The sequence below is a fragment of the Centropristis striata genome, chromosome 19 (genome assembly GCF_030273125.1).
Source record: "Centropristis striata isolate RG_2023a ecotype Rhode Island chromosome 19, C.striata_1.0, whole genome shotgun sequence".
In the NCBI taxonomy this organism is placed as follows: domain Eukaryota; kingdom Metazoa; phylum Chordata; class Actinopteri; order Perciformes; family Serranidae; genus Centropristis; species Centropristis striata.
In genome coordinates this window covers 24,852,287-24,924,375 of record NC_081535.1, presented here as the reverse complement: position 1 = coordinate 24,924,375, position 72,089 = coordinate 24,852,287, and the positions used below count along the sequence as shown (strand labels likewise).

General features: G+C 41.5%; 1 protein-coding gene, 1 long non-coding RNA gene and 1 pseudogene across 2 annotated transcripts in view; 1 reads left to right on the top strand and 2 right to left on the bottom strand.

Annotated features, from left to right (window-relative positions):
- The first annotated feature begins 23,480 nt into the window (after positions 1 to 23,480).
- Positions 23,481 to 33,710, top strand: LOC131992949 (putative nuclease HARBI1; annotated as a pseudogene).
- Positions 24,682 to 27,727, bottom strand: LOC131992051 (uncharacterized). Its single transcript, XR_009396192.1, has 3 exons — positions 27,122 to 27,727; positions 25,633 to 25,728; positions 24,682 to 25,257 (listed from the first exon to the last, which is right to left on the bottom strand). It is a non-coding gene; the product is annotated as an uncharacterized LOC131992051 (long non-coding RNA).
- Positions 33,711 to 70,600: 36,890 nt separating the features above from the next.
- LOC131992655 (galactose-specific lectin nattectin-like) overlaps positions 70,601 to 72,089 on the bottom strand; it is a 4,286-nt gene continuing 2,797 nt past the window's right edge. Inside the window, exons 4-5 of the mRNA XM_059358291.1 lie at positions 70,986 to 71,097; positions 70,601 to 70,896 (exon numbers count right to left, since the gene is read on the bottom strand). Coding sequence (XP_059214274.1) covers positions 70,832 to 70,896; positions 70,986 to 71,097 — 177 coding nt within the window. The 3' untranslated portion in view covers positions 70,601 to 70,831. The remainder of the gene's footprint in view (positions 70,897 to 70,985; positions 71,098 to 72,089) is intronic.

The following is a 72,089-nucleotide window of genomic DNA, read 5'->3' as shown; positions in this document are numbered from 1 at the left end:
ATCCAGTGTATAATTTTAAACCAACTTTAATGCACTTTTCATTTAATCACAGACACATACTAAAGTTGAATTGTGTATCTCACTTAAAATATGTTGGATGAGGAACACACAACCAAGACAACCCCAAAGAGAAGCACTTATGTACACAAGAAGCATCAGTGTCTCCATTTGAGGTGATCTTAATGTGATCTGAATTACATTTGTTATCATCATCAATGTGTAGCATTTGCCATGTTCAACTGCCCCAACAAGTAGCACTTACTGATTTCAAATTCAAGCCAATGCTCCAGTTGGGCCAATATCAAAGACTCACAGTGAGCAGTTATATTTTCTCAAGGATTCCTCACTAAAAATCCCAAATACCATACATTTGAGACTTATGAAGTCCCTGTGGTCAGAAATACTACCCCAACAAAAAGCACTTACTACACAGAGAATCACAGTGAGTGGTTTTGTGAGGGTAATAATAATGACCAAATCTTATCCCTGATGGTGAAAAATATATTGCATTCAACCCAATTCATTTTTAGAGTCAAAACTTACCCAGATAAAAGGACTGTGAGGAACACACAACCAAGACAACCCCAAAGAGAAGCACTTATGTACACAAGAACCATCAGTGTCTCCATTTGAGATGATCTTAATGTGATCTGAATTACATTTGTTATCATCATTAATGTAGCATTTGCCATGTTCAACTGCCCCAACAAGTAGCACTTACTGATTTCAAATTCAAGCCAATGCTCCAGTTGCGCCAATATCAAAGACTCACAGTGAGCAGTTGTATTTTCTCAAGGATTTCTCTGTAGTCCAGACCTTTCCTTTGGCATCTTCTGCATCATGTCCTCGTAGCAATGGAAGTGGTGTATCTACAACATTTGTTTCCATCTTAAATATGGAATTAAGCCATTTACACATAACTCCTCCTTCTTTTCTGACGAGGTTTCAATGGTCTTTCCAGTTGAAAGTGAACAATGGCTTCAATAAGTGAGAACAGTCCTCTTGAACGTTTGCATGCCGTTGGTAGCTGATGAGTGATCAATTTGACTGCAATTCATTTTCTCTATGCAACACTTTGAACTGTAGTTGCAGCATCAATGTAAATACCTTAAAGAAATACAAAGAACCACATTTAGCACTGAATTTATACAGTTATGGGCCCATTCTGTGATAACACCCTGGGCAGCTTCTGAGACTGCATGTCTAGAAATCAAATCTACATAATGTTTACATAGTAATCCAGTGTATAATTTTAAACCAACTTTAATGCACTTTTCATTTAATCACAGACACATACTAAAGTTGAATTGTGTATCTCACTTAAAATATGTTGGATGAGGAACACACAACCAAGACAACCCCAAAGAGAAGCACTTATGTACACAAGAAGCATCAGTGTCTCCATTTGAGGTGATCTTAATGTGATCTGAATTACATTTGTTATCATCATCAATGTGTAGCATTTGCCATGTTCAACTGCCCCAACAAGTAGCACTTACTGATTTCAAATTCAAGCCAATGCTCCAGTTGGGCCAATATCAAAGACTCACAGTGAGCAGTTATATTTTCTCAAGGATTCCTCACTAAAAATCCCAAATACCATACATTTGAGACTTATGAAGTCCCTGTGGTCAGAAATACTACCCCAACAAAAAGCACTTACTACACAGAGAATCACAGTGAGTGGTTTTGTGAGGGTAATAATAATGACCAAATCTTATCCCTGATGGTGAAAAATATATTGCATTCAACCCAATTCATTTTTAGAGTCAAAACTTACCCAGATAAAAGGACTGTGAGGAACACACAACCAAGACAACCCCAAAGAGAAGCACTTATGTACACAAGAACCATCAGTGTCTCCATTTGAGATGATCTTAATGTGATCTGAATTACATTTGTTATCATCATCAATGTGTAGCAATTGCCATGTTCAACTGCCCCAACAAGTAGCACTTACTGATTTCAAATTCAAGCCAATGCTCCAGTTGGGCCAATATCAAAGACTCACAGTGAACAGTTGTATTTTCTCAAGGATTTCTCTGTAGTCCAGACCTTTCCTTTGGCATCTTCTGCATCATGTCCTTGTAGCAATGGAAGTGGTGTATCTACAACATTTGTTTCCATCTTAAATATGGAATTAAGCCATTTACACATAACTCCTCCTTCTTTTCTGACAAGGTTTCAATGGTCTTTCCAGTTGAAAGTGAACAATGGCTTCAATAAGTGAGAACAGTCCTCTTGAACGTTTGCATGCCGTTGGTAGCTGATGAGTGATCAATTTGACTGCAATTCATTTTCTCTATGCAACACTTTGAACTGTAGTTGCAGCATCAATGTAAATACCTTAAAGAAATACAAAGAACCACATTTAGCACTGAATTTATACAGTTATGGGCCCATTCTGTGATAACACCCTGGGCAGCTTCTGAGACTGCATGTCTAGAAATCAAATCTACATAATGTTTACATAGTAATCCAGTGTATAATTTTAAACCAACTTTAATGCACTTTTCATTTAATCACAGACACATACTAAAGTTGAATTGTGTATCTCACTTAAAATATGTTGGATGAGGAACACACAACCAAGACAACCCCAAAGAGAAGCACTTATGTACACAAGAAGCATCAGTGTCTCCATTTGAGGTGATCTTAATGTGATCTGAATTACATTTGTTATCATCATCAATGTGTAGCATTTGCCATGTTCAACTGCCCCAACAAGTAGCACTTACTGATTTCAAATTCAAGCCAATGCTCCAGTTGGGCCAATATCAAAGACTCACAGTGAGCAGTTATATTTTCTCAAGGATTCCTCACTAAAAATCCCAAATACCATACATTTGAGACTTATGAAGTCCCTGTGGTCAGAAATACTACCCCAACAAAAAGCACTTACTACACAGAGAATCACAGTGAGTGGTTTTGTGAGGGTAATAATAATGACCAAATCTTATCCCTGATGGTGAAAAATATATTGCATTCAACCCAATTCATTTTTAGAGTCAAAACTTACCCAGATAAAAGGACTGTGAGGAACACACAACCAAGACAACCCCAAAGAGAAGCACTTATGTACACAAGAACCATCAGTGTCTCCATTTGAGATGATCTTAATGTGATCTGAATTACATTTGTTATCATCATTAATGTAGCATTTGCCATGTTCAACTGCCCCAACAAGTAGCACTTACTGATTTCAAATTCAAGCCAATGCTCCAGTTGGGCCAATATCAAAGACTCACAGTGAGCAGTTGTATTTTCTCAAGGATTTCTCTGTAGTCCAGACCTTTCCTTTGGCATCTTCTGCATCATGTCCTCGTAGCAATGGAAGTGGTGTATCTACAACATTTGTTTCCATCTTAAATATGGAATTAAGCCATTTACACATAACTCCTCCTTCTTTTCTGACGAGGTTTCAATGGTCTTTCCAGTTGAAAGTGAACAATGGCTTCAATAAGTGAGAACAGTCCTCTTGAACGTTTGCATGCCGTTGGTAGCTGATGAGTGATCAATTTGACTGCAATTCATTTTCTCTATGCAACACTTTGAACTGTAGTTGCAGCATCAATGTAAATACCTTAAAGAAATACAAAGAACCACATTTAGCACTGAATTTATACAGTTATGGGCCCATTCTGTGATAACATCCTGGGCAGCTTCTGAGAGTGCATGTCTAGAAATCAAATCTACATAATGTTTACATAGTAATCCAGTGTATAATTTTAAACCAACTTTAATGCACTTTTCATTTGATCACAGACACATACTAAAGTTGAATTGTGTATCTCACTTAAAATATGTTGGATGAGGAACACACAACCAAGACAACCCCAAAGAGAAGCACTTATGTACACAAGAAGCATCAGTGTCTCCATTTGAGGTGATCTTAATGTGATCTGAATTACATTTGTTATCATCATATATGTAGCATTTGCCATGTTCAACTGCCCCAACAAGTAGCACTTACTGATTTCAAATTCAAGCCAATGCTCCAGTTGGGCCAATATCAAAGACTCACAGTGAGCAGTTGTATTTTCTCAAGGATTCCTCACTAAAAATCCCAAATACCAAATATTTGAGACTTATGAAGTCCCTGTGGTCAGAAATACTACCCCAACAAAAAGCACTTACTACACAGAGAATCACAGTGAGTGGTTTTGTGAGGGTAATAATAATGACCAAATCTTATCCCTGATGGTGAAAAATATATTGCATTCAACCCGATTCATTTTTAGAGTCAAAACTTACCCAGATAAAAGGACTGTGAGGAACACACAACCAAGACAACCCCAAAGAGAAGCACTTATGTACACAAGAAGCATCAGTGTCTCCATTTGAGGTGATCTTAATGTGATCTGAATTACATTTGTTATCATCATATATGTAGCATTTGCCATGTTCAACTGCCCCAACAAGTAGCACTTACTGATTTCAAATTCAAGCCAATGCTCCAGTTGGGCCAATATCAAAGACTCACAGTGAGCAGTTATATTTGCTCAAGGATTCCTCACTAAAAATCCCAAATACCATACATTTGAGACTTATGAAGTCCCTGTGGTCAGAAATACTACCCCAACAAAAAGCACTTACTACACAGAGAATCACAGTGAGTGGTTTTGTGAGGGTAATAATAATGACCAAATCTTATCCCTGATGGTGAAAAATATATTGCATTCAACCCAATTCATTTTTAGAGTCAAAACTTACCCAGATAAAAGGACTGTGAGGAACACACAACCAAGACAACCCCAAAGAGAAGCACTTATGTACACAAGAACCATCAGTGTCTCCATTTGAGATGATCTTAATGTGATCTGAATTACATTTGTTATCATCATTAATGTAGCATTTGCCATGTTCAACTGCCCCAACAAGTAGCACTTACTGATTTCAAATTCAAGCCAATGCTCCAGTTGGGCCAATATCAAAGACTCACAGTGAGCAGTTGTATTTTCTCAAGGATTTCTCTGTAGTCCAGACCTTTCCTTTGGCATCTTCTGCATCATGTCCTCGTAGCAATGGAAGTGGTGTATCTACAACATTTGTTTCCATCTTAAATATGGAATTAAGCCATTTACACATAACTCCTCCTTCTTTTCTGACGAGGTTTAAATGGTCTTTCCAGTTGAAAGTGAACAATGGCTTCAATAAGTGAGAACAGTCCTCTTGAACGTTTGCATGCCGTTGGTAGCTGATGAGTGATCAATTTGACTGCAATTAATTTTCTCTATGCAACACTTTGCACTGTAGTTGCAGCATCAATGTAAATACTTTAAAGAAATACAAAGAACCACATTTAGCACTGAATTTATACTGTTATGGGCCCATTCTGTGATAACACCCTGGGCAGCTTCTGAGACTGCATGTCTAGAAATCAAATCTACATAATGTTTACATAGTAATCCAGTGTATAATTTTAAACCAACTTTAGTGCACTTTTCATTTAATCACAGACACATACTGAAGTTGAATTGTGTATCTCACTTAAAATATGTTGGATGAGGAACACACAACCAAGACAACCCCAAAGAGAAGCACTTATGTACACAAGAACCATCAGTGTCTCCATTTGAGATGATCTTAATGTGATATGAATTACATTTGTTATCATCATATATGTAGCATTTGCCATGTTCAACTGCCCCAACAAGTAGCACTTACTGATTTCAAATTCAAGCCAATGCTCCAGTTGGGCCAATATCAAAGACTCACAGTGAGCAGTTGTATTTTCTCAAGGATTTCTCTGTAGTCCAGACCTTTCCTTTGGCATCTTCTGCATCATGTCCTCGTAGCAATGGAAGTGGTGTATCTACAACATTTGTTTCCATCTTAAATATGGAATTAAGCCATTTACACATAACTCCTCCTTCTTTTGTGACGAGATTTCAATGGTCTTTCCAGTTGAAAGTGAACAATGGCTTCAATAAGTGAGAACAGTCCTCTTGAACGTTTGCATGCCGTTGGTAACTGATGAGTGATCAATTTGACTGCAATTCATTTTCTCTATGCAACACTTTGAACTGTAGTTGCAGCATCAATTTATACCTTAAAGAAATACAAAGAACCACATTTAGCACTGAATTTATACAGTTATGGGCCCATTCTGTGATAACACCCTGGGCAGCTTCTGAGACTGCATGTCTAGAAATCAAATCTACATAATGTTTACATAGTAATCCAGTGTATAATTTTAAACCAACTTTAATGCACTTTTCATTTAATCACAGACACATACTAAAGTTGAATTGTGTATCTCACTTAAAATATGTTGGATGAGGAACACACAACCAAGACAACCCCAAAGAGAAGCACTTATGTACACAAGAAGCATCAGTGTCTCCATTTGAGGTGATCTTAATGTGATCTGAATTACATTTGTTATCATCATCAATGTGTAGCATTTGCCATGTTCAACTGCCCCAACAAGTAGCACTTACTGATTTCAAATTCAAGCCAATGCTCCAGTTGGGCCAATATCAAAGACTCACAGTGAGCAGTTGTATTTTCTCAAGGATTCCTCACTAAAAATCCCAAATACCAAATATTTGAGACTTATGAAGTCCCTGTGGTCAGAAATACTACCCCAACAAAAAGCACTTACTACACAGAGAATCACAGTGAGTGGTTTTGTGAGGGTAATAATAATGACCAAATCTTATCCCTGATGGTGAAAAATATATTGCATTCAACCCAATTCATTTTTAGAGTCAAACTTACCCAGATAAAAGGACTGTGAGGAACACACAACCAAGACAACCCCAAAGAGAAGCACTTATGTACACAAGAACCATCAGTGTCTCCATTTGAGATGATCTTAATGTGATCTGAATTAAATTTGTTATCATCATTAATGTAGCATTTGCCATGTTCAACTGCCCCAACAAGTAGCACTTACTGATTTCAAATTCAAGCCAATGCTCCAGTTGGGCCAATATCAAAGACTCACAGTGAGCAGTTGTATTTTCTCAAGGATTTCTCTGTAGTCCAGACCTTTCCTTTGGCATCTTCTGCATCATGTCCTCGTAGCAATGGAAGTGGTGTATCTACAACATTTGTTTCCATCTTAAATATGGAATTAAGCCATTTACACATAACTCCTCCTTCTTTTCTGACGAGGTTTCAATGGTCTTTCCAGTTGAAAGTGAACAATGGCTTCAATAAGTGAGAACAGTCCTCTTGAACGTTTGCATGCCGTTGGTAGCTGATGAGTGATCAATTTGACTGCAATTCATTTTGTCTATGCAACACTTTGAACTGTAGTTGCAGCATCAATGTAAATACCTTAAAGAAATACAAAGAACCACATTTAGCACTGAATTTATACAGTTATGGGCCCATTCTGTGATAACACCCTGGGCAGCTTCTGAGACTGCATGTCTAGAAATCAAATCTACATAATGTTTACATAGTAATCCAGTGTATAATTTTAAACCAACTTTAATGCACTTTTCATTTAATCACAGACACATACTAAAGTTGAATTGTGTATCTCACTTAAAATATGTTGGATGAGGAACACACAACCAAGACAACCCCAAAGAGAAGCACTTATGTACACAAGAAGCATCAGTGTCTCCATTTGAGGTGATCTTAATGTGATCTGAATTACATTTGTTATCATCATCAATGTGTAGCATTTGCCATGTTCAACTGCCCCAACAAGTAGCACTTACTGATTTCAAATTCAAGCCAATGCTCCAGTTGGGCCAATATCAAAGACTCACAGTGAGCAGTTGTATTTTCTCAAGGATTCCTCACTAAAAATCCCAAATACCAAATATTTGAGACTTATGAAGTCCCTGTGGTCAGAAATACTACCCCAACAAAAAGCACTTACTACACAGAGAATCACAGTGAGTGGTTTTGTGAGGGTAATAATAATGACCAAATCTTATCCCTGATGGTGAAAAATATATTGCATTCAACCCAATTCATTTTTAGAGTCAAAACTTACCCAGATAAAAGGACTGTGAGGAACACACAACCAAGACAACCCCAAAGAGAAGCACTTATGTACACAAGAAGCATCAGTGTCTCCATTTGAGGTGATCTTAATGTGATCTGAATTACATTTGTTATCATCATATATGTAGCATTTGCCATGTTCAACTGCCCCAACAAGTAGCACTTACTGATTTCAAATTCAAGCCAATGCTCCAGTTGGGCCAATATCAAAGACTCACAGTGAGCAGTTATATTTTCTCAAGGATTCCTCACTAAAAATCCCAAATACCATACATTTGAGACTTATGAAGTCCCTGTGGTCAGAAATACTACCCCAACAAAAAGCACTTACTACACAGAGAATCACAGTGAGTGGTTTTGTGAGGGTAATAATAATGACCAAATCTTATCCCTGATGGTGAAAAATATATTGCATTCAACCCAATTCATTTTTAGAGTCAAAACTTACCCAGATAAAAGGACTGTGAGGAACACACAACCAAGACAACCCCAAAGAGAAGCACTTATGTACACAAGAACCATCAGTGTCTCCATTTGAGATGATCTTAATGTGATCTGAATTAAATTTGTTATCATCATTAATGTAGCATTTGCCATGTTCAACTGCCCCAACAAGTAGCACTTACTGATTTCAAATTCAAGCCAATGCTCCAGTTGGGCCAATATCAAAGACTCACAGTGAGCAGTTGTATTTTGTCAAGGATTTCTCTGTAGTCCAGACCTTTCCTTTGGCATCTTCTGCATCATGTCCTCGTAGCAATGGAAGTGGTGTATCTACAACATTTGTTTCCATCTTAAATATGGAATTAAGCCATTTACACATAACTCCTCCTTCTTTTCTGACGAGGTTTCAATGGTCTTTCCAGTTGAAAGTGAACAATGGCTTCAATAAGTGAGAACAGTCCTCTTGAACGTTTGCATGCCGTTGGTAGCTGATGAGTGATCAATTTGACTGCAATTCATTTTCTCTATGAAACACTTTGAACTGTAGTTGCAGCATCAATGTAAATACCTTAAAGAAATACAAAGAACCACATTTAGCACTGAATTTATACAGTTATGGGCCCATTCTGTGATAACACCCTGGGCAGCTTCTGAGACTGCATGTCTAGAAATCAAATCTACATAATGTTTACATAGTAATCCAGTGTATAATTTTAAACCAACTTTAATGCACTTTTCATTTAATCACAGACACATACTAAAGTTGAATTGTGTATCTCACTTAAAATATGTTGGATGAGGAACACACAACCAAGACAACCCCAAAGAGAAGCACTTATGTACACAAGAAGCATCAGTGTCTCCATTTGAGGTGATCTTAATGTGATCTGAATTACATTTGTTATCATCATCAATGTGTAGCATTTGCCATGTTCAACTGCCCCAACAAGTAGCACTTACTGATTTCAAATTCAAGCCAATGCTCCAGTTGGGCCAATATCAAAGACTCACAGTGAGCAGTTGTATTTTCTCAAGGATTCCTCACTAAAAATCCCAAATACCAAATATTTGAGACTTATGAAGTCCCTGTGGTCAGAAATACTACCCCAACAAAAAGCACTTACTACACAGAGAATCACAGTGAGTGGTTTTGTGAGGGTAATAATAATGACCAAATCTTATCCCTGATGGTGAAAAATATATTGCATTCAACCCAATTCATTTTTAGAGTCAAAACTTACCCAGATAAAAGGACTGTGAGGAACACACAACCAAGACAACCCCAAAGAGAAGCACTTATGTACACAAGAACCATCAGTGTCTCCATTTGAGATGATCTTAATGTGATCTGAATTAAATTTGTTATCATCATTAATGTAGCATTTGCCATGTTCAACTGCCCCAACAAGTAGCACTTACTGATTTCAAATTCAAGCCAATGCTCCAGTTGGGCCAATATCAAAGACTCACAGTGAGCAGTTGTATTTTCTCAAGGATTTCTCTGTAGTCCAGACCTTTCCTTTGGCATCTTCTGCATCATGTCCTCGTAGCAATGGAAGTGGTGTATCTACAACATTTGTTTCCATCTTAAATATGGAATTAAGCCATTTACACATAACTCCTCCTTCTTTTCTGACGAGGTTTCAATGGTCTTTCCAGTTGAAAGTGAACAATGGCTTCAATAAGTGAGAACAGTCCTCTTGAACGTTTGCATGCCGTTGGTAGCTGATGAGTGATCAATTTGACTGCAATTCATTTTGTCTATGCAACACTTTGAACTGTAGTTGCAGCATCAATGTAAATACCTTAAAGAAATACAAAGAACCACATTTAGCACTGAATTTATACAGTTATGGGCCCATTCTGTGATAACACCCTGGGCAGCTTCTGAGACTGCATGTCTAGAAATCAAATCTACATAATGTTTACATAGTAATCCAGTGTATAATTTTAAACCAACTTTAATGCACTTTTCATTTAATCACAGACACATACTAAAGTTGAATTGTGTATCTCACTTAAAATATGTTGGATGAGGAACACACAACCAAGACAACCCCAAAGAGAAGCACTTATGTACACAAGAAGCATCAGTGTCTCCATTTGAGGTGATCTTAATGTGATCTGAATTACATTTGTTATCATCATCAATGTGTAGCATTTGCCATGTTCAACTGCCCCAACAAGTAGCACTTACTGATTTCAAATTCAAGCCAATGCTCCAGTTGGGCCAATATCAAAGACTCACAGTGAGCAGTTGTATTTTCTCAAGGATTCCTCACTAAAAATCCCAAATACCAAATATTTGAGACTTATGAAGTCCCTGTGGTCAGAAATACTACCCCAACAAAAAGCACTTACTACACAGAGAATCACAGTGGGTGGTTTTGTGAGGGTAATAATAATGACCAAATCTTATCCCTGATGGTGAAAAATATATTGCATTCAACCCAATTCATTTTTAGAGTCAAAACTTACCCAGATAAAAGGACTGTGAGGAACACACAACCAAGACAACCCCAAAGAGAAGCACTTATGTACACAAGAACCATCAGTGTCTCCATTTGAGATGATCTTAATGTGATCTGAATTAAATTTGTTATCATCATTAATGTAGCATTTGCCATGTTCAACTGCCCCAACAAGTAGCACTTACTGATTTCAAATTCAAGCCAATGCTCCAGTTGGGCCAATATCAAAGACTCACAGTGAGCAGTTGTATTTTCTCAAGGATTTCTCTGTAGTCCAGACCTTTCCTTTGGCATCTTCTGCATCATGTCCTCGTAGCAATGGAAGTGGTGTATCTACAACATTTGTTTCCATCTTAAATATGGAATTAAGCCATTTACACATAACTCCTCCTTCTTTTCTGACGAGGTTTCAATGGTCTTTCCAGTTGAAAGTGAACAATGGCTTCAATAAGTGAGAACAGTCCTCTTGAACGTTTGCATGCCGTTGGTAGCTGATGAGTGATCAATTTGACTGCAATTCATTTTCTCTATGCAACACTTTGAACTGTAGTTGCAGCATCAATGTAAATACCTTAAAGAAATACAAAGAACCACATTTAGCACTGAATTTATACAGTTATGGGCCCATTCTGTGATAACACCCTGGGCAGCTTCTGAGACTGCATGTCTAGAAATCAAATCTACATAATGTTTACATAGTAATCCAGTGTATAATTTTAAACCAACTTTAATGCACTTTTCATTTAATCACAGACACATACTAAAGTTGAATTGTGTATCTCACTTAAAATATGTTGGATGAGGAACACACAACCAAGACAACCCCAAAGAGAAGCACTTATGTACACAAGAAGCATCAGTGTCTCCATTTGAGGTGATCTTAATGTGATCTGAATTACATTTGTTATCATCATCAATGTGTAGCATTTGCCATGTTCAACTGCCCCAACAAGTAGCACTTACTGATTTCAAATTCAAGCCAATGCTCCAGTTGGGCCAATATCAAAGACTCACAGTGAGCAGTTGTATTTTCTCAAGGATTCCTCACTAAAAATCCCAAATACCAAATATTTGAGACTTATGAAGTCCCTGTGGTCAGAAATACTACCCCAACAAAAAGCACTTACTACACAGAGAATCACAGTGAGTGGTTTTGTGAGGGTAATAATAATGACCAAATCTTATCCCTGATGGTGAAAAATATATTGCATTCAACCCAATTCATTTTTAGAGTCAAAACTTACCCAGATAAAAGGACTGTGAGGAACACACAACCAAGACAACCCCAAAGAGAAGCACTTATGTACACAAGAAGCATCAGTGTCTCCATTTGAGGTGATCTTACTGTGATCTGAATTACATTTGTTATCATCATATATGTAGCATTTGCCATGTTCAACTGCCCCAACAAGTAGCACTTACTGATTTCAAATTCAAGCCAATGCTCCAGTTGGGCCAATATCAAAGACTCACAGTGAGCAGTTATATTTTCTCAAGGATTCCTCACTAAAAATCCCAAATACCATACATTTGAGACTTATGAAGTCCCTGTGGTCAGAAATACTACCCCAACAAAAAGCACTTACTACACAGAGAATCACAGTGAGTGGTTTTGTGAGGGTAATAATAATGACCAAATCTTATCCCTGATGGTGAAAAATATATTGCATTCAACCCAATTCATTTTTAGAGTCAAAACTTACCCAGATAAAAGGACTGTGAGGAACACACAACCAAGACAACCCCAAAGAGAAGCACTTATGTACACAAGAACCATCAGTGTCTCCATTTGAGATGATCTTAATGTGATCTGAATTACATTTGTTATCATCATTAATGTAGCATTTGCCATGTTCAACTGCCCCAACAAGTAGCACTTACTGATTTCAAATTCAAGCCAATGCTCCAGTTGGGCCAATATCAAAGACTCACAGTGAGCAGTTGTATTTTCTAAAGGATTTCTCTGTAGTCCAGACCTTTCCTTTGGCATCTTCTGCATCATGTCCTCGTAGCAATGGAAGTGGTGTATCTACAACATTTGTTTCCATCTTAAATATGGAATTAAGCCATTTACACATAACTCCTCCTTCTTTTCTGACGAGGTTTCAATGGTCTTTCCAGTTGAAAGTGAACAATGGCTTCAATAAGTGAGAACAGTCCTCTTGAACATTTGCATGCCGTTGGTAGCTGATGAGTGATCAATTTGACTGCAATTCATTTTCTCTATGCAACACTTTGAACTGTAGTTGCAGCATCAATGTAAATACCTTAAAGAAATACAAAGAACCACATTTAGCACTGAATTTATACAGTTATGGGCCCATTCTGTGATAATACCCTGGGCAGCTTCTGAGACTGCATGTCTAGAAATCAAATCTACATAATGTTTACATAGTAATCCAGTGTATAATTTTAAACCAACTTTAATGCACTTTTCATTTAATCACAGACACATACTAAAGTTGAATTGTGTATCTCACTTAAAATATGTTGGATGAGGAACACACAACCAAGACAACCCCAAAGAGAAGCACTTATGTACACAAGAAGCATCAGTGTCTCCATTTGAGGTGATCTTAATGTGATCTGAATTACATTTGTTATCATCATCAATGTGTAGCATTTGCCATGTTCAACTGCCCCAACAAGTAGCACTTACTGATTTCAAATTCAAGCCAATGCTCCAGTTGGGCCAATATCAAAGACTCACAGTGAGCAGTTATATTTTCTCAAGGATTCCTCACTAAAAATCCCAAATACCATACATTTGAGACTTATGAAGTCCCTGTGGTCAGAAATACTACCCCAACAAAAAGCACTTACTACACAGAGAATCACAGTGAGTGGTTTTGTGAGGGTAATAATAATGACCAAATCTTATCCCTGATGGTGAAAAATATATTGCATTCAACCCAATTCATTTTTAGAGTCAAAACTTACCCAGATAAAAGGACTGTGAGGAACACACAACCAAGACAACCCCAAAGAGAAGCACTTATGTACACAAGAACCATCAGTGTCTCCATTTGAGATGATCTTAATGTGATCTGAATTACATTTGTTATCATTATCAATGTGTAGCAATTGCCATGTTCAACTGCCCCAACAAGTAGCACTTACTGATTTCAAATTCAAGCCAATGCTCCAGTTGGGCCAATATCAAAGACTCACAGTGAACAGTTGTATTTTCTCAAGGATTTCTCTGTAGTCCAGACCTTTCCTTTGGCATCTTCTGCATCATGTCCTTGTAGCAATGGAAGTGGTGTATCTACAACATTTGTTTCCATCTTAAATATGGAATTAAGCCATTTACACATAACTCCTCCTTCTTTTCTGACAAGGTTTCAATGGTCTTTCCAGTTGAAAGTGAACAATGGCTTCAATAAGTGAGAACAGTCCTCTTGAACGTTTGCATGCCGTTGGTAGCTGATGAGTGATCAATTTGACTGCAATTCATTTTCTCTATGCAACACTTTGAACTGTAGTTGCAGCATCAATGTAAATACCTTAAAGAAATACAAAGAACCACATTTAGCACTGAATTTATACAGTTATGGGCCCATTCTGTGATAACACCCTGGACAGCTTCTGAGACTGCATGTCTAGAAATCAAATCTACATAATGTTTACATAGTAATCCAGTGTATAATTTTAAACCAACTTTAATGCACTTTTCATTTAATCACAGACACATACTAAAGTTGAATTGTGTATCTCACTTAAAATATGTTGGATGAGGAACACACAACCAAGACAACCCCAAAGAGAAGCACTTATGTACACAAGAAGCATCAGTGTCTCCATTTGAGGTGATCTTAATGTGATCTGAATTACATTTGTTATCATCATCAATGTGTAGCATTTGCCATGTTCAACTGCCCCAACAAGTAGCACTTACTGATTTCAAATTCAAGCCAATGCTCCAGTTGGGCCAATATCAAAGACTCACAGTGAGCAGTTATATTTTCTCAAGGATTCCTCACTAAAAATCCCAAATACCATACATTTGAGACTTATGAAGTCCCTGTGGTCAGAAATACTACCCCAACAAAAAGCACTTACTACACAGAGAATCACAGTGAGTGGTTTTGTGAGGGTAATAATAATGACCAAATCTTATCCCTGATGGTGAAAAATATATTGCATTCAACCCAATTCATTTTTAGAGTCAAAACTTACCCAGATAAAAGGACTGTGAGGAACACACAACCAAGACAACCCCAAAGAGAAGCACTTATGTACACAAGAACCATCAGTGTCTCCATTTGAGATGATCTTAATGTGATCTGAATTACATTTGTTATCATTATCAATGTGTAGCAATTGCCATGTTCAACTGCCCCAACAAGTAGCACTTACTGATTTCAAATTCAAGCCAATGCTCCAGTTGGGCCAATATCAAAGACTCACAGTGAACAGTTGTATTTTCTCAAGGATTTCTCTGTAGTCCAGACCTTTCCTTTGGCATCTTCTGCATCATGTCCTTGTAGCAATGGAAGTGGTGTATCTACAACATTTGTTTCCATCTTAAATATGGAATTAAGCCATTTACACATAACTCCTCCTTCTTTTCTGACGAGGTTTCAATGGTCTTTCCAGTTGAAAGTGAACAATGGCTTCAATAAGTGAGAACAGTCCTCTTGAACGTTTGCATGCCGTTGGTAGCTGATGAGTGATCAATTTGACTGCAAACATCTATGCAACACTTTGAACTGTAGTTGCAGCATCAATGTAAATACCTTAAAGAAATACAAAGAACCACATTTAGCACTGAATTTATACAGTTATGGGCCCATTCTGTGATAACACCCTGGGCAGCTTCTGAGACTGCATGTCTAGAAATCAAATCTACATAATGTTTACATAGTAATCCAGTGTATAATTTTAAACCAACTTTAATGCACTTTTCATTTGATCACAGACACATACTAAAGTTGAATTGTGTATCTCACTTAAAATATGTTGGATGAGGAACACACAACCAAGACAACCCCAAAGAGAAGCACTTATGTACACAAGAAGCATCAGTGTCTCCATTTGAGGTGATCTTAATGTGATCTGAATTACATTTGTTATCATCATATATGTAGCATTTGCCATGTTCAACTGCCCCAACAAGTAGCACTTACTGATTTCAAATTCAAGCCAATGCTCCAGTTGGGCCAATATCAAAGACTCACAGTGAGCAGTTATATTTTCTCAAGGATTCCTCACTAAAAATCCCAAATACCATACATTTGAGACTTATGAAGTCCCTGTGGTCAGAAATACTACCCCAACAAAAAGCACTTACTAGACAGAGAATCACAGTGAGTGGTTTTGTGAGGGTAATAATAATGACCAAATCTTATCCCTGATGGTGAAAAATATATTGCATTCAACCCAATTCATTTTTAGAGTCAAAACTTACCCAGATAAAAGGACTGTGAGGAACACACAACCAAGACAACCCCAAAGAGAAGCACTTATGTACACAAGAACCATCAGTGTCTCCATCAGTGTCACCATTTGAGATTATCTTAATGTTATCTGAATCACATTTGTTATCATTATCAATGTGTAGCAATTGCCATGTTCAACTGCCCCAACAAGTAGCACTTACTGATTTCAAATTCAAGCCAATGCTCCAGTTGGGCCAATATCAAAGACTCACAGTGAGCAGTTGTATTTTCTCAAGGATTTCTCTGTAGTCCAGACCTTTTCTTTTGGCATCTTCTGCGTCATGTCCTCGTAGCAATGGAAGTGGTGTATCTACAGCATTTGTTTCTATCTTAAACATGGAATTAAGCCATTTACATATAACTCCTCCTTCTTTTCTGACGAGGTTTCAATGGCCTTTCCAAGTGAAAGTGAACAATGGCTTCAATAAGTCGTACAATCCTCTTGAACATTTGCATGTCGTTGGTAGCTGATGAGTCATCAATTTGACTGCAATTCATTTTCTCTATGCAACACTTTGCACTGTAGTTGCAGCATCAATGTAAATACCTTAAAGAAATACAAAGAACCACATTTAGAACTGGATTTATACTGTTATGGGCCCATTCTGTGATAACACCCAGGGCAGCTTCTGAGACTGCATGTCTAGAAATCAAATCTACATAATGTTCACATAGTAATCCAGTGTATAATTTAAAACCAACTTTAATGCACTTTTCATTTAATCACAGACACAGACTGAAGTTGAATTGTTTATCTCACTTAAATATACCCACCAGCTTGGGCTTCGAAGGTAGAAATGGTTAGCACTGTGGTCATTTGCAGCTCCTCAGGCTACAACGACCCACCGTTCTTATGTAAACGCAGCCATTAGATTGGAATGTGCTGCTCTGCAGGTAAATGAATAGCCTGCTCACAGCACAGAATATTTCACTTAGACTCTGTCTGTGAAGAAGGAAAGATGGCAAAGGTTTTCAGCACTCAGCAGGCTTTGGACATGATCCTGAACCAAGTCAACCCGTGTGACTCTGATGGAGAAGAAATAACCCTTCAGCTGAGTTCCGACTCTGAAATTTCTTCCGGTAAGACTTCCTAAACATTATATTTTTCGTTTGCTGATTATGGCAGTTGTGTTTTAGGAAAAGAGGAAAACAATCCTAAATCAATACAAAGGAGGCATATTTAGAGATGTTTGTAATCATAATGATAATGTGTAATGTCAACATTTTTAAAAACAGGCTCAAGACTCACCTATGTAATTTGTCTTTTAATTGTTTTATTTATCTATGTATTCATTTATATTTGTCAGTATTTTATGCCATTTTATTTGGTATTTTATTCTTTTTACTTCTCATGACATGAGTTCATTTTAACTGATTTTATTTTTGTTATTATATTTATTTGTTTTATGTTCTTAGCCTAGGGAGTTTCACGTTTTATTCCATATCTACAGTGTTTCCTTGGTGGGGTCCGTCTGTGTGTTTGATTTATAATTCAATGATATCTTTGCGTAGATTTCACATCATTTTAGATATTTCATTGCTCACATCTCAAATATATAAATATGATCACCCTACAGATGAGGAGACCAGAGAAGAGAGGTCGACTGGAGACAGACGTTTGGACAACAGAGACAGCAAAAGACGGCACAGTGTGGCGTGAAGAACAGGTCGGACGTCCTCTCCATCACAGCCCTACAGAATGCTACGCCACAGAGGGAGAGGCAACTGCTTTGATGAAAAGAAAGGTGTCGAGTCGCTTACAGAGTTTCCTCTGTTTCATCACACTGCAGATGCTTCAAACTATTCAGGAGTGGACTGTTCAGCACGGACGTCAGACACAAGATGAAAATTGGTTTATGGCCCTCCCTGAACTAATGGCATTCATTGCCATCCTCCTCCTGCGTGGCATCATTAAACTCCCATCACTGCATGATGCATGGTCAGCAAAACTGGGACTGCCCCTGATCAATGGCATTATGGCTCCAAACCGATTCCAAGAGATCATGCGACACCTGCGCTTCGACAACAAGGACACACGCAGTGAACGAGTTGCGACAGACACGTTTGCTACAATCGCTGACATTTGGGGGTCTTTTGTTGCCAACTGCATCGCATCGTACAACCCAGGCAGGCACATCACCATAGATGAGCAACTTTTTCCTTCAAAGACTCGCTGTTGTCCTGCAGTACATTGCAACAAAACCGGACAAGTTTGGAATCAAGTTCTGGATGGCATGTGACTTGAAATCCAAGTATGTGTGTAACATAATCCCATATCTTGGCAAAGCCCCCAGTCGTCCCACGGGGGAGAGACTGTCGGAAAATGTGGTAATGAAGCTAATCGAGCCGTTTATGGATGAAGGAAGAACCGTCACCACAGACAACTTCTTTACATCATTGTCCCTTGCACGACGACTGCTCAGCCGGAAGACAACGCTCCTTGGCACAGTCAATAAGATTCGCCGGGAGCTTCCAGAATCAGCTAAAAAGACTTTGGACCGCAGTGAATTCAGCACTCAGGTATGTTGCAGATATCTTGTCATTTGTAGTACTAGGATTTTTGGGGGGTTTGTGTCAAGGTCTCAAGTGTCATCATGGTGTGTGTAAAGTGTTATTATAATAACGTTTTACATAATTTTATTCATCAGGTGTTTTCAACCTCTGGTGCCACACTGACGGTGTATGCCCCCAAACGGAAGAAGACCGTCTGCATCCTCAGTAGCATGCACAGCGTGGTGGAGACTGGGGATACCCAGAAAAAGAAGCCAAGCACCGTCACCGACTACAACAGCATGAAATGCGGTGTTCGCATAATGGACCAGATGGTGAGAAAGTACACTGTGCGTCAGGGAACGCGGCGTTGGCCAGTCGCTGTGTTTTACAACATGGTTGACATCGCAGCGCTGAATGCACATGTTCCTTTTCAGGCATGTACTGGGGTAAAGGAGAGACGGGTGGACTTTTTGGTGGAGTTGGCAAGCGAGCTTGCACAGTCTTTTATGGGAGCCAAGAAGGCAAACAAAGAAAACATTCCTGTGCAACTTCCACCAACACCTGACACAGGGAAAAGGGCATTGTGTCAGGTGAAGTGCAATTGCAAAAAAAATCATGCTACTGTGCGCTGTGTTTCTTGTGAAAAATACACATGTGGGAAGTGCAGAAAGGAGATGTTGTGGCAGTGCCAAATATGTTCAAACCAATGAATCTCTGCAAAACATAAACTGTGTCGACCTCTTACTAAAGGGAGGGGAAAATATATTTCTGTTGTGATCACAAAAGTGGAAATATCATTTCAAATTGTAGCCAAAATTAAGTGTTCTAAACCTCAACATAAGATAAGATAATATATACTTTTATTGTCTCCATTTTTTGTGAACTCCATCCAGCTGACATGTGTATATATATGTGTGTGTGTATGTATGTTTATGTGTATATATATATATATATATATATATATATAAATAAACTACGCACAAAAAGTAAGGCAATTTGTGTTGGGTAGATTATTTTGTTATTGTAACAATGCTTTTTGGCAATAAATCTTATACCGTTGGAAAGCCTGTCTCTCCTTTTAAATGGTACCACATTTGTAAGGAACATGCATTTGTGGGATAAGCAACAGAGCTGAGTATGCAGGCTGTGCCCAAGAAAAATGTGCCAAATCTTCTCATTATTTTGCTGTTGCTATTGACTCTTATTTTAAGCTTTTGGTAGTGCCTGGTGATGCCAATCAGGTGCCAATCAGAAACTTGATTGGCAGCAACTGTGAGAATGGGCCCTGCTACAGTGAGTAGTGAGTACAGTCAGTACAGTTGGTGTCTGTTCCAAGAATCGGCATGCCACGTTTGATCTGGATAGGCTCTGTGTGATAGGGCAACTTCAAGCTGGTGTTCCGCAAAACCAAGTTGCGGCATTATTTGGAGTGAACCCTAGTACCATCTCCCAAGTGAAGGCCAAGTTCAATATAACGGGGGATGTCAGAGACAGGCCACGAAGTGGGCGTCCCAAGAAGACGACACCCCAAGAACACCGTTTTCTCACAGTGTCAGCACTTAGGCATCGTAGGCTGACTTCAACAGATTTGAAATCAAGGTTTGCAAGACAATATGGCCGACGGCTCTCTGCTGTGGAGAGGATTGAATGGCCTGCCTGCAGTCCTAACCTCAACCCCATTGAACACTTGTGGGATCAGCTTGGGCGTGCTGTTGGTGCAAGAGTGACTGACTGCTGACTTACGACAAATGTTGGTTGAAGAATGGGAGGCCATCCCACAGCAGCGTGTGACCAGCATGAGGAGGAGGTGCCAGGCTGTTGTGGCTGTATATGGTTATTCCACACGCGACTGAGGCTCATGTTCCTTAAATTAATGAATTGTTAAATTGTCAATATGTCTTGTTTCTTCAAACTTCAATCATCCAATCCACCAAACACCAAACAAGAGTCAATGGAAAAGTAGCCTAGGCATTGGCAGAGAAGATTTGGTACATTTTTCTTTGCCGCAACCGACATACTCAGCTCTGCTGCTAATCCCACAAATGGATGTTCCTTACACATGTGGTACCTTTTCAAAGGGGAGGCTTCAGGCTTTCGAACAGTATAAGATTTATTGCCAAAAAGCTTTGTTACAACAACAAAATAATCTACCGAACAAAAATTGCCTTACTTTTTGTGTGTAGTTTATATATATATATATATATATATATATATATATATATATATATATATACACATAAACATACACACATACGCGTATACATATACACATATACACACACACAAGACCATACATACACATAATATATATCTGCATATCCATATATCTATATCTATATATCGATATGTCATATCTGTCCATATGCATAGATACATGCATGCACATATACATGCATACGCATATACATATACATACACGCATGCATACATACACATAAGATAATAATAATAATAACAACAATAATAAAGTGCACAGAAGAAATAATACATTCAAAAAGCCACCTCCTTTGTGTCTTCCCATACTGTGTGTACTTCCTCAGGTGACTGAGGTCTGTTAGTCCCCCTGCTGAGTAGAGAGTAATGGCCTTATTTACAGAACAATGGTGACACACTGGGCTGTTCACACCCGCCATTTGGCACCAGCTTGGGCTTCGAAGGTAGAAATGGTTAGAGGTGCCAAATGGCACCGCTGTGGTAGTTCTAGTGTTAAATAGAGTGTCAATGAGGTGATGAGACACAGGTGTGTGATTAGGGGGGCGGGGCCACCACCAGGTGGGAAGCTGGAGGAGGGGCTGACTGTGACAGATAGTCCAGACCTGGGGCCCGTTGCACAAAAGTAGGATTAAGACATCCAGGAGAGAAAAAGCGTGGGAAAGTATTGCTGACCGTCTGAATGCGTAAGTAGTGCACAATTACACACTCACTGCTCCGCTAAAACATCCCAATTACAATCCAAATATTTAATTCACATTTCCAAAAACGCAGTTGTGCTCTGATTATGAGTCCGTTGAATTTTTAATTGAAATGGACTGCAAATATGAGTGAAATTGTTTTAAATCTAACTCCATCAGACCGTATAATTCTTTGCTAAATAGATGAGCTAATAATAGTAATAACTGTAATTTATATATCGCCTTTTAAAGGACCCAAAGTCGCTTGCTCACTGACTTCATTAAATTTCCTTTTGGGATAAAAAAAAGTTTCTCTTTTCGTGTATGTGTGTGTGTGTGTGTGTGTGTGTGTGTGTGTGTGTGATGTAGATTAAACATGACCGCGCCGAAACGGACATGGCAGCAAGTCAAAACCAAATATAAGAACATTCTGCAGAATATTAAGGGCCCTGACTAATACTTAACAATGTACAAGCACATATTGTACCCAGAAGGTGTCTGCTCACACATTGTCTGTACTGTTTTAGCAGTGAAAAAGAAAACCCACAAACAAGGCATAGGTGGTGGGTAACAGAAAAGCTGACCTCACACCAGCAGAGGACATAGCCTTAGAGCTAAATAAAGGCAGGCCCGTGTTGCCACCCGCTTCATACAAGGTATATTCTTCCATCTCTACATGGGACACAATCACATTCATATTGAATCCATTTGGACTATCTGACTTTGGTTTACCTATTGCCTTGCAGTTTCTGGCAGCACTGTGTCACTATTAGAGCCACCAGCACCAGACGATGCTGATGATGATGATGATGATGATGAGAAGAGGAGACCGTCTCTCTGGATTCCAGAAGGCATGAGGTATCATGTCAAGCCTGTGAAAGTACTATTCACAATGGTGAGGAGTCATCATTTGGAGCCCACACAAAATCACAAACTCTCATTTCTGTAACAGGACACAGATGTTGGAGAGGGGGAAAGCCAGCCTGGCAACATAGTGAGTATTAATGGAAGGACACTCAATTCTGCAAAATTCCCGCTGTGCTAATTGCCATGTTTTTACAGAACTCACAAGCTATCAGACAGCTGTATGCCAACCACCTCCGGCACCAAATACAACTGGCTGATATAGAGATGCAGTACAAGAGAAAGAGGATAGAAAGCATTTCACTGGAGTCTGAAATAAAAAAGAGGACTATAAGAAAATTGGACCTTGAAATAAAAAAACTTGAGCGGGAGGTGAGTTATGCCTTCAATGCACACTGTATGCTGACTGTAACACAAATGTATTAATCATTATTCTCCGTTCCTCCCCCAGCCTCCAAGAAGATGACACATCTTAAATAAAAAAATAATAGGTCAAACAGAATTTTTGTGTTGTTTATTTGTTTAATGTATGCACAGTTAGGGCTACCATAGAGATGACACGAGGCACATGGACTGTGGAATTTCCATCTGTCATCCTAAGTGCTATGATTGGTTGGAAGTTGAAAGACTGGCTGTATTAAGGCTAGAAGAAAGGCACATAATGTACCCTGAAATGCAATTGCCCAGGTACGTCAAAACACCTTATGGCAATAAAAAAATTATTAGAGGGAACAGTTTAATTATCTATTCTTAAAGGTAGTGGGTGTAATGATGACTTAAACAAAAGGTATCGTGATAACTAAGCATTTGCAGCTTGTGAGGGTGCAAAGGTGTCCCTCGTAAAGTCAAATGAGCCAACTGCCTATAAGAAGGCCCAAAGTGTTGTGTTCCCTTCTGCTCTGACAATGGCGTGCCCATTCTTGCGAGGTGTGGTGGATGAGGAAGCACTTGTGCTCAGGAGAGCCTTCAGGCGAGAGAGGATCTTCAGGGACCGGTTGGACCCACTGGCCTTCCCTGATGACCATCTATTTGAACGGTACAGGTTTTCTGCAGATGGCATCAGACTGCTGTCCCTGGATTAAACACCGCACAGCACGGAGCCTTGCACTGAGTGTGGAGCAAATGGTTTGTGTGGCCTTGCGCTTTTTTGCAAGTGGGGGCTTCCTGTACTCAGTGGGGGATGCAGAACAGCTGGACAAGGCCACAATTTGCCGAACAATAAGGAGTGTGTGTCTGGCTATCAAAGCATTGTCAGATGTCTTCATCTCCTTCCCTGGCCACAGAAGACTCCATGACATCAAAGAGGAGTTCTATAGGATTGCAGGTGAGAGAATCTACAAATTACAAGACAACTGTTACACTGTAAACCCGAATAAGTAAGCAGTACTCAAAAAAAGTGAGGCAATCGTTTGCCACAATTTTTTTGAGTTCACAAACTCAAAAGTCAGAGGTAAGCAGAGCTGAAATATTTGAGTTAGTGTTACATGTATTTTTTGTTTACAAATAAATGTAATTACTGATTAATCCAACTCAAATAAAAAAACTAAACTAACTCAAAATATTTGTTCACCATACGATTAAAATTAATTTATAGAACTAAATAATGTTGATTATAAAAACTATTTTATTCAAGTTCAATAAACTCAAAATTTATGTTTTTATTTTTCAAAGATATTAATTAACAGAACAGAATAAGTTTAAGTACAAAAACACATACAAATGTTTTATGAACTCAATATTTATTAGTCTTTTTTTTAATCTTTTAACTAACCAGACCTCAAAAAAATTTGATTTCATAAAACCCCAAAACTTAAAATATTACAATTGCATTGAGTCCTACTAACTAAAAAACAAACAAACAAAAAAAAAACAATGGCAAAAAAAACCCCCAAACATGGTCAATGACTCTTCCTTTTTAGCACATACTGAAACATAGTAATATATATTTGAAAGACAAAAAGCAAAACAAAACCTGGACTATCTGGTTGTAATACTGTAGGGCAACATTATATATATATATATATATATATATATATATATATATATATATATATATAAAAATCCACATTAACATGTACAAAGGTTTACATTTGCTTTAACCTTTGAACTTCAAGGTATGTAGCTTTGGAAAATGAATTTAAACATTTTTTCACCATATAATAAAACAAGAAGCATACCATAGAATAAACAAGAAGTCCTCAGAGGGAAATAAGGTCCCAGCAACTAAATTACTAAAATCTAAACAAAGTTCAACACTATGAACTGTGTTTTCCTTTAAAATGTGAAACTGCATGAACAAATAGGCCTGTGGAGTAACTTCAACACAGTTAAACAGTCGTCAACATGGACACTGTTGTAGATGATGTCATCATCATATCATCAAGTCATTCTTGAGTGTCTGCAGCCTGGGTGACAATTTACCCTCATCCAGACCAAGTACGACTTTCTGAATGAACTCAAAAGTGTTGGTCAGTCCTTGGGGATAGCTCAGATGTAGCGCATAGATTAGGCCGAACATTAAGAGGAATCATCATCAAGTCTGGGGAGGCTGACCACCACATCACCTTCGAGGACAACAGAGGTTTTTACTGGGTGGTAGTGGACTGGACTCATGGTATTTTCGCTGATGGTTGTAAGGAGGGCCACCGTTGCATCTGTGACATCTGGCTCCTCTAAATCATCCTAAAAGAATGAAGAGAGATTATACGCATAAATTAATCATGTCTACTGAAACACAATGGGTACTAAGGGTGTGGGAAGCAAATTATTTAGATTACAGTTAAATGTCATAAAAAAATACTGTGTACACAAGTCCGACGGACCTCTCTTCATTTTACTGCTTTGTCACAGAGAAGGTGAGATGACTTGGAAGTGTGGCATTACAGGGCTATTGACTTATATGATTTTGTCTGCAAAATCAGCACAGACTTTACAGGTTTAAAAACATCTCTCAAAGATTTCACAAAATGTTGATGCAGGTGTTGTCATTAAACAAAATCAAAATATTAATGTCTTAATAATACAGACAGGGCTTGATATTATTTTATTGGGACTTACCACGCATGTTCTGTAAAATCCAGAGATTTCCTCCCGCAGATATACAGGAAGGGCATGTAGGATAGTGGTACGCCTTGTGTACACATCATGTAATTCCTAAAAAAAAAAATAAAAAAAAAGATATATATATAGAGAGACAAAGAGAGAGAGAGACGGACGGACGGACAGAGAGAGACAGACAGACAAAGAGAGACAGACAGATGGACAGACAGACAAAGACAGACAGATAGACAAAGAGAGACAGACAGACGGACAGACAGACGAGGAGACAGAGGGAGAGCGAGAGACAGACAGACAGGGAGGGAGGGAGGGAGACAGACAGGGAGGGAGACAGGGAGGGAGGGAGGGAGACAGACAGACGGAGGAGACAGAGAGAGAGAGACAGACAGACAGACAGAGGGAGAGAGAGACAGCGAGAGACAGACAGACAGGGAGGGAGGGAGAGAGAGAGACAGACAGACAGACAGACAGACAGAGGGAGAGAGAGACAGCGAGAGACAGACAGGGAGGGAGGGAGAGAGACAGACAGACAGGGAGGGAGGGAGGGAGGGAGACAGACAGACATGGAGGGAGGGAGACAGGGAGACAGACAGACAGAGAGAGGGAGAGAGAGAGAGAGAGAGAAAGAGAGACAGACAGACGGAGGAGACAGACAGAGAGAGAGACAGAGAGACACGCACACACACATGCAGCCAAGAAGTATTTCAAAATAAGAGTCCCTTCAGAATAAAAGTCTTTATAAAACTAAAACTTATGATTAACAGAGACATGGCACGACAGGGCCAGAGTAAGTCACACTCAAAATTTCTTTAGAAATTTTCCAGTTTACTATTTGTTATGACACTTTTCAATCTGTAGCCTCACTTAAAGCAAATATTATCTAATAAGGTTATAATATATAGGTTATACGTTATAACAAAAACTAAAACGTTGCTTTTGTGCCCCATGTATTTCAGTTGGGTCAGGGTCAGCTAAACTTAGACTTAGCAGCAGTAGCAGGAGCTAATCAATGGCGCAGGGAAAACATTTTTTTTTAAATTGCAACAGAACAAGAGGACAGTAGTTGCTATAACGCCATGAGTGTGTCTGCTATACCTGCTCAATCTTCCTCTACTATTCAATAATCTTTGGCGCAATTTCAGAGCTCAAGCAGCTAGCACAAGCGATAACTCACTCCACTGAAGCTGGAGTAAAGTGTATGCACGTCCACATAAGCGCGCACACGTGAGCGCCCCTAACGGACGTATGTTCCCGCGCATAATTCAAAAGTTTTCCGTTAACAGTTACTTAAAAACATAGACTACATTACAAACCCAAAACACATTTTTCACTCACAGCACTTGCAGTTACAACACAAATTAGTTTAAGTGCTGCTGTGCATTTTAGCAGAGCCAGTTTTTACAATTACACATTAGCTAAGGTACCGACTTGACTTGTTTCAAATTGCAAAAAATATTTAAACACATTTATTTTCATGTTTAATACTTACATTTAATCCAATGGCGCTGAAACCTGGCGAAAAAAGCAGAAACTCCGATGACAGTAACTCCAACGGCAGTCCTCTCTGTGGGGTAGCGTGTTTCACCTCAGGTGACGCGAGCAGCTCCACACGGGCAGCACAGGAAACGCACGCAAAAATTTCAAAATAAAAGCGCGTGGACACTTCCGGTACAAGCGTGTTTGTCTTGATTTATATTTAGTGTGGATGCCCAGAGGTCATTGTTATTCATTAATATTTGTCAACATTATAATATGAAAATTATTAATTCCTAACATGCAATATATTTATTTTTGCCAATCTGAAATGTAGCAACATATATTGATTCAACAATTCTTCTAACAGTTTTTTATTTACACATGCGATTGATTTATTTGGTCAAAATAGGACATATATGATGTCAAAACTGAAAAGTTTTAAGTACCTATGAACTTATCATTTAAAGTAGTTGTTACATAATCCGTGGAAAAGTTCATATTAATCAAAAAATATCAATTTAGTAAACTCAAAACAAGAAAAAAGTTACCGGCACTTAACATGTTCAAGTTAGTATAACTTCTTAACAAATTTTAAGTAAGCATTACTTAATACAATTAACTAATTTGAGCATTCGGGTTTACAGTGTACCAGTCATAGCAGGATACTCATTACTTTGTGTTACAGGTTCCCCCAATGTCATTGGTGCACTGGACTGCACACACACAAGGATAAAGTCTCCTTCAGGTGCCCATGAGGGGGGGGTTTGTGAATACGAAATCCCTTCACAGCATTAATGTTCAGGTGTTCAGGTTTTTGACATCGTCAATTGATGAAAACTGTTCATTGCTTGTGATGTGCATTGATTGGTTTAATAGTCCTTATGTTATGATTTCAGATGGTCTGCAATACTGACTGTCTGATCAGCAATGTTGTGGCAAAATGACCTGGCTCAGTCCATGACTCCAGAGTCTTTGGGATCTGCCAGCCTTTTCTCTTGACACCATTTGCTGACCCCCAGGAAGCACAGCAGGCCTACAACCATGCCCATGCCAGGAACAGGCCCAGAGTTGAAATTACCTTTGGCCTCCTGAAGGCACACTTTCAGGCCCCGTTCACACGAGGACGGTCTGAACAGAAGACGCAAATGTGGCGTCATGTCTTCACTTTTTATTCCTCGTTTAGACGAGCATTTTCGGGAGGAAATCTGCATGCACACGGTGACGCAAAAGTGTGTGAAATTCGATTGTATGCAGCCAGGCGGCATCACTTAAAGCGATAAGAGCATCTTTGGGCATGCAGAAGTTTTCACGCCACACATTTTCATCAGCTTCTCCTTCCACAAAGTTATCCACCATCCACTAGATCTCCCAGGTCTCGTTTACAGCAGTCTGGCTCGCTTCCGACGAATTGCTGCATCCAAAATGTGATAGAGGTAATTGCAGATCCTTCTCTGTTAAATAATACTATCTCTACATATCCTGTACATTTGGTGGAAAGACTCCTGTAAGTTTATTAGAGCTGCCAGAGCAGCTTGAAGGTCCGACGCATGGAAATAATCCCACATTTGCACAAATACGCGGAGCGTATTTAACTTTTCCACTTTGGAGGGTGGTTTCAGATTTTTGCGTCTTTAAGCCCCCAAAACGCCGTCACCGTCTAAACGAAAGGCACTTCCGATAAAATATTTTGTCGTTTTCACCCGCGAGTGTCCTCGTGTGAACGGGGCCTCAGTGTCTTCACAAATTAAGGGTCAGCCCTTTAAGGGCATGTGTCATTACTGTGGATTGTGCTGTCCTTCACAATGTGGCCTGCCTGAAGAAGGAGAGGGACCGAGTATTAGGGCCACACTGAGGAAGACAACAAAAGTCATAAATATATGAGACTGATTCTTTCTGCGGAAAAGATGTTTTGTCTTGGATCTTTGCATCTTTTTAAAGTCCTGATACTTCTGACAATGTGATGCTGATGTGCCAAAAGATCTCCTTGTTGGTGAAACCTATACTGAAGTACAATTCTACGAAATGCTCCACGGCCCTCATTTTAACAACTCTCCTCCTCTAAAACAACAAGTTAAGTTAGTAATCTGTCATTTTATATATAGCCTTATAGTCTATGGGAAACTGTAAATTATCTAATGATTGCAACATCATCTAAAATAATCAATTATCCAAAATGATTGAAGTGAATGATCAAACGTTTAAATAATAACTTGGTTTGCGTTTGTGGTGACTGCTGACTGTGATAAGGGATGAGATTAAATAGAACCTGGAATTTAGCCTGGTCTGGAGCAGGCTAGCTCCACAGAATAAATCTCCATGGTAACTTATACCATAACATATCCTACAGCCCCCTATCCTGCTTTTGTGCAACCGGATCACGGATAAGTTGAGCCAGGATAACCAACATATCCCGGCTTAATCCTAGAAAACTAGGATATCCTATCCTATATCTATCCTAGTTTTGTGCAACGGGCCCCTGAACAAATCCACATGTCAATATTGACCCATATTTATGCCACACCTTGTTGCCAAGTGGAAGTAACATGTATAATGTATTAACTTTAAAAAATAAAAATAAAAAAGAAATTTGGCAGATATATGTAACATTTTTAGGGCTTTTGGGGCCATTTCCAGGCTCCATACTTTAACAAACTCTTTGATATTTAACCCAATTGACTTCAAATTCTGTCAGTACAATCTTTAGGACTTTGTGATTAAAAGTTGTGCTAAGTGTAATTTGTTGTTAAAGTATGTGGGTGTAGTATCCCTGAGAATTTTGAGTACTGGCCATGTACAGGAAGATGCTCTAACTTCAGTGTACATTGTCGACACTACAACATTTTTGATACCAAGTGTCCAGGGGTTGTAGAAATGTGTGGCACCTCGACATGTGTGAAGGTGTCACAACTTCAACTTCATCACACATGATTAAAACTGGGCTCGTTGAGTCAAAAGGAGTCAGTTTTCCAGCCATACAATTCATCAAATGTAATTTTAATGGACCCTGGTATGCAGAAATATTCAAATACATTAGGCAAAAAAATTTGTGCAGCCTGAAAAAAAGCATTTTTTCCCCCAAAACGGCATTGGATAAGTATAAAGTGGGTGTTTTTATTACGTGCCCAAATAATCCATTTTCATTCAGATATCTCAAAGACCAAAATCAAGGGATCACTTTTAAAATGGCCATGTCTGTGTCTACATTCATTCTAAAGTCAAAAGTCTGAGTGGGGGATCAGGCTGGAGGTGCAGGCTGGCGTTCGGGCGGAGGATGTTGCTGGGGTGCAAAAAAGGGAAAAAAGGGTTAGGTCTCAAAAGGCAGGACAAAAACAGGAATACAGGCAGGTAATGTGTAGGGAGCTAGAGACTAACTGTTAGTAGAGTCTATAATCCAGCGCTGACTGATTGTGGCCCAGGATCTTAAACAGTGTGGGTGATGATCAGATGAGCAGCAGCTGAGAGGCCCCGGCTCCAGCATAGCAGTCTCCCATCAGCGATCAGGCTTGCACACACAGACTAGGGAACAGGGGGAGGAGGCATGACACAGCTACCATTAGCTAACCCCCTACCAGCTACCAGCTGAGCCCAGAATGCTCACCTATGCAGTCTTTTAACATTTCACAAAATTAATTAAACTTTCATTGTCTTAAAGTGCTCTTAGACCAAGTAAAGAAAAGTTTGGAGTTGCATCCAACAGAGACCATTTGCACCATCTGTCCGGGGTCACCACAACTTGATGAGTCAAAACTCATCTCCAAAAATGCCAGGATAATCACCATCAATAGTTTAGTTGAACACAAATAATTAATATCTCTCCTCATTTTATGAAAGATTTCTGAATGCAACATTGTTCATTAATCAATATCTTGTCACATCACAATTTTCAACCCAGTCGCCAGGATGAAACGTTGACTATGGACTTTTCTGCAAATCACAGAAACATCCATAGTTGATGTTCAATACCTTCAATATCAACGTTTTTGTTCACCATCCGTTTACCATCAGCCAAAATACGTTCCATAAACATTTCTCTGTTTCTTCAGCTTTCTGCTAGCAGGAACGCCGAATGGCAGTGGAAAAATAACGTTTTAAGATATATTATGCATTGAAATGTGTTTTGATAACATTTATAGTGAGAAATATGTATATTACTTTAATAATCTATGTTGAATGAATGCACATTACGTTTTATTTGTCACTTATACTGCAACCCCCTCCATTTATTGTTGCTTATGGTTGAGATAAATATATATATATATATATATCCCATATGCGGTGGGCGTTATCGCTGAACCACGTAGTTGAATGTTGTTTGAATCATTCCATTGGATCTGTAACGTTACTTGTGTTGTTTTATCTAACTGCTTAGTGAAGATTTTTCACTAAAAACGTAAATTTCCTCATAAAATAAGTGACAAAATGCCGAGCGCAGTGGTTGCCATAACAACGGTAACGCAGCGTTCTGGCAGAGACTAGTTTCCAGTGTACAAACCTTGTTGCCTTTGTTACGCCCTGGCCTAGGGTAACCAATGAGCAGCATAAATGCTCTCGCCCCCCTTCCCAACTCCCAGAGACAAGCATAAACCGATAGGCAGTCCAATATGATTTATTGTTTACAACAATAAATATTTGCTTCAGGGTGAGCAACAGCCAAAACAACAAACAAAACATTCCTAATTTTAAATCTTACTGACCTGAAAATAAAGACGTGTAAAATAAAATACAGGTTGCTTACCTGACCTCCCTATACCAAAAACAGGAGAAAACAGTGATTAAACAAAAAGGCTACTCACCCCTATCTACTAGGACTACACAATTAACTCAAAGAATCTTTGTTATAAATAACACAAGAACAAAGATCACCACACTATTAATGACAACAGTCAACAAACATTTCCCTCAAAGTCATCTGGCTGGGAGTCAGACAAAGGTCCAAGAGAGAGAGAGGCGTCCTCAGCAGCAGTCCTTTTAACCCATTAAGGCCTAAAGCGCCTGGGAAAAAATGCCTGGAAAACCTATGGGCTTGAAATATGGGCGATTTTCAAATGACCCCCTAAAACCTGAAGTTTTTCTGGAAATTCAACACCTACTAAATAATAGATTTTTCAGCCTCTGTAGCAGCAGATAAAAATGAAATTCAAAAAGTATTTGAGAGCTTATACCAGTGGCTTTCAAACAAAGTTGAATTTATTTGTCCAAACCTTCAATAAAGTTTTTTTAAAATCAACAAACTCAGCAAATGTTACATTTGACTGAATAAAAAATCCTATGCATAATACTAATACATGCCCATTAGCAAGATGCAAACATGATATGACCACTGGAAGAACAAAACATAGTTCTCATTAGCCTACTGTAATAAAAAATAAAAAAATTATCACAATAATAATAATAAATAATAACAATACATTTTATATATTGCACTTTTCAGGGTACTCAACGACGCATAAAGTAATATAAGACATAAACAGTCAGGATTTCTTATATCATCATCACAATCAATTAGCCTATTATTATTATTATTATTAATATTAATATATTATTAACAATATTATTATTATCTCCAGATGGCCACAAATCTGTCTGTTCTTCGGTGAAAATATGTCGTCTAAAAACATATTCCTCATCCATAAATGTCGGTCGATTGCTTCCGAGGGTTCAAAGTCCGGATCAGCAATTAAATCATCGGCACTGTTCTAATCAGATCACTTCCGTCACTTACTTCTGAGCTCCCTCCGCTATAGTCGTCTTCCGCCATGATTTCAAAGTTCTGGAAAAGTCCAATGTTGCATTGTGACACTCCCACATGTATTCTGATCATGATTCTGATGCATTTCATTGGCCAAGAGACCGAAAATAGGTGGAAAAAAATACAAATACTACGAAATGACATATCCGCTGTCCCGGCCTTAATGGTAGAGTGACGCAACAGCGCTCCCGGTTTTAATGGTAGAAATGCGGTAATGCTTTCCCGGCGTCAATGGGTTAAAGCTGTTCAATCAGCTGTGTCCAATCCCACTCAAACCGTAGCTGTATCCCAATGTCAAGGAAGGATGCTCAATCGGCTAGATTTGAAGGACACTACGTCATCGACATCCACCGAAGGACTGTCCCAATGTCGAGGATGCTCCGGAGGACAGAGTCCTTCTTTTGCCCAAATTCCGAGGACGCATGTGTGTATCCTCCGTGCGCTCCGACTACCCATAAAGCATTGCGCACACCGGCCCATTTAAACCGGTGTGCGCAACCGGGATATTTAAAAATGGCGAGCGAACAAACGGCATCACCAGCTGCGCAATATGCATTTAAATGTGAGTAATTTCACTTTACAATGAATATTTGTTATCACATAACTTATAAAACTTGTGTTTCAAGTCAAGCACAACATATGCACAAACAAATGCCAGAATATTTAGCTAAAATGTGATAAAGGTAATCTTGATACATTGCTCATTAAGTTAATTGATGCCGTCTTTGTCGGCAAAAGTTATTACTTGTTAATTCATATGTATGTGTCAGTCTGATGAGACTATGTGCTAAGTATATGCAGCGATGCCATTCAGAAATGTATAAATTTGTTTTATTGTGTTAACAGGGACTAAAGCACAAACAGAGACGTTTATACGTCTCCGTGTGGAGTATCACGGGTGGGAGGGACACCGCCTCCAATGGCAATCGGTGGGAGAAAAATGTTGTGAATGTCTAGGTAGTATATTGTTAAAAAGTTATTGTCATAGCTGTGTCATCAGTTCTGTATCCTCTCTTGTTAAAATAGGACCATAGTGGAGAAAATGGGGCTAGAAGGCCAGGTCACCCACAACCAAGCAAAAAAAGTGGGACAATCTTAAAACAAAGTATAAGGTAAGAGGTTATGTATGGACATGTATATCTTGTTTATCCAAATACTATTGTATAAACTTTTGAGTAAGCCCCGAATGTAAAGATGTAGAATTCTGCATGCCTGACAGTAATACTATACAATAGTAGTGTAATTGAAACATCCTTTTTTATTTTTTGTTGGCACCACATCAACCTAACGCTGGTCTTCACTGGTCTTTAGGAATGTAAGTGTCCTGCCACAGGCCGAGGGACGGAGGACGGCAAGCCCACAGCAGCGACCTGGTCCTGGTTTGTCCTCATGGATGAGGCATTAGGGCAGTCGGCGGCAGTCTCCCCCCGTGTCTGATTGCCTCCATGCCGGAGGACAAACCAGGGCCAAGTCGCTGCCCTACAGATGGGACGAATGTGGAGGACGAAGAGGAGGGAGAAGAGGAGGAAAAAAGACCAAGGAAGAGGGACAGGGAGGACCCCTTCCCCACCCTTTTAAGGGAGGACCTCCAATATCAGCGGGAGGCTGATGTGTGCAGAGCTGCTGAGGCCAAAGAGCGCAGCGATCATTTTTTTGATGTACTAGAGCGAATTGCAAAAATGTTATGTCTTTTGCCTTTTTTATGATATTGGATCACAAAGTCATAAAGTTGAAATACCAAGCTCCACCTTTACCTGCAGCAACATCATTGAATACATTATGCACCAATAATAAAATGACCTTCTGAAATTGCTTTGTTGCAATACTATTTTACCAAAGAAATAGAATGTAGGACACTCACAAGTCATGCAAAATAAAATCTTTACATAACTTTGTATGTTAAACTTTCAGTCTCCGATGAGTATTTTGTTTATACAAGGTAAATGACTGACAGAAGGTATATTAATGGTACAGCTAATGACACTTGTACTTAACCAAGGCATGACATGACTAAATGTCAAATGTACTGATTAAGTTTATCATTTAGTCTCAAGTGTCCAAGAATTATGAGTGCATTCTAATTTCTTAAAGCCCAAGTTAATGCAGAGTCTTGTTTTGCCAGTACCAGACAAACATATTTTGTGTAACATGTCATGCAGAGCTATAAGTCTCCATCTCAGAGGCTGTAATCAGTCTTATCTTACATTACTGAAATGTCATTAACAGTGGAAAAAAAGACCAAGACCAAGTGAGAGACCAAGACATTCTCATGTGATCTATGAACAAAACAGGTCTCAATATAAGAGGTTGCCAACTACATTTTCATACATTTGTGTAGCTATAATTACCTTAATGCAGTGGTACCCAAACCTCTCGAGTACCCTTCGGCCTGCATGTTCTCAACAGTTAAATCAAATGATAAGCATGTTATCAAGCATCTTCATGAGTTATTCATGAGTTGATCCTTTTAAACCAGCTGTGTTGAAGCACGAGGAGATCTAAAACAAGTGAATGAGTGGTACTTGAGGACTGGGAAATACTTCCATAATGCAAAATTAATCTGCACGATTTGTGCAGATTTGTGCAGAACGTGTGTTATATAAAAACAGAAAAGAGGGAAGTATCCATACTTGAGGCTGTAAACAACAACAATGCACAAAAATGTCAAAATAAAGTTTTATTTTCCTGTCCATTTAAATAATGTAGTTGACATTAAATCAAATCAATTTTATTTATATAGCCCAAAATCCCCAATTTGCCTTGAAGGGCTTCACAGACTGTACATGGTACATCATCCTCTGTCCTTAGACCCTCACACCGGCCAGGGAAAAACTCCTTAAAAAACCCTTTTAACAGGGGAAAAAGAAGAAGAAACCTCAGGGAGAGCGACAGGACGGACATACGTGCAATAGATGTTGTTGTACAGATCAACAGAGTAGAATAGAGTAGATAATTAGCCAATGTCCAGATGATGTAGAGGCAGCCTGGTGAATTTAAGACTGCAGACAGAAAAACAAAGTATTAGGTTTGTCCAGCGGGACTGGTGAGATCATTTTATAAATTACAGGTACTACTACAGTTAAGCCAACATAACTTAAGTAAATACAAACTAAACACTACTGTGAACATGCCCCTGTGATTATGCATAGCTGAAAGTAAAATGTGGAATTCAGATGCAAGCTTGGAAGTGTCAGCCACACATTCACCTGGGAAAAGTAATCATGGTCAATGGGTGCCAACTGAAGTGCTGACACCTCATTGACCAGAGCCGTACGCCATGCTGCTCCACTCTGGCTGTCCTCAATATCCCGCTCAGCAGGTGGCTGATTATCCTTCTCCAGGACAGCATCTTCCAGAAGGTCACCAACCCCGACACATATATATTGTGTAAAACAACACATGCAGTCACCACCTGAGGCAAAACACAAGACAAAACTTTGTTCATATACAAGGAATCAAGAATACAATTACTGTTAAGTCGTGTTTGAAATTGGATATCAGAATTATTTGTTTATTAACTGCTTTACCAAAGATATTTTGGAATACTACATTACCTTTGGGACAAAGTGAGTATGTACTTCAAGTGCTTCTAAAAAGATGCACCTGAAGCGAGTTTTCAACACTCCAAAGGCCCGCTCAATGATTGCCCGACCCCTGGAGTGATGATTATTGAACCTTTGTTCTGCCATGCCTCTCACTGGCCGCTTATATGGTGTGATAAGGGCCAGGGGTTCCTTTAGACATGGATAACCACTATCACCTAGGAGGAAATACCCAGGTGGAGGGTAATTCCCCCTAGTGTAGATGGGGCTGTTCTTCAAGATGCGTGCATCATGCACGCTTCCTGGGTAACCCACAAATATGTCAATAAAGCGACCCTGATGGTCACAGACTGCCTGGAGCACAATGGATGGAAACAGCTTCCTGTTCTGGTAGTCGTGACCATCAGGGCCACCTGGATTCTTAATCCTAATGTGGCAGCCATCTATTGCCCCCGCTGCCTTCGCAAAGGCCTCTTCCTCTTCCTCTGTGCCTGGGACACGGACCAACTTTGGCAGGATGGCAACCACCTCATCTGCCACCCTGTGGATGACCCTGTGGACGGTTAACTGAGGCATATCAAAAACCCTGGAGACAACCCTGTAGGCAGAGCCACTGGCCAGCCAGAAGAGGAACACCAATGCCTCCAGGGTTGGGCCCCAGCCATGCTGCCTGTCCATTTTCAGGGCCACCAGGAGCTGCTGGATGGCTTCCCTGCCCAGCCGGAAGTCTGGCCGAGTGTCCTCCCCCGCAAAGAACCTCTGCAGTACTGGCACTGTGAGGTTCATAATGCAGTAATGACGGGCCTGCAAAATAGAGATAATGGAAGGTTTAAGTTTTAGCATTATAGAAAGGAAACAGGTCCACTATAACACCGCGACAGAGAACAGTGGGCCAACAGTGCGCTATTATCTGTAATTTATTTTAATATAAATGTTGTTTTTTATTGTACTGTCTGTAAACAACAGAAATAAACACATCACATCACAGAAAACATCTCCATGGTGAGTTATGCGTCTGCTTTTATGAAACTGAGTCGCGGCCAAATTCAGCCAGGATCAGTGAAATATTCAGCATTAATACACTTTTGTGGCCTTTACTGGCTTAATCATATGGGCATTCTGTAAACATAATAATGCATCTATCCAAATCTTTAATTTATAGTATTACCTGCCTTACCACGTCGTTGACAAAGGTGCCAACAGTATGTGGCAGGTTGAGCGTTGCTCCTCCTCCACTCAGGTGATTTCTGGTGGGCGGATTGCAGAGTGGTTTCACCTGTGTAAGTGCTGCGCCTTCGCTGGCTCGCACACTGCTGCCTGGCACTCGTGGTGAGGACTCGGTGTGGCGTGCGTTGGTTGTTGGCTGCTCCGGTCTTCTTGGCGTGCTTCAGTCACTGGAAGGTATGTAGGCATGATGCTACTTTCGTGCAATTTTATTGCACGTTATGGTGTGACAGCTGCCGTGATTTTGTAACTTTCCAGTGCTGTTGGCTGTGTTGTTCGGGGGCAGCATGGTGAAGAGTGAGGGGAGTGTGGCGTCCGCTCTGTACTGTTACCGCAGCCGGTGATCAGTTTCGGGGGCGTAAAGCTCTCTTCGTTCGGGTAAGCGTGCTCTTTTGTTAACCTGCTGGTTTGTGTTAGCTTTGTGCTTAGCCGTCTGCTCTCTGTCCTGCTGTAGCTGTTGAAGCCGCAGCGGCTTTCCCTCCTTGGCTTCCTCCTCCTGTGCTCCGGTGAAGCTGCCCTGCACGGCTCTGTGACGTATCCTCCACCCGGCTATCCCAAACGTAAACCATCCACGGCCTTCGGTCCTGGTGCGGCCGCTTCGTCGTCGCCATCCACTCCGTCTTCGCCATCTTCGGCTGCCCCGGCACCGTTGCATTCCACACAGTCCTCAGCGGCGGCTGCGTTCCCACGCAGCGCTAAGTTCTCTGTCCCACCACAACTCTTATCGGTTTGGTTAATTGTCTGCTTTTCCTTTTGTCTCTTTTGTGTTTGTGTTCTTTGGTTCATTTCTTTGGGGTTAAATTGATATATATTTTCCGTTTTAGTTTAACATATAGCTGTTGGGTTTGTGTTTGGGGTGATAGATACGCCTGAACCCCACCCACCGCTAAATTTCGTTGTTTTGTTTCATTATTTGTCTTAAGAATTAGTTGGTTTTCTGTATATTTGTATTTGGGTTTAAATATTTGGATGATCAGTTCTGTTTCTGTGTGTGTGTGGGTGTGAGTGCTGTGTGTGTATGTATGTGTGTTGTAATATAGTCCTCAGTTTTAATTGATTGACATACCTGAGTGTCTCACACAACAGTAGTGTAATTTTGTGTTTCTTTTGAGTTTCCAGGAGCTGGTGCAGCGGGCGGCAGGCTTCCCCTTGTGGTGGTCCCCTTCTCACTCCCTCCTAAAGTTCGGTGTGGCACGTGGTGATTTGGTTTGTAGTGATTCTTTCTTTTGTAGTTCGAGTTGTTAGTCTGACCGCCTCGCTACAGCCTAGCTCTGTGCCTGTTGTGTTTATTTCTACTGTGGTTGTGACTTTGATTTGACACTTCAGTTGTTGTGGAGATCCCTGAGCTCTTTTAATTTTGATTTACTGCAAATAAATACTTTTTGATATCTTTTGTAAGTCCGTCTCTCGTCCTCTATACTTTCGTGTAACGAATCTGTGTGACCTCTGGTTGGCCAAAGTACAGGGCCAAGGGTGTATTTCCTGGGGTGCAATTCCCCAGGTGGCGTTGTCGAGCAACTTTCCACTCCCTCTCTCCATTCCGCCACAAGTAAACCATTCTTCTCCTTTGGGCCGATTGACGCCGAAACATTTCATTCCTTTCTTCCTCCTCTTCCACAAATATGTGGAAGAGCGCAGATGATAAAGCCATATCCATGTTGTGAACTGATTTTGAAATTGCCATGCTGAATTTAAGCAGGACCGTCCAATTACGCAATGACGCACAGCTGCACATTCCGAAGGCTGTCCCATTTGTGCGTTACACCAGAGAGAGGAAGGACTCTGGCCTCGCCTCCGGAGGACCCGACACCGAAGGAAGGATCCTACCAAGGAAGGATCCTTGACATTGGGATACAGCTCATGACTCCAACCACCACCTGGGAAACAGAAAGGGGAGAGACAAAGAACACCGAGCAGCACCTCCTCTGGCAGGGAGGAACACCTGCACCAGGCACTGCAAGGGACAAAACATTAAACCATATGACCCCTGGTCATAACAGGCCAGTCTACATTTAATGAGGTCTGTATTTAACTGCTAAACTACACTATAAAACAACATTATCTGTAGGTGGTATTGATCCAAATGTGACCTTAATTTAAGTGACAATAAATCACGTCATTCCGAGAATTTGCAGCCTGGACAGAATTGACTGATGCACAGCTTCTACCAACAGCAGAATCTTTGACCAAAATAAAAGTCATTAATTTCATCCAGCCATCTTTAATTGACACGGTTCATTGATGGGTGTCCAAAGAAAACGTAGTCACACTTGTAGACTGCTGTATCTCAAATTTTAATAATTCATTTATTAATCATACAATAGAAATTATGACGTCAGTATACGGTACTCGGCGCCGGAGCAATGGCTCTGCTAGGCGCCATTGACGCTCAGCGCCAGTCACAATAGCGCCACCGCGAGTGCCGGCAACGTAATGACAGCAACAGTTGAAAGAACATAAGGAGTTGTAAACAGATTACTATCCGGCTGTAAAAGTGTGTATTGTCTCTCTATTCACACTCTGATCATTGTAAGCTGTATACTGAGAAATAGGGAGCCATGTTTCGTATTAATTCATATTTCATTTGAGATAAAATGTGGATTCTATTTCAATTATTGACAAGAATAAAAAGTGAGGAATCAGAACAGTTAGACTGCCAGCCAAAATCCGATTTTTAGCCCATCCAGATTGGAACTGGATGGCTATTTTGAAGTCTGAACAGTCACAAATCACATGGAATCCGATTTTTGCAGATCGGATCAAAACCACCTTCGGGCGGTAGTTTCAAATCGCATTTGGACATGGATACAGTGCCAGAGGAAGATAAAAAGTTTAAAAACAAAATATAAAGAAATCAAGGACAACAACAACAAAAGTGGGGCAGGGCGAAACAATTGCCCCTTTTATGACTTGTTGGACAGCATCCTTGGGGACAAGCCCAGTGTTGGCCCACTGATGGTGCTGGACAGCTCTGCTCCCAACGAAGAAGGCGAGGAGGAGAATTTGAATAGCGGCGATGCAGGTGAGTAACGCTAGGTTAAACTGCTGTGTACTGGCTAATGTAATGGTATAGTAAAGTTGGCAACTTATCTCACATAGGCCCACTTACTTGATTGCATGTTAGCTGCAGCTAGTGCTTATTACTCAGCTACAACTCGAGTTACTGTTAACGATGCTGAAGTTAGCATGTTTCTTTTCCAGCTTTGACAAGGTCCAGATCCTAAACCAATAACGTTACCGAAGGAGACTCCACAGTTTTATGAAAACACACTTTCAGATTTGTTAAACTAGTATTCTAGCTGTGAAAGTTTTAAAAAAGGTACATTTGTGGGAAAAGTCTAGGGAGGAGTCTAGAAATGTCCCTTTCTTGCATTTTCCCAAATAGCATAAAGGTTTCACAAATCTGAAAGTGTGTTTTTATGAAATTAATCACACTTGTAATCCAGTCCTGGGGCCCGTTGCACAAAAGTAGGATTAAGACATCCAGGATAAGTGACTGAGCCGGGCTCAAAGAATCCAAAACAACAGCGTCCAGGCTCAGTTGGTTGCACAAAGCCCAATCCAGGATGAGCAGACATTCATCAAGCCAGGTGAAACCTATCCTGGATAAGTGCGCGCTCGCGGCTCCCTCAGATAGACCCCGCCACCGATCACAGATTCACTGATTCACCATGGCAAGTAGAGCGGCTTACTTTTCCCCGTCGGAGGGAGAAATCCGGTTGGAGGCATACGAGGAGGTAAAACACATAATTAAAAAAGAAAGGCAACACCGCCACAGTGATAAAGCAAAGAGAAAACGCGTGGCAAAGTATTGCTGACCGCCTGAATGTGTAAGTAGTGCACAACTACACACTCACCGCTCCGCTGAAACTTCACAATTACAATCCAAATAGTTAATTCACATCTCCAAAAACGCAGTTGTACTCTGACTATGAATGAGTTGAATTTTTAATTGAAATGGACTGTAGATATGACTGAAATTGTGTAAATATAACTCCACCAGACTGTATTATTCTTTGATAAATAGATGAGCTAATAATAGTAATAACAACTTTAATTTATGTAGCGCCTTTCAAAGGACCCACGGTCACTTACTGACTTCATTGGATTTCCTTTTGGAATAGATACATTTTCTCTTTTCTTATATTTAGGGTGTAGCCTATGTGTCTTCATCTGTAAGAAAAGATAAACAATAGCTACTCAATAAAATTGAGGCAACAGATTGCACGCAATATTATTAATTAAATCTAACTACATTACAAGTTGAGTTAATAACAACTTAACAGGACGTGTCTGTCAATTAAAAACGGACTAATTCTGTTGTGTTGAATTCATTCAAAATTCTCTTGATTTAGAATTACATACACATAAAGATGATATTTAATGTGATCAAAATAAGCAGATTCTATCTCAAACATTTTTATATTAAAGTTACTTAAACAACTGCCTCAAAATTAAGGACACATTTATATTTAATACACTTGATCAAATATATAAAGTAAAATGAAATGACTACAGAATAATTTATTACAGTGTCCTTCCCCGGCCACAGAAGACTCTGTGACATCAAAGAGGAGTTCTATAGGATTGCAGGTGAGAAAATCTACAAATTACAGGACAACTGTTACCAGTCATAGTAGGATACTCATTACTACAATTGACGAACACTGTACATTGCTTGTGATGTGCATTGATTGGTTTAATAGTCCTCATCTTATCATTTCAGATGGTCTGCAATGCTGACTGTCTGATCAACAGACATGGACGGAGCCAGGCAAAATGGCCTCAGTCCATGACTCCAGAGTCTTTGGGACCTCTGAAATCTGTCAGCGCCTATCACAAGGTGAGCCACACAACCATTAATAACCACTTTTTACATCATGGCTTTGTCAAGAATGTCACTCTGTTTGAGGTTGTAATGATGAGATTTTGTGCGGACAGGTGAATTCTCTGGTGTGTTGCTGGGAGACAGGGGGTCTGCCTGCCAGCCTTTTCTCCTGACACCATTCACAGACCCCCAGGAAGCACAGCAGGCCTACAATCATGCTCATGCCAAGACCAAGACCAGAGTTGAGATGACCTTTTGCCTCCTGAAGGCACGCTTTCAGTGTCTTCACTGTCCTCCACAATGTGGCCTGCCTGAGGAAGGAGAGGGCCCCCAGAAGGCCCCCAGCCATGGACTGGAACAATACTGCAATCTTCCCTGATGACAACAGTGGTCGGATGGTGAGGGACCAATATGTGTTAAATTATTTTAGTTAATATGCATGCTTTAAATTTAAGTTAAATATGCCCTGCAGTGGCAGAGGAATTTGTGTGCTTTTTTTATTTATTTTTTTATAGATTTGGCCTCTTATGATGATTGTGCTGTATACTGTGTGTATACAAGCTTGCAGGGAGGCTACTGCATCATTTGTCTGTTCATTCCATGTGTATGGATTTGTCCTGCATTTATTTCAGTGTGCAGACATGCAGGGTGTATTATATTCAGACCTTTGAATGTGTATTTATCATTGTGTTGTATAATATACTTTGATTCTGTGCTTTCTATCTTGAAGAGTCACTGTGTCTTCAGTTTTGAAAGGAGCCGATGTTTTACCTGTTTTGATTTATCCTTATTCAATAAAGGAACATAATGTTACACTTTGTGTATATATTTATTTATATGGGATGTGTATTTTATACGACCAAGTTTTAGGGCCACACTGAGGAAGACAACAAAAGTAATACATTTATGAGACTGATCCTTTCTGTGGAAAAGATGTATTGTCTTGCATCTTTTTAAAGTCCTGATACTTCTTTTTTTAAGATAATTTTTTATGGTATATTTCATGCTTTATTGAAAGTGACAGATAGAAAAGGGGTGACAGAGGGGAGGACATGCAGCAAAGGCTGGGTTCGAACACAGCTCTGCTGCAGCAAGGACTTGGCCTTAATGATAACGTTCTACCAATGTGAGCCACTGGGACACCCCAAAGTCCTGATACTTCTGACAACGTGATGCTGGCTGATGTGCCAAAAGATTAAGTATCTCCTTGTTGGTGAAACCTATTCTGAAGTACAATTCCACAAAAAGCTTCACGGCCCTCATTTTAACAACTCTCAAGCCTTATAGTCTATGGGAAACTGTAAATTATCTAATGATTGCAACATCATCTAAAATAATTAATTATCCAAAATGATTGAAATGAATGATCACAAACGTTTAAATAATGACAGTGGGTCTAGTTCTATGTGATAACAATGTGTAAAGGGCAGTGGAATAACTATTGGTGTCCGTTTGTGGTGACTGCTGACTGAGATAAGGGATGGGATTAAATAGATCCTGGAACATAGCCAGGTCTGGGGCAGGTTTGCTCCACAGAATAAATCTCCATGGTAACTTATACCATAACATATCCTACTGCCCCCTATCCTGCTTTTGTGCAACCGGATCACGGATAAGTTGAGCCAGGATAACCAACATATCCCGGCTTAATCCCTTATCCTAGTTTTGTGCAACAGGCCCCTGGTCTGACATTCCTGATAGAAACCTGTAAGATAACTTCAGTGTTGTGTTACTGCTATCATAATGTTATGTTACAACTAACTAATAGGCTTTATGCATGTGGGGGGGGCGTGGTGCATCAGCTGCAGGAGAGAGGTGTGGAGAGGGCTCAGGAGAGCAGCGCCAGGTGAGAGTGATTGACACAACTGCATGGCATTAGCTAATCACTCTCTCCCTTTTAAAACACAGTAGCGTGCTGGACCTGGGAGGAGAGATGACTGGAGCACACACACTCCAGAGCAGTGTCAAGCTGACGGAGCACGGCAGCAATAAGCCTGCGAACGGCTCTGTTATATTGTTGTAGTCTGTGAAATAAAAGTAATCTGAACTGTTATTATTGTACTCCGTGTCATATCTGCTGAGAAGAAACTCACGGTGGCTCAAACTACGCCACATTGGCGCCTGAACAGGGACTCAGCAGAGATGTCGGAGCCACAATCGCCAGTGACCACGCTGGCGCAGATGCTGGCGGAGGTTGCAGCTATGAGCCGGGACCAGGCAGCGCTCAACAGGCAACAACTGGCCGCTCTCCAGTTCCAGGCGGAGAAACAAGCGGAGCTGCTGGAGGTGATGGTGAATCGTGTTGGGGGGGCGTCGTCAGCCCCCTCGCTCGCTGGTGTCACGCTCCAGAGGATGGCGGCCCATGATGACCCTCAGACGTACCTGGAAATGTTTGAGGCGACGGCGACGGCGTGCAACTGGCCGGAGGAGGAGTGGGCTGTGCGCCTGCTTCCCCTGCTGTCGGGAGAGGCGCAGACGGCGGCCCTCGCCCTACCCGGACCCTCCCGGTGCCGGTTCGGGGACATCAAGCGGGCAGTCCTGGACCGTTTGGGGTTTTCCGCAGAAGACCAGCGGCGCAGGTTCCGGGGGACCAAGCTGGGTCCCGCTGATCGACCATTCGTTTACGCACAACTGCTGAAGGATGCGGCGACCAGGTGGCTTCAGCCGGGGAGCTCTGCGGGCGAGGCGCGGCTGCTGGAAGCCGTAGTTTTGGAGCAGTTTGTGGAGGGGCTCCCAACGGCCACCTCGGACTGGGTGCGCTGCCACCGCCCGGCGGATCTGGCGGCTGCCATAACTCTGGCGGAGGACCATTTGGCTGTTCTCTCCTGGGGCCGGGCACATGAGGGTCGGCCAGCCTCTCCCGTCCGTCCCATACCGGCGCCCCGCAGGAGACCGGTGCCGGGTCCCCAGCCCTCCACGCCCGCTAGACCCTCTACTCGCCCGCGCACTAATCCTCCCTCTCTTTTCTATCCTTCCCAGGCTCCAGCCGCTACGGGCGCTGCTCTCGACCCACAGAGGGTTCCTCAGGCGGCAGGGCAGGAATGCTGGAGGTGTGGACAACCCGGACACTTCCGCCGAGAGTGTCCACTCATGGAGGTCGGTCAAGTGGTCCGGGTTGTCGGACCTCCAGCACCCTCCCCCGGTCTAGGAGGGACGTACAGCGTTCCGGTAAGGATCCAGGGTGGTACACATCAGGCAATGGTGGACTCTGGCTGCACGCAGTCTATAGTTCACCAGAGTCTGATTCGACCCAGGGCATTGATGGAGGCGGGCTGGGTGGATATTAGGTGTGTGCATGGGGACATCCACAGATACCCTGTAGTACCAGTGGAAATTCGGTTTAAGGGAAAAAAGCATAGTGTAAAGGCTGCGGTTAGTTCCCGCCTGACGCACCCCCTGATTCTGGGTACTGATTGGCCGGGGTTTGACAGATTAGTGGGACAGTGTGTGGGGGTGCGTTCACGACCGACAGGGACATGGGATATGTGCGCTGTGCTCAGTGGTGACGCGAGGTTGTCCGACACTGCAGACGGGGAGGGGGCTCCACCGGAGGCTCCGCAGGTGCCCGTTTTTGCCTCCATGGAAGATTTTCCACTCGAGCAGTCTCGTGATGATACTCTACGCTTTGCCTTCGACCAAGTGATAAAAATTGATGGTCACATGGTGCGCCATAACGTATCCCCACTTCTCACTGCGCAGGGACAGATTATACAGAGTGAGTCGTGACACTCAGACAAATGACATAATTACCCAGTTGTTGGTACCAAAAAGCCGCCGGGAAATGGTTTTCCAGGCGGCTCATTTTAACCCGATGGCTGGGCATATGGGGTATGAAAAGACACTGAACCGTGTAATGGCCCGATTCTATTGGCCAGGCATTCGGGCAGACGTGCGCCATGTGGCGTAGTTTGAGCCACCGTGAGTTTCTCCTCAGCAGATATGACACGGAGTACAATAATAACAGTTCAGATTACTTTTATTTCACAGACTACAACAATATAACAGAGCCGTTCGCAGGCTTATTGCTGCCGTGCTCCTCCAGCTTGACACTGCTCTGGAGTGTGTGTGCTCCAGTCATCTCTCCTCCCAGGTCCAGCACGCTACTGTGTTTTAAAAGGGAGAGAGTGATTAGCTAATGCCATGCAGTTGTGTCAATCACTCTCGACTGGCGCTGCTCTCCTGAGCCCTCTCCACACCTCTCTCCTGCAGCTGATGCACCACGCCCCCCCCCACAATGCACAACTCCTCTACTTCCTGAACTTAAGTCAGCTCCTTTATTTCTTGTCTGACCTCAGTACACAACAATGGTCAGACACACCTGGATTGATAAATTGGTCCAATAATGTAAAACATGACATAAAAGAGCTGTCTTAAATTCAGGAAGTGGTGTGGCTGTGCATAATGCCCATTAACTAATACAATTGTTAAAGCTACCCATATCACTTCTGAACTGCTTGAACTCAAACTTGGTATCTATCCATGTTTTCCTAGATGATTCCACACATTCTGAGATGGCTGATGCATCAGTGTCAAACATCAGAAGTCCAAGTCCAGCTTCCTCTGTGAGTGAAACTTCTGGACACTCCTCAACCCACACTGGAACTCCTACCATCACCCCTGGAAGTGGAAACACCTCTGGAAGTACTTCAGAATGTGGTAAGTCATATTCATGAACATGTTATGATGCATCACATCAATTACTAGCTACTGATTAATTATCAAGTGATAATTTATGACAGTCTAGTAGTTGCAATTTTGATTTTGAGTGATTGAAATATCTGCTGAAAGCAACGTGTCATTAATGTTGGGGTTGTGTGTTATGATTACCTTCATGACATAATATGTTGCACTCAAGAAGTTTCATTAAGTTAAAGAACAACCTGCTTAGTAGTTACAGTACTGTAGGTTCACAAACCATGGATTTATGTATATAACTAACCAACACTTGAAGGGGTATACACACAGAGAGACACTTTAGGAGGGGTATACAGACAGACACCAGGGTAGACGGACAGATCGACATACACAATTGGTAGATATATTGTAGACACAGAAGGAGCGGTAGACAGACAATAAAAGGGTTTAAAAAAAAGAAGCAAAATTGGTCTATAACATCTATATCCTTTTCAGAGACCACAACAAGCCGTAAGCAAAAAAAAACAGATGGAGGCAGCTTTGGATGTTTTTGCTAAAAAAATGGGTGAGGTGCTGGAAAAGGACAATCATGTGTTACTCCAGATGCAGGCTGCACAGCACCAACATGAAATGGCGATGATGACCTTTCTTGGTCAGCTCATCAAGGATGGACCTCAGCGCTGTCCATCAGTTCCTCCCAGCCACCACTCTTCCTTTCTCCCAGGAGCCTCACACCAACCACCACAGTTCCAGCCAGTATTACCACCTTATCAACAGGGGTCTCGCACCCAGCAGCACACATATCTGCCAGGTATATCTCAGCCACTACATACCCTACCTCAAACATCTTATTTGCAAGACCTCCTAGACGACCAACTTACTTTTCCTCATGATAGCCAAGTTTAGGTCAGCCAAACAACTAGGCAGTTTCTGATTTTGCAGTTGAAGCTTTAAAGTGAAGCAAACCGTTTTAGGAATGCAAACTTGTTCAATAATACAACATATGAGTTCAAGTATTCAATTAAGTTTTATTACATAAATGTCACATTTTGTTTACAGGAAAAAGTTTTTTCACAGCCAATGAACAACAGGAAGTTAACTGTGAATGTACTTTGGATGTTTAAGTTGCACTTTAATGAAGACAAAGTAAAAAACAGGTGTAATCCGAGTTAGACACTTCACAGAAAAAGTAAAAAACAGGTGTAACCTTAGTTAGACACTTCACAGAAATAGCGTGTAAGTGCTTCCCTCACTCTCCGTGGCCCGACGAGGTTGTAAGTGTTGTCATTGGACTCTGTCATTGTTTGTTTACATTTTCCTGTTTTTCTTTTCTAAAATAGTGTTATTCTGTTTAGTACAACAATAAAGGTGTAGCCTTTGGGGAAGGGGTGGGGGGTGTTACAGTCAACGCCATTGGCTGAGGCATTGCGTCATCAACGTACATCATAAAAGCCACTCCCATTGGCCCAGGTGTTTCTTTACAGTGAAAGCAGATGGTCGCTGTGCACCTTCGAACTCAACAATTTACAATCCGAAAATCAGCGTTCACCAAATTGCAGGTAAGTTCGGTCAGCCCACAGATCCATAAGTTAATTTTATGTTAATTTATGCATTTATAGCGTTTGCCGTTTTAGCTTTATTGTGTTAATATACCTCAAACCTGTTGTTGCTACAATTAGCATTACATCTGCTAACGTTAGCTTTTGAACATGACAGCAGCACAGCAGGGCTAGCAGCACAGACCAATATACAGGCGGGGGGAGGGGGTGCTTCAGACACAGCCACGTGTGGGTTTGCAGCCAAATGCATAACAATTTAGTGCAGTGGAGTACTGTATTGTAAAGTTTTAGTTAGGTGTTTCTAAATCCTTTTTTCTTAAAAATAAATTGTAACCCTGGGATTCCACTGGATGCGTAATGACTCCGAAAGGGGTCTGTCCGCAACGGCTGCGTATCTATCTACTGCGTAGCCTCTTGTTAACAAGCCTTAGCGATCTCTGTTTGTTTACAACAAGCACCGGAGTGAGCGGTGTCAGTGATGTGAAAAGACGAATGAAAAACTCTAACCTGTTGATTTCAGGTCTTCAAGTTATGAAATACAATCCGCCGTGAACCCGAGGTATTTTATTTTGAAAATATACCGGATGTTTTATTTTGTGTCTGTGCACGATTTCCTGTCCCGAACGATCTGTTCTGTGCTGAATTTATGCGCCGTGCTCCGTCGTCCGACAAAAATAGAAGCTCTGCGCAAGTGTTGCGAGGGCTGTCGGATGGCCATGCGTCGTCGGACTCATTACGCAGCGGATCTGTAGTCGGTGGAATCTCACACATTGATTATAATGGGTGCGTAACGGCTCCGACGACGGATCTGCAGCCGTTACGCATCCAGTGGAATCCGGGGGTAAGACTAAACTGACTTGTACTGCATCCGTGTCTACAGATGGCTAAGAAAATGAGAGAATGGCGGAAACGCCAAAGAGACATGGATGAACTTCTGCGTTATGACAGCGAAGATGAACATCAGAGCAGTGACATTAATAGCGATGTTGTGCCTGGGAGTCAGAGTAGTTATAGCAGTGTGCCTGGGACCCCACACAGTTTAACAAGTGACAGCGTTCCTAGTTTGGATTTTGACACTGATGTGGACTATTTGTCTACTGACTCTGAAAATGAACCAAATGATGATGAAGCTGAAGTGATCGGCAGCCTTGAAGATGACCTTAGGCAGTGGGCTACATAGCACAAAGTGACACACAGAGCACTCAATGGGTTATTGTCCACGTTGAGAAAGCAAGGGCACCTATTGCCTGTGGATTGCCGGACACTCCTTGCTACACCACAACAAAACACAACAGAGCCTAAATGTGGGGGGCACTACAAGTATTACGGCTTAGAAAAGGGAATCTGTCGTTACCTAAGTTTGATGGACAATAATGATGTGCACCTCACTGTAAACATTGACGGCATCCCACTTTTAAAAAGTAGTGGAGTCCAATTCTGGCCAGTACTGGTGAAATGTGGCCATTTTGATCCCTTTATTGCAGCAATGTTTAGTGGAAAAAGTAAGCCAAGTCCACTTGAGGACTATCTGAAAGACTTTTTGACCGAGTACAAACATCTCAAAGACAATGGTATAGTTTATAAAGGTCAGACCTACACTGTCAATATTGATGCTCTCATCTGTGATGCGCCAGCAAGGGCATATCTCAAATGTATTAAGGGTCATACTTCGTATGAGAGTTGTGAGAGATGTACAATCAGCGGTACTTGTGTGGAGGGAAGTATGGTATTCAGTGAACAGCAATGCACTTCTCGAACAGATGACTGTTTCTCTAGAGTGGAGTACAAGAACCACCAACTGATGTCAGCCCCTTCATTGCTGCAGGAATTCCTTGTGTCAGTTCATTCGTGTTAGATTACATGCATATAGTCTGCTTGGGAGTAGCCAGACACCTGTTAATTTACTTGACTCGTGGCCCAAAAAGTCGTTTATCTGTGAGGCAAAAGGATGCAATTTCTCAAAAACTAATTGCACTGAGAGGGAGGATGCCTAGTGAATTTGCTCGGCAACCACGTGGTCTACATGAAATAGATAGGTGGAAAGCCACTGAACTTCGACAGTTTCTGCTATACACAGGACCCGTGGTATTAAAAACTGTCGTGTCCCCTGAAAGGTACAAGCATTTCTTGTCCTTAACAGTAGCCATGTCAATACTGCTAGAGTCAGATGACAGGATTCGAAATGCCTATCTCCAATATGCTCATGAACTCATCAAACACTTTGTCACCAGCTGTGATGTCCTGTATGGCAATACCTTTCCTGTATACAATGTGCATGGACTAAATCATCTCCATGAAGATGCCAGACACTTCAACTGCTCCTTAACATGACTCCTTAACTCCTTAACTACTCCTTAACTCCTTGACATTTCCTGTTTTCCATTTGAAAACTACCTGCAACAAATCAAAAAACATGTGAGGAGTGGGAGAAATCCTCTAGAACAAGTCACCAGACGTTTGTCAGAAATCGAACATTCAGAAGTAAACGAGAGCAAAATGCATCCTAAAGTGTTTCTGTTAAAGAAAGGGACAGTTGTTTTCTCTTGGAAGATGAAATATTTGCTTTTGTTCAACAAAAAAATGCAGATGGTACCTTGGCTTGTCAAATCCTGCACCAGCGTCACACCTCACCATTATTTCACCAACCATGTAGCTCTGGACTTTTAAATATAGTCTGCATAGGAAATGGTCAAGTCAAGATGAAAAATGGGCTGCTGCGTGAAAAGGATCTGTTCCGCAAGGTGGCCTACCTCCCACAAGAATCTGGTGGTGCTGTGCTCATACCACTCCACCATGGTCTGGAACACAAATATTAAAGGTTCAATTTTCATATTTTTTTAAAGCTATATCCCATCCATCTGTTAGTGTTATCCTCTGATAATCCCCCCATCCTGCATGTCCTTTGTCACTGCAACCTGCTTTGGCCTCTTGTCAAAACATCCGTTTCTGAATATAACCCTCATCCCTCCTCCACACATCCAAACCCTCTCAAACTCAACTCTCTTGCTTTAATATTTATATATAAATATTATTGTTATATAACTGAATATAGTAAATTAACATAGGGAGAAGGGGTGGGATTTAATAAGCTTTGCCTTCTTCCCACTCCTTTTGAACACAAATAAGTGTTGAGTCTTGTTGTTGTTTCATTAGGGCCTCGGGGCAATCGCATCGAGCACTGGTCCCATACAGCAATAGCTGTAGGGACCATACTGTTATACTGTGGATTTCTTCTTATTCCTCTTCCGGACGCAATTTCGTCCCGCTACTAGTCCTACAACTTGAAGAGTTGCAGGACAAATGATATATCAAAACGTGCGGTTTGATCGGGATCGGTGTGCTATTACTTTTCTCTACAGAATATGAATTTTTTCATGATGAAAAACTGCCCAGAATTTTGCATTGAAATGAATGGGACGGCCGACAAAAAATGAGCGAAAAAGAACAATAATTGGAAATTTTCAAACGTCTGCTTCTCCGGCATAATTTCAGCTAGAGACTCCATTTAAACTTTAAACAATAGACACAAGTCTTGTGTATTGATGTATTACTCCACATTTCGATAGGCCATATAGTTTGTTATCAATCCCTGTTCAATGACCATGATCATTTTTATAGAAATTCTGAGATTATAATGGGTGTGTATTGCACGGAATGTTTGTGTCAGAGTGTGTGATGTCATCGCTCAGAGTGTAGAGGGAGAGAAAAAATTGTCAAAAAATAAATTTGAAAACTGCACTCCAGGCCGCAAATTCCACTCTAAAGAAATAATGTATACATAGAAATGTAGGAAAATTTGTCTTCTCACTCACAATCCTCTGGTAAAGCTGTCAGAGTTATAGTTTGGGCGTACGACGCAAAGATGATCCACCAACACCACCAACAGCCTCATTGGGTCCCATATTAAAAACGCAGGAAGATTTTGAAAAAAAGGAAGATGGAACAGTTTTTTTAGATTGCTCTAACAAAGCTATTTTTTAATTAAAAAAAAAAAAAAATCATATGTAGACGTTTAGGAAGAACTCGGGACGCTCAAAGTGAAGTCGGAACAATGATAGGTATTATGGTTTTGCCAAAAATGCTTTCTGTTCGAGGCCAGAAATTCAAGTCTGTCCACCTCTACTGTCACTCTTTCGGAACATTAACAGCTGCAGTTAATTCTGTTGATTGCTTTGATCTGATTGCCTTTGATCTTTGATGTGATTACAGTTACAGATACTCACACACACACACATGCACTAAAGTGCGCACACTCCTCACACATGCATACACATGCTTCATACATACACATACGCACACACAGGTAACTTTATGTGATTTTACTTACACCTACACACACACACATTTTGAGGTTAAAGGGCATGGTTTGAAATCTCTGAAGAGTCTCATCATAGTGTACACACACCGGCAGTAGCCCCCGTGGCCCTTTCAAAATTTCCCCAGAGGAAATTTCCTAGTTAGGGCCTCGGGGCAATCGCTGGTCCCATACAGCAATAGCTGTAGGGACCAGTGCTCGGGGCCAATGAGGCAGTTGGTGGCGTTGGTGGATCATCTGTGCGTCCTACGCCCAAAACTATAACTCTGACAGCTTTACCAGAGGATTGTGAGTGAGAAGACAAATTTTCCTACGTTTCTATGTGAAAATTATTTCTGTAGAGTGGAATTTGTGGCCTGGAGCGCAGTTTTAAAATTTATTTTTTGACAGTTTTACCTCTCTCTCTACACTCTGAGCGATGACATCACACACATCACACACGAGCATTCTGTGCAATACACACCCATTATAATCTCAGAATTTCTCCAAAAATGATCATGGTCATTGAACAGGGATTGATAAAACACTATATGACCTATCGAAACGCAAATTAATACACCAATACACAAGACTTGTGTCTACTGTTTAAAGTTTAAATGGAGTCTCTAGGTGAAATTATGCCGGAGAAGTAGACGTCTGAAAATCTTCAAGTCGGATCAATGATAGGTATTTTTATTGCCAAAAATGCTTTCTGTTCGAGGCCAGAAATTTCACTCTGCCCACCTCTGGCTGCTTTCACTGTGCCAGAAGATTCCACAGCTGTTAATTCCGTTGATTGCTCTGCTCTGATTGGTCGACCCCAACGCCTTTGATAATGATAATGTAATATCAGTTAAAGATACACGCACACACACACACTGGTCATTTAATGTAATAACAGTTAAAGATACACGCACGCACACACACACTGGCCATTTAATGTAATAACAGTTAAAGATACATGCACGCACACACACAATGGTCATTTAATGTAATAACAGTTAAAGATACTCGCACGCACACACACACTGGTCATTTAATGTAATAACAGTTAAAGATACATGCACGCACACACACAATGGTCATTTAATGTAATAACAGTTAAAGATACACGCACGCACACACACACTGGTCATTTAATGTAATAACAGTTAAAGATACACGCACGCACACACACACACATTTTGAGGTTAAAGGGCATAGGTTGCTGTATAAAAATGTGTGCGTGCGTAATGTAAATGACATGTAATGTAATGTAATGTAAATAAATACTTGAAGAGGAATGTTTGTTGTAAGTGTGCTCCTTGTATATTATATAGTATCACATGCATACACATGCTTCATACACGCACACACGCACACACAGGTAACTTTATGTGATTTTAATTACACACACACACAAACACACACAGGTAACTTCATGTGATTTTAATTACACACACACACAGGTGACTTTATGCGATTTTCGCTACACACACACATACACAGGTAACTTTATGTGATTTTAATTACACACACACACACACACACAGTAACTTTATGTGATTTTAATTACACACACACACACACACACACACACATTTTGAGGTTAAAGGGCATAGTTTGAAATCTCTGAAGAATCTCATCATAGTGTACACACACCGGCAGTAGCCCCCGTGGCCCTTTCAAAATTTCCCTAGAGGAAATTTTCTAGTTTTATATCCTCTTTCATCTGTAATTCAGTTCATATAACTGTCTGCAGTGGTTCTCAAAATGGCTTCCAGAGCCCCTATGTTTGAAATGTAGGTAATACAGGTCTGTAACTATGTTTCATCAAATATTAAAAATGTTTAAAGTTTGAGAACCACTGGTCTACTCGATGCTTAGGCAAAATAAAAATGTAACATAAATTAACATGCATATGCTGTCCTTTACAGGTCATGTATGCGAGGGCAGTTTGGAAGGAGGGTGAAATCGAGGAGGAGGGTGTGGTTCCTGAGAACTGGATTGACGAGACAAAAAGTATTGTAAGATGGCCACGAATGAGCACCACCAAAACGGAGAAGGCTATAAAGGAGAAATTGAACCCCCAGGATGACTGGATGACATTTCCATTAATAAAGATTAAAATGACATCAGGCAAGTACCGGTACTGTTTTGATGAAAATAAAATGACTTGTATGTCTGTGGCGGCCCCTGCTGGTGTTGCCAGTGGGGCCTGGAGTAAGTTGCTGGTTGACAGGGGGGTCGGGCCAGCCCGGCAATCTGGTGATTGAGGTCACCTGTGTAGGTGATCTGGGTTTACTATATAAACTGTTGCTCATTCATTCTGTCTCTCTCTCCTTCCAGATAGACGCCTGTCTCCCGGGTGGTGCGGCAGCTCTAGTTTGAGTTTTGTTGTTATTCTGTTATGTTCCACACAACATCCACACACACCATACTTTTCAGACATGCACATCCTACACCACTGATCTTACTGACTTTCACACCTCATTTTATTGTATCATTTATTATTTATGTTAAATAAATATGTTAAACTTTATTCAGTTGAAGCGGTGCATCTCTCGTTTTTGTCATGGCTTAGAGCCAGCTGTGACAATGTCCAAGTCAAAATATACTTGAAAGTTTGAAGGTTGAATGTTTTTAAATGTTTAATTGTCTCACTTCTAGCTGTCCGTAGACAATGCGAAAACTATAACTTGACCAGTCAGGCAGAGCAGGACGATGATGAAGAGGTGGTGATGGGATCGAGGAGCCGCACCAAAAAAAAAATTCCTGAGGGTTTGGTAAAGAATGGTATGTTTTCTCTCTTTTTTCACCATACCTATGTTTGCATCCCTGATTACTATAAAATCTGTTTACAGAAATGTGGCCTCTAATTTCACACATCAATGTTTCTAACCCTTTTTGCAGTATTAACAGATTCAGATGAGGAAGAGCAGATTGTCAGAGGTAATATATTTATACAATGAATTTGAAATTCCAGTTTCAAAACTCTTAAATTTGATAAATGTTGAAGATGAGCATGCTTATATTTTTTTGTTCTACTAACCTCTAGGTGCCAAGCTGCCCAACTACCCTGCTCCACCGAAAAAGCTGCAACCCATTCAGGGCACAGCTAATAGAGACAATCTTTGTGAGTACTGATGACAACTTATGAAGCATGTTAATGTGTTGTATTGACAACATGATGGTTACAGGCTGGTTTGGATGTGTTTCAGCCTCTGAGGATGAAGACATGTCAATACAAGCGGAGCGTGCGGAAAGCTCCCATGGCAGGGAAATGTCCACTCCTCGTGAGTATTCTCCCTTTGCAATATTGACTACTGTAAAGCTTCAAATAATGGCCGAGTCCCAATTTGCCACCAGTCCCAATTTTCCGCTGGGTGTAGCAAAATATTTTTTGGATTAAATGCCGGGTCAAACTTTTCTGGTTGCAAAAAATGATTCTAGGCAAATATAGCCTGCCTAAACAAATAACCTTAAACAAATCTAGAGGGGTGTCCGAGACAATAAAGACGGCCGAGGACTGAAGAGATGCCTCTCGGCTGGTTGCTCCTGCCCGGTCTGCAGTGTCGGCTCTGCTCGCGACTCGTTTTAAATTACTTAGCCTATTACTCCTTTTTAAAAGTAGTGTAGTAGATCTAAGTGTGCAGAGATCTCTTTATTCATTTTGGACACTTTTGATGCCTCCAGCACCTTAGCAAAGAACCAGCTGGGTGAAGCGGCAGCCCCTTTTTTACTGTTCTGATGTACGCGTATGTAGTTATCTTAAGTTGCATTATTATTAGTTACTTCATTCCCTCAACAAAAAAAAGGACGGTGGAGCGAGCCCACACTGTGTAGCCCAGGGCAGGGGCTAAAGTGTGGGAGAGGAGTGGAGAGACTGGGCGTCCGGGGGGCTTTTGCAATTTGGGGCCTATCAGGAAGGGCGGAGGACTGACATGACAGGGGGTCTCAGTCTCCTGGGGCCGGTATTTCAAAAGTGATCGGATAGGATTATGCTGGTCGGATAGGATTAAATCTAGATCTGATCTGAAAACTGGGTATTTCAAACACGGATCCAGATAACCCTGATCCTGAAGATCGGGATTCCGCTCCGGTAATCCAATCCTCCCTTGAATCCAGATAAAAGGCTGGATTTGGATATGTCAAAACTTAAGGCAGATATCTGGATCAACTTGATACCAAAATTTCAGGATCATTCTGATCCCACCTCAGAGGTGGATTTCACTTAGATTGACAAAGTCTCACTCCAATTTTCCTAGATATTTGTACATTATACTCAAGTGTTAGTGTTTTACTTTTAAAAAAAAGCAGCCTAATTGAAAGAAATTTAAAGCATAGTAAAATATCTGACCCCACTTTCTGAAACCGTAAATAAGAGTGAAAATCAAAGACCTATTTCTCAATTTCTAGTTCCAAACATTGTAACTTGCATGTACCAAAACAAGAGAAACACAGGAATTCAGGGTCCAAACAAACTTTAATTCAAACAAAATTAGGACATTTCAAATAATGTGGCCACTAACTAAAAAAAAAAAAAAAGAACCTAACCTAGCTCAGAAGTGAGCTGGTTTTCAGCTCAGTTTCCTTCTGCTCAAGCAGCGTCAGCTTTATTTGTTCCTCAGCCAGATTGGTCTGTTTGATGGCCCTCTCAGTCTCCATTTTGAGGAGCCTTTCGTAAGAGTCGTCAGCATGCCTCTTTCGACGCCGACACTCTGGCCCACGGACCTCTTGTGGCTCGGGTGGAGCAATGCTTGTGCTCATGGATGGACCCTCTACAGGTGTGAGGAACACACTCTCTGACGAGAGGTTGAGTGGCTCGTCAGGTGGCTCCCCAACGCTGGCTGGCAAAATCCCATGGAGGGAGTGGGAACTCTCCCCTCCAAGGATGTCGAGGACAGCCTCTGAGAACTCACCACCTTTAAAAATAATAAAACATTTGTATTGAATATTTCATTTAAGACATGTAGCTCATAGTGCTTCACTAAAGTGACATGAAATGAGTACATTTAACATTAATGCAACATAATATGGGATATAAGTGCACTGTAAAAAAAAAATAGTATAACTAACAAATTTAATTAGGCAACTAGCTGCACAGCCTTGAGTTTACTCAACTTAAGGGCCCATAGGTTGTGTGCATAAGTCCTGAATTTCAGTCAACTTCATAAGGCTGTGTAGCAGTTTTTAATAGCTTAAATTGGTGACAATTTAATATCCAATATTATAGATTGGGTATACAATGGTGATGCGATATTAAACCATGATATAGAAAACAGATAGTTAGGGCTCACCTTTGAAGGGCTTGTTCCCAGTTTGGGGTAGTTTTGCCTCCGCCTGGTCCTTGGTGGCTTTCTGCTTCAGGTTCTTCCACCTAAGCTTCACCTGCTCCACGGACCTCAGTTGGCAACTGCCAGTGGCATTTAGCTCTGCTGTTATAGCAGCCCAAATTACTGCCTTGTTTTTGGCAGACACATTGGTCTGGCCAGGGGTGCTGAAAGTGCCCAAACAATAACAAACTGCTGTAATGTAAGCGCACCCCATCAAGCAGTGCATGTGTTTCAGTAGTTGTGAAGTTCAACCCCTTACTTTTTTGTGCCTCCATGTTGTCTGGAGTTTGGTCAGCCAGTCACTCTTTTATACCATGCCAGTGACATTACATTCAGGTATGAGAGTACCCCAGGTTCATTGGGAAGGGCTTAAATTGGGTTCTCTGAGCAAGCATGGCTCTCTTTGCATCTGAAGGAAGAACACCGACACCGACGGAGAAGGTATAGGCCACGGCAATATGCTGAACGCCCCAACTTGCTTGAGCATTACTCCAATGATGAGCTTTATGCACGATACAGATTTGGGCGAGATGATATTGCTTTCATCTGCAATATTCTTCGTCCTCATTTTGAACGTGCCACTCTGAGGAGCCATGCCTTGACTGTGGAGGAGCAAGTTCTTATAGCACTATGTATTTATGCTTGAGGTTCCTTCTTCCAAATAATAGGGGATGGACTGGTGGTGACCAAGTCAGCATTGGGCCATGTGGTGCACTTGGTGTCATCTATCCTTACCAACCTTCTGGGTCAATTTGTGAAGTGGCCTAAAAATGAAGGAATGACAAGGACCAAGAGAAAGTTTTTCTCATTGGGTGGGATGCCCAATACTATTGGGGTTATTGATTGCACACCTGTGCATATCCAGGCACCTAATGGCAGGGAATGGGAGTATGTCAACAGAAAGGGCCAGCACAGCATTAACGTGCAGCTTGTGGGGAATTCTGACCTTGTTGTCACCAACTGTGTGGTAAGATGGACTGGGTCTGTACACGATGCCCGGATTTTGAGAGCCAGCCTCCTCTTCCAAAGGTTCCAGCAGACCAGCCCAGATGGCATCCTCCTTGGTGACAGCGGTTACCCCCTTCTACCCTGGCTGATGACCCCTTTTGCTACCGTCACCAATGGCTCCCAGCAGAGGTACAACAGTGTCCATGCCACAACAAGAGGGACAATTGAGCGCCTGAATGGTGTGCTAAAACGCAGATTTGCCTGCCTGAACTATCTTCGTGTGGAGCCACAGAAAGCCTGTCACATCATCTGTGCCTGCATTGTGCTCCACAACATAGCACAAAGAAGAAGAGTGCCACTACAGGAGGCCCTCATTGATGAACCTCCTCCCTGCACAGAAGTCCCTGATCTGTTGCCTCCACCACCACTGCAGCCTGAAGGTCCTGCTGGAAGAGCGTCACGAAACGCAATTGTTAATCTTTATTTTTCCAATTAAATGGTTAAACTGAGATGTGTGCACTTGCATTTTTTCAGTGTCAGTTTATATCATGCTGCACATTGAAGCACTTTCAAGGTATATTTTCATGCTTCTCATTAAACAAAGACAAATTTGACTTCAGTCAAACTTAAAAATGCACTTTTAAAATGTCTGGAAATAGCTGCATTAAGGTGTTTGTGTAAAAACTCATTATTTTACTTCACATCAAATCAGATGCTATTGTGCTATAAATTACCATAATTATGTTTAGTGAGCCTTTTATATAAGGGAGACAAATTAGGATGAAAAGTGTTTCTTGTGTCACTATCCAAGCTATATAGCATGAAGGCAATGCAATTACAATTTCAAGCAGTTTCAATAACTTTATTCAGAATCCAATAACTTACACATTGAATGGATCTATACAATTAAAGCATTTCCAAGGATTTCCAGCACTCATAGGGACCCGGTTGTCCTTAATAGCTGAGGGGTCTGTGTGACTCTGAAAGTAGAAGAAAGAGAAGGTGTATGAGTATGTCTTTATGTACACAAAGCACAACATCATCACTAGTGACTTGTGAATGAACAGTAGGGCCTATAGTTAATACTCGAACCTGTAACGTTACATTTCCTAAGTACTGCAGCAGTCTGTTCTGTACACATGGAGCAGATTTTTTAAAAGTCTGCCGTGTTGCCAATAATGTAACGCTAATAAACTCTAAACAATTTGGTGTTAGTTTAAAGAGTTCAGGTATGATGTACGTCTGATTAGTTCCTTTATAAGTTAAACCATAGACAAAAATGTATCAACAAAGCAGCTACCTTGCTAGCCCGCTAGCTGCTGAACACACAAGTTAATGAAGCGGAGTTAGCTACCGTTAGCACGGTTGCGTCTCAATTAGAGATCGCTGCGGCCTGGTTTTAATTAGGTGACAATTCAAGAAGTTGGCTAGCGGGATATGTTGGTTGGCGTTCGTATGGTCTTAAAACCGATACACATTAGATGACGGTAAACTTACACTTTTGACGTGAAAGTGGTGCTCCCTGTTCCTTTCGTCAGGTAGTCCGCCATGTTTCGATCCCAGAGGCTGAGACACGACAAGATTTGGAAATCCAGATCCGCCTACATCGACGTCACGGTGATCCACTCTTCCAATGTTTTGAAATACTCAGATTAAGGGCCCGTCCCAATTCAAACCCTAGCCCTTGATTTGAGCCCTTGCCCTCGATTTTGCACGTTCCCGCGAGGGTGTAGGGTGTCCCAATACTTTAGGGAGCAAGGGGGAGTGCCTATCCTTCCCTAAAAATGCCCCTCAGCACCGAGTCAGCTCTAGACCAGGCTTGCGGGCAAGGGAGTATCCTAGATGCATTGCACACTCAGCCAGCGGCAATTTTCGGGAGCAGGATGGCGGCTTCAGGTGCAAAAGACAGTTACAAATGTAAGTATATATTCGCAAATACGCCTATAATAAATCCGAAACGTGTTTGAATGTGTATATGACCTGTATGTATGACCTGTATGAATATGATATGTATATAATATGAAGCACTTGTCCGTCTCGCTAACTAGCCAACGTCGGCTAACCGGGCTATCTGGCTACCTGTCCGGTATTTAATGACAGTCTGACAGTCCGCCCCTGGGCGAAATTTCTCTTAACTGAATTTGCGTGGTGATGTGTGGAAACGTTAAACCGATGCGACCGGATATTCGGTGTAACAAGTGAGAGATAAGGCTGCATTGGTAGCAGCCTTCTCAAGCGATACAAATCAGCCATGAACTCCTAGATGAATCGGTTGTAGAGTCATGGATCGGGTATCTTATTATTATTATTATTATTATTATTATTATTAATAAACGATCGAATAGACGATCCTGATAGTAAATTCATTATTTAATATCCCAGAATATGATTGTGTCCGCTGAACACAGCAAATATTTTTATTAGGTTAGATGATTAAGGTAAAATGTAAACTGATCACACCACTGAGGAATGATCAGCCTCACGTGGGACTGATGAAAATGACAAACGATGTAAAAGGGTTTCTTGCTGACAAACAGACTGTCTACTGTTTTTTTTCTTCTTTTTTTTTACTTTAATGATATCCATTATAAATCTGAATAGTGGAAATAACAGATCATGAAAGTAAAAAAAGCTTCTAGAACGATTTTCTTTACATTATTAAAAATGTAGAAAGATGTTTGTGGTCTTTTTGTTGTTCAGAGCCACGATAAAACAGATTTGTGTGGACACTGTGGGATTGTAAATAAGCTACTATAAGAAAATAATCAGAAGCATTAAAGAGGCAGCATTAACCAAACAGCATTAAAGGTAACATAAGCTTGAGTGAATAAAAGAAGTATTAAGAAATAAGTGTTGAAGAATAAACTCATGACACATCCTATATGTTGAAACACGAGCAGAGAGACACATAGTTTTATGGGACACTATGTACACCTGGGGGAGGGGGGGCTCAACAGGAGACCCCCCGAGAGAATGAGGCGATACCCAGAGACGAGAAACAGACAAAAAGAGACAGTTGGTTACGGCCTAATATGGAGGTAAACATATACGCAGGGTCAAGGACAGTAACCTTGCAGGGAAGGAGGAGACTTAGTGGAGTTTGTTATAAAAACACACAGAACTAGACATCGAGCAGCCTTTTCTTATGTACTGGTTGATGTATGTATTGAACTGAGCTCCGCACTTCATGAACTGCGCTTGAAGGAAGAATAAAGTGTTTTCATTTGACTCTTCCACCGTCTCCGCGTCTGCTCTCTCTGCTCCATCAACAACTCGGAGGAGTACAACTGGTGTACTCAACAACACATATCGGGTCGTAGCCTATTGATCATATTGAGCATTGAAAACAAATGTCCTGTTCTTATGACAACTGTCTTTTCAGGGACTGAAGAGAAGACCTTTGCCCTCATCCGCTTCAGGGCAGCCAATGATGCCAGATTTCTGAAGACAAAATTCACCACCAAAAGCCTGTGGGAGTGAGTGACCAGATTGTACAAATCATATCTGATAAAGTTATTGACCCTAACTACATGACCATAATATTCACTGTATGTTTACAGGCAAGCAGTGAAAGAGCTGGGCCTGGAGGGTCAAATTACCCACAAGCAGGCCAGCAAAAAGTGGGAAAACTTAAAGAAGCGTTATAAGGTAATTATTTGCATAGATATCTGTTTCATGTCTGTTCATGTATTATATAAGAAGGCTGAATGAAATATGATTGGCAAAAAAATAATTATTTGTATACAGCAGCAGCAGCAGTCGCACAGAGAACAGCGGCAGCAGCAGTCGCACAGAGAGCAGCAGCAGCTGGACGACTGGACACAAGTAGTAACATCGAATCCCGAACAGCCAACAGTTTAATCTCCAGTTTGCTAGTTGACTCTTTACTCAACACTATTACATCTAAAGAGGAAGCAGGAGTGCTTTCCCTCCAAAACAGGAGCGCTTCCCTCCAAAACCGGAGCACTTTCCTTCTAAAACAAGCTGACATTTCATCAAGAACCTCACATCAAAGAACTCCACGCAACGAAGCCTGATCTGGGCCCGTACCGGTAAGTCCCTGCCTGACGTTCCTGCTCCGTCATCTCCCTATTGATCACTGCTGCTAGCACTACTCCAACACTGTGGGCTCCGACTGGAGCCCCTGCGTGTAAGTGCCCATGTCCTGGCTCTTAGGCTCAATCTAAGCTATCTAAATTTTCATAACTGTGTGCACCTTTAGCCCGCGTACTGGCCTCCTTCCTCTTCCTCTTCCCCAGATACCTCACACACAACATGGCTCCGCTTACCTCTCCCTCTGACTGCACCAGCTGCTGCCGCTTCACTGAGAGGATCACAGAACCTTCAGTCCTGCAAAATCTCCCTCCTTCTCCACGCCTGGCTCTGACGCAGCTCCTCCCGGCTCGGTTACAGCCCCTGCGTCCGCTGCAGCAGCCTCTCCTCCGGTGCCAGCTTTCCCCGCCACGTTCCTGAGCCTTGACCAGCTCCATTCCATCGGACCCTGTGCCCTGGTGCCTGCTCCCTGCTCCCGGAAGGAGAGGGAGACGCTCCCAAATCCCTGCGACTCAACACAACATCCAGTTGGAGAATAAGTTCGCAAATCCATCTTCATCAGTGGACTGCTCTGTCCTCACGGCTGTGGGATTTCAAATTTTAACTTGTTCTGGAATCGTCAATCCTGGCTAAAAGCTGACGGTATCCACCCAAACAAACTTGGCAACTACATGTTAAATGGAATGGTAAATGGACCTGCACTTATATAGTACTTTTCTAGTCGCTTTGCGACCACTCAAAGCACTACAGACTGCGCTCATTCACCCTTTCACACACACATTCATACTGGTGGCAGAGGCTACACTAAATGGTGCCACCTGCCACCATTGGGAATTCATTCACACACCGATGAACACAGCATCAGGAGCAATTTGGGGTTCAGTATCTCGCTCAAGGATACTTCGACATGTAAGCTGCGACGGCCAGGGATCGAACCGCCAACCTTTGGGGGCCAACCAACTCTACCAACTGAGCCACAGCCGCCCAAATGTTGCCCAAATGACAGCCAACGTGCAGCACGCTGTCCAGTCTGACCCACTGACTGACTATTTTCTCACCGCTCCAACTCACCAACACGTGTCCCCCCCCCTTCTTCTACCGCGCCTTCTCAGTCCACTACTCTCTCTGCCTACTCCCCCTACAGGCCCCTGCTGTCACTGCACCCCTCATTCCACTCTGTTGCTGCCCTCCCCATCACAACCATTGTATCTGTCAGACCCCTCCGCCCTCAAACTTGAAAACACCACAGCCAACTTTGGCCTACTAAACATCCGTTCACTCACAAGCAAGGGACAGCTCATTCAGGACATCATCAAGGACCATAACCTAGATTTCATTTGCTTAACAGAAACATGGCAACTACCCACTAATTTTACTTCTCTGAATGAATCCACTCCTCCAGGATTTATCTACAGCTGTCGTCCACGTGACTCTGGCAGTGGTGGAGGTCTCGCAATAATCCATCGCGAAAAATGGAACGTCCAGCCGGTTCCCACCCCTGCCTATCACACATTTGAATCCATCACCTTACAGTTATCTGGCCCCACCCCCACCATCCTTTCCACCATGTACCATCCCCCCAAGCCAAAAAAGGAGTTCCTTGATGATTTAGCTCTATTCCTGATTCATCTCTCCACACTCTCTCCGAACATACTACTCCTGGGTGATTTCAATATCCATATGGAAAATATCAGCAACACTGTCACCAAGAATTTTACTTCCTGCATTGACAGCTTTGGACTCCAGCAACTCGCAAACTTCCTGACACACCTAAAAGGACATACTTTGGACTTAATATGCTGTTCTGGTCTCTCCCCTATCAATTGTACAGCAACTCCCCTCCCCTTTTCAGTTCGCATGCTAGTTTCCTTTAATGTCAACCTTGCACTTTCCAAAATCCGTCTCCCACGCACTATTTCATTCCGTAATATTAAGAATGAATGAATGAACCCTTTATTGTCATTGCACAGAGTACAAGTACAAGTACAACGAAATTGAGCCATCAACCCGTCCAGAACGCATAATACACCCACAAACAATATCACAAGGTAGACAGGTGTTGGGGTTCACACAAAACATACATGGAAGATTTCAACCTAACTTTGGACCTACATGCCAACAACAAAGCCTGACCCCTGCCCCTTTGTAACAAAGGAAGACCATGAGGGCCGGAACCCCCGTGATGAAATCATGCGGGCCCTTGATGATATCAGGCAGTCACCTGAGCACACGGGAGCTCCAGCTCAGGCCCCATTGGTTGAGACCAGGGAGATCCGGTGATGACACTGTGGCTTTAAAAGCAACAGCGGCACAGAATTCGGTCTCTTCAATACGACCCCGGTTGTGTACAGAAGATCCACGGCCGCCGACTTTTTTTTTCTTTTCTTTAATAGATAACAGTTTCTTAACTCGCAGGACGAGCCAAGTCTGTTACTATAAACTCCATAGCTATTACTGTGTTATTAAACACAGTTGGATCCAAGTAACTTGTGGGAACAAGTTACTGCTACCTGCAGAAGGAAGACAACGATCGCCGTTGCTTCACGAAGGAAGTGTTTTGATTTACTTTCCCTTCTCCCGACGTCTCCAGCTGTTTTTCTCAGTTTCCATAACTGAAACAGCGCCGTTATCCCCGCGGACGCGCGCATAACGGACCTGCCGACAATCTCCACTTCAAATCGCTACAAGCGCGATTCAAGTAAGAGGCTCTCTTTGTCTGGGCAGAGTATAGGTTTATTTTAATTAATAGACCGTTTGTGCTGTTGGTATAAGTTAACGGACCTCCGAGTCCTAATTACCTTGTGTGTGTTTATACCTGTATACCTGTACTGTTTTGACTGTGTCTGTGAAATCGCACAGAATATTGATCTGTGTACTACGGTGGTGGTCACTGGCGTGTTGTTAAATCACCGCTCGCAGAGACAATAACTCGCATTTTATCAAGTGAAACAATCTGTGAGGTGGCTGTCGGTAGCACGCTCACTCGCCGTGTTCCACGTGATAAAAGGCGATTACTGTGTTCTGTGACGGTGAGTTTCTCATTCACCCCTACGTCCATTCATTCTCTCTCTCTCCCTCTCTCTCTCTTCTTCTCTTACTAACGCTCGTACACACACATTTACATTTACACCCACTGTTGCACGCCGTTGTAAAAGTGGATACGTGCAGACGCTTAAAGTCCGCATCACGTGCGTCAAGGTGGTTCAGTACCGCGACGCCGTGCGGCCAAAGCGTGTAGCACACCCCTCTCTGAGACTGCTTGAGCCTAGCCGCCATTTTGGCTCTGGTTACTGTCTCCTCCCCTTCTCTCTCCCTTGAGACCTCCCGAGCCTGTCGCCGGCTGTGACGTCATTCTCAGGAATACGTCCGCCATTTTGGCTCTCGCCATCTGGCTCCTCCTCCTCCTTCGCTCTCTCTCTCTCTCTCTCTCACATACACACACACACACACACATACACACACACACATAATCTGAGTGCTTGAAGCCTGGTTTTTGTAACCATTTTTAATAGATGTGATTCTTAGTTTAGGATATAAATTTTGATTTGATTTAAGTTTATTGGTTTAATCAATTTTGCTTAAGTGAAATAAACTTGTTTTGGATTTAAAGAGCATTTGTTTGTGATTGTTTGTATAAGTGTTGTAATAACAGCTGGTTGTGAAGGTCAGTGCTTGAATTTCACCCTTCAATGTTCCTATCATAATTATTAATATTTTAGAATATTGATATTTATTTATAGTGAACACCACTTTATGAGACTATTTTTCACAGTTTGGTTATTGGTCCCTGTTCACAGGGTGGTGCCCCGATATTAATAACTGATTATTAATAATTTAATTAACATTAATAATTATTACTGTTAAATATTATTATTAAATATTAATTTTAATATTTAATATTTGCCAATATCAAACTTGCTCCTGCCATTCCCAACACAGGACAGGAAGACAGGGTGTGAAGAGAGAGAAATACAGCACACATGGGGAGAGGAAAGGAGGAAAAAAGCATGAAAAAAACCTCAGCAACATGGCATGGTACACTTTCACAACATGAATAGACTTATGACGTGCGGGGGGGGGGGGCCAACACAGCCAGGCGGCCATCCGGATCCGCAGCCACCCGGCGCAGCTCTCAGACCCGCCTGTCTCGCTGGGGGTATGAAGCGTCGAAGGCGTGGGTTGGGGGGTGGTTGGGGGAGGGATGTATGCATGTCAGTATATGTGGAAGTTCGTGTGTAGGCCTGAGACCCGCCTATTGTCAAGCACCAAACAGTTCGTCTCAGTTCGCTGGAATAACAAAAGCGATAAGCCTGGACGTTGCTAAGGAGATGACCTTCCTTCCTGGGCCAGAGCAAAGGCAGACAGTTCAACAGGTGGTTGTGGGAGTCGAGAGGGGGGGAGGATGGGATGGTAGTGTCTCACTACATTCCTCAGCAGGGAAGATTAGCAACGGCCTTCGAGCTAAGGCTGTTGTTTGGGGGAAGCCAGATAAGATTGGAATTTGAGCTGTGGGTGGAAGTGGCAGCGATTTTCTGCTACTAATCCTGTCGATGGTAAAAATGTCCTTCCTGGTCTCCGGATCGATCCCTCTCCAGGGCTGCCACCCTTTCCTGGATGGTATCCACGGCGCGGTTTGTGGCCACAGTCTGAGTTCCGACAGCCCTGGCCATACATTCAATCATCACGGGCAGCTTAATGGGGCCTTTTACAGCTGACACCGTTTCCTTTGTGTTTCGATAAACCAGAGCAAAGCCCAATCCAAACAGCAAAAACCCTGTTATCACGGTTCCGAATAGGTAAACATCTTCAATGTCCTCCAGAGACAGAGGCGCCAGGCACACGACACGCCACCTGCTCCAGGCGTCCATCGTGTAACCTGCCACAAAAGTGCCCTCGGGACAGGCCGGCTCCCCAGAACCGCGACTTCTCGTCGAGAAGATGGTGTCAATTGCATTAAGAGACCAGTTGATCAAATCCATGGTTTTTGTTTTTTTTGAGAGCAGTGTAGAGAGAGTCTTCCAAGTTAGACAGTAGACAAGACGAGACGAGAGGAGCGAAGCAGGGAAAAACACAGTGGGAGGGAGAGAGAAAAAAGATGCGACCGCCTCCGATGAGAGCCAAACAAGAAAGAAGATTAAGGACATTAACCTGGACACTCTCTCTTCTGGAATCGACTCCCTCCCCAATGCAGACAGTTTTTCCACCCCTGATGAGTTGGTCCTCCACTCCAACAACAGTCTCCATGACTATCTCGCCCCACTCAGATCTGTCTCCTTCACCTGCTCCTCACCATGGTTCGCGCCCGCTCTCAGCTCAAACAACTCAAATTCAAAGGACGCCACCTGGAACGCCTCTACAATAAGACTGGTCTAACTGTTCACAAGGAAATCTATCACAATCACATTCTACACTACAAGAACTGCATTACTAAGGCCAAATCCACATACTACGTAGATCTCATTAGTTCCAACTATGGCATCTCAAGAACCCTCTTTTCACTCGTCAAATCCTACCTCTCCGGCCGCACACACTTCATCCAACTCAAATCATTCACATCACAACCACTCCCAGTCACCACAGGGGTGCCCCAAGGCTCTGTCCTGGGGCTCCTCTTATTCATCATCTACCTACTCCCCCTTGGTTACATTTTCTGGAAACACCACATCAACTTCCACTGCTATGCGGATGACACCCAGCTCCACATTTCCACTGAACCTGAGTCCACCTTCCCTCCCTCCTTTCTTACTGACTGCCTCCTCGAAATACAGTCCTGGTTTTCATCCAACTTCCTGAAACTGAACAGTAACAAAACAGAAATCCTACTCATTGGCACAAAAACAACCCTATCAAAATCTCCCAGTTTCACAATATCCATAGACAATTCCAACATCTCTCCATCCCCCCAGGTATAGAGTCTGGGTGTCTTCCTCGACAGCACACTCTCATACACCTCACACATCAGCCACATAACCCGCTCAGCCTACCTCCATCTCCGCAACATCAACCGCCTCCGCCCCTCTCTTACATCCCACCCAGCTGCCATCCTGGTCCACAGTCTCGTCACTTCCCGACTTGACTACTGCAACTCCCTCCTGTTTGGACTTCCGCAAAAAACTCTTCACAAACTACAACTGGTACAGAACTCAGCAGCCCGCATCATCACAAGGACCCCATCCAGTCACCACATCACACCAATCCTCCAGCAGCTCCACTGGCTCCCAATCACACACCGCATCCAATAAAAGACTCTACTGCTCAACTTCAAGGCCATTCACAACCTCGCCCCTCCATACCTCTCTGACCTCCTCCACACTGCCACACCCGCCCACCCACTCAGATCATCTCCTCCACCCAGCCCTCTCCGTCCCCCCTGCCCGCCTGGTTACCATGGGGAGCAGACCTTTCAGTCGCTCTGCTCCCTTGCTCTGGAATTCCCTTCCCCCTTCCCTTCGCAACATCGCATCTCTCAATCAGTTCAAATCACAACTAAAGACATACCTGTTCAGACTCGCTCACTCCATCTGATCCTCCGCACCAACCCCCCTCCTTTATTGTAATGTATTTGTAAATGTTTTCTATGATATTTGAATGTATCCTATTGTATTTGGTTTAATGTATTTCTATTCTTATTTTCATCTTTATTTAACAAATTGTATGATGTTCTGCTTTGTTTTATCTATGCTGTAAGGCGACCTTGAGTGCCTTGAAAGGCGCCCTATCAAATAAAATGCATTATTATTATTATTATCTTTAGAGAACACAAGTGAAGTCCAGACCAGACAGGTTTTTGTTTTTTTGTCTTTATTTCTCAATACTTATTTTATCAGATAATCAATGACTAGAGGTTAATAGAGAAAAAAATGTACATACATGGACATTTTGAAAAAAAGAAAAACAGTTAATTAAACCATTAAACCAGATGACTATATGCAGATTAACAAGTGAAATCTTGCAGGTGCACAAAGGATTAAAACCCAAGAAATAGTTCTGATAAAGTGTGACCACAGTCGTGAGTTCTCCTCTTGTTTCACAGAAAGTTCTGACAGATTCTGGACGTTTACTTTCTATTTAACTCAGTTTTGGTTACAGGAATACTTTGGAACATTTCGGATGAGAAGATCATCACCTCTCATGTCTGGTAGGTGGATTATGTTTCCTTTGGACAGCCAGGCTTACTGTTTCCATCTGTTTCCAGTCTGTATGCTAAGCTAGTTTTATATTTTTTAGGTAAGAGACATGAGACTGGGATCATTCTGAACAACTGACTTTAATATTTTCATCAGATCAGTTTGAAGTGTGAATCTGTTTGCTAACAGACATTATTCAATCAACTATAATGGAAAATATGTTTGAGTATTTGAATATGTCCTGTATTTTTTTTTGTATAATTTACCAGATTAAGAGTCAAATTAGTGATTTATATTTGTCCAGCTGAGTGAGTCAGTTATTCTGAATTTAAAACTCTGTTTAAAACTTATCATATAATAAATAATAAGTGAGAATGAATCATGTGTTTGCTGAACCAAAGAGATTATAGATGCGCTGCATCAAGATGATGTCAGGATGGCGAGACGCCTCACAGCCTTTTGGAGCACACGAAAGAATATGAATAGGTACAAGGCAGATCGTTCCAGTAGTTTTCTGGGGAGAAAGTTAACAACTGATTACAGCAAATGTCTAAAACATGACCAGTGTTATTAAGAAAACAGGATGTTTAAATGTTTACTTACCAGAAAAGTTCATTTCTGCACAGTGCTCCTTATTGTTATTATTGTTCGGTTGCCCTTTATTCCAGCGTGTGTAGTCGAATGGGGTTCCATCAGACCACTGCCACATGCCCTCCTGCAGGAGAAAGCTTGGGTTGAAGCTAAAGTTCAACATATTTATTTAACCATTATTTAATCGAAAGAAAACTCACTGATATTGAGGGTACAAAACAAGCACAAAGACGCATTAGTCTTGTTTATGTTGAGGACTAGTTTTCAAGATAACAAGTTAATGTTGCACTTTGTCAAAGGCTGGTTGTCAGATTTCAATGTGCAGTGTTAGTGAAACAATACAATACTGCATCATCTGCATAGAGACGGACTTTACAATTTTAGGGTTGAAATTTTAGCCTTGAAATTACCTGGTTTTCTGAATTAATTTGTCATAACGTGATCTAAATTGCATGAGTGCTGCATGTGCTGAACCTAATACCACACAAACAATTATAATATTTCATGTCTTAATGAACACATCAATTAAACATTCACAGTGCTTTAGCTGTTACTTTGGGGTTCTTTTTACCTCACTCAGCATCCTTGGTCGGGCCTTTGGAGTCAGCTCGGCTGGGTGCCCACTTCTGAAGAGACTAGCCACAGTGCTGAGTTGCCTCCATTTGTGTTTCTCTAACTGTGGACTGGTGAATACTTAGTATCGGAGAATACTTTGTAACCTTTCCAGTCTGATGCAAATCAAGAATTCTTGATGGTAGGTCTTTGGAGATCTCTCCTTTTTTTGCAGGGAATAATTCACATAAGCAGATACATCTTGTGAGTAGTTGTTGAAATTCTTTTTAGAGGTAAAAGTAGTTCTACAACTCACTCAAACCTTGTTTCATTGATAAGACTCCAGGTTTGCTCATTCCTGACCCCAGTTAGCTCTTGATGGAGGCATTAGCTTCAGGGTACACTTGGTGTTTCCACTGTAGTGAAATTATTATCTCTCTTGAGTGAGTAGAGTGAATCAAAAAGCATGTTGATGTCCCTTTTCGTTTTCTTTATTATCAGACATCAAATTACACTGCCTAGGTACAGCGGAAAAACAATTTGTCAGATCTTAAGGACTGATAA